The sequence below is a fragment of the Helicoverpa armigera genome, chromosome 14 (genome assembly GCF_030705265.1).
Source record: "Helicoverpa armigera isolate CAAS_96S chromosome 14, ASM3070526v1, whole genome shotgun sequence".
Lineage (NCBI taxonomy): Eukaryota > Metazoa > Arthropoda > Insecta > Lepidoptera > Noctuidae > Helicoverpa > Helicoverpa armigera.
This window is the reverse complement of record NC_087133.1, coordinates 4,580,434-4,652,522: the sequence shown is the minus strand read 5'-3', so window position 1 is coordinate 4,652,522 and position 72,089 is coordinate 4,580,434. Positions and strand designations below refer to the sequence as shown.

The 72,089-nt window shown below is 37.0% G+C and overlaps 1 protein-coding gene across 4 annotated transcripts; it reads left to right on the top strand.

Annotated features, from left to right (window-relative positions):
- The first annotated feature begins 20,668 nt into the window (after positions 1-20,668).
- On the top strand, positions 20,669-69,204 carry LOC110379670 (homeobox protein abdominal-A homolog). 4 transcript variants are annotated; one of them, XM_021339451.3, is made up of 3 exons: positions 20,669-21,878; positions 27,962-27,994; positions 64,784-69,204. In XM_021339451.3, the coding sequence occupies exons 1-3, from the start codon at positions 21,275-21,277 to the stop codon at positions 65,179-65,181; spliced, it is 1,035 nt and encodes a 344-aa protein (XP_021195126.1). In that variant the 5' UTR covers positions 20,669-21,274; the 3' UTR covers positions 65,182-69,204. The 4 variants fall into 4 exon arrangements, with proteins under 4 accessions (XP_021195126.1, XP_021195109.1, XP_021195118.1 ...); XM_021339434.3 differs by having other exon boundaries at positions 20,670-21,878; positions 27,947-27,994; XM_021339443.3 differs by having other exon boundaries at positions 20,672-21,878; positions 27,962-28,006.
- Positions 69,205-72,089: the final 2,885 nt, after the last annotated feature.

The window sequence follows — 72,089 nt, the reverse complement described above, 5'->3', positions numbered from 1 at the left end:
TGACAGTGTCTTAATTTAATACAATATCTTATATGAGGCTGATGTTTCAACATGGCTATTCGATATATTTTCATTTAAATCAAAAACCTGTTCGATTAATTATAATGAGGACTCCTAATGGATGAGTTTATTGACTTTGGTACACTTTATACGACTATTAAAAGTTTTATGTGCCAAATATAATGTTAAGACAAATTAAAGTCAAAATGGTTCGATAAAATTAATTAACGATAAATAGTCATAAATCTTTATGTGTAAAAAATAAATTCGAAGTCTGTGAGTCGAAAATTTACATTTTAAAGAAAAAAAACTGTCGTTACATTGAGACCAATTTTAGAATTTGCCTTACAAATGAGAACGTTTCAGGAAATATAAACTGGGTAAAGCCCAAATACTAAAGGACGCTACAGAGTCTAGAAAAAGGGAACAAAACAATATCCCACTTTATAATTAACATTCCGATCTAAAGCGAACATTCCACGAACCTTGTTCGTGCTGGATGCGACTTACAAAAATGTCTTCGATCCCGTAAATGTTGAAAGTTTAGCAATTTAATAGTGTCGAAGCCAGTCGTCTAACGCGACACTTAATTACATTCAGTATAATTGAAAGTTGGGAGCTGATCGTGTCTAGGAGTTGTATCTCTCGGTACCTATGTACGGGATGGGGAGGTTCGTAGGGGTAAACTTGGGGCGGATTATATTATTAATGTTGGAAGTATCGATAACTTATACTTTTATGGAATGAGTTTAAAGTTTTGCTGTCTGTGTTTATTTGGAAAATGGAGAGTATATACTACTACCTACTTTAGAAGAGAAAGTATAATAAGAAGGTGTATAAGTTAATAAATAATTATTGAGTAAAGGTAAAGAAAAGCAAAAACTACGTATCTAAATCAGTATTTCCTTCAGGGGTATTATCTGAACATTTACATGATATTAAACGTATACCTATACAAGTTTGCCAACGTCCCTAATATGGAACAAAGAATATAATATCGGCACGTGCTACAGATATTAAGTTTCTCTCCGATTCTATTTTTTCTTAGCTGCTGGTTATTTCACTCGGTTATTCAACGTAGATTGTATGACCTCATGAAATTAAATAATGAAACATATAAGCTATCCTTGATAGATATATTATATATACTCAAATTAATATAGGTAAATCATAGCAGATATATACCTAGATATGAGCCGTTTTGGCTCATCTGCTGAATTCAGCTGCCAATTTTAAACCACGCCTTTTAAATAAAAAAATCAAGGATTTCTCAATAGACTTTTATTCTATATGTTTATTGCTAGCTAAGGACAAGGATTCACACGCTCCAAATATACGTCTAAATACCTTAACAGTACCAAAACCATTGTATTTTGAGCAAAATGTGTCGAAAGTTGTTGCTTTCATTAATTTGGGGGTCCGTAGTACAATAATTGTTCTTCGGCGCGCGGGTGGCGTCTAAACTTGCTTATTAACATTATTCGGTAGCCCATGGCTTCTATACAATGGTGTGTCCTAATTATAAAGTTTCCTAATTTTCTTTAATCACGTTGTTATGGTAGGTACCTATTTCTTGTACTTAGTGGGAATGGCGAATACTTTGGTGGAATTTTAATTATTTTTTTCCTCGTTGGATTTTTTTTTTCAGTCAGCACTAAAAAGATCTTATAATTTAATATACTGTCCTGCAAAACTTAGTACCTACCATCTGGTAAGATATACAAGCTAGGTTCAAATCTAAATGACAAAAAGCGATCGAGCAGAGCGCTGTGCAGTGACTAGTTTTGTAGTCCAAGTCAATATACCTACTAACTGGGAATCTACTTGAATCTATCTAGTTATGTATATTATGTAGAAAGCCTGCCATATACTTAAACTTAATTAAACATTGTTTATAGCATCCTGCGTTGCGAAGTTTCACAATTCAAAACTACATAAATCTTGGATTTAAGTATATTTAACCCATGCAATTAACTACAGTTAAAGATTAAAGAACTAACTATATCTTTATAATTTGCACAATGTGCGTCGACTAGGTACCCATAGTGAGGCGCGAAACAATTACTGTTACATATTTAAACATCAGTTTATGAGGTCAACGACCTCGCTGTAGCAATTAATAATTATGCTTACTTAATTAATGTCAGCGTACACGCTATTTAATGTTATTATAGAGCAATAATATTTTTCATTACCATTTAATTGTTAGAAGCTATTGCGCCTTGAAGGTTTTTGCCGCGTTAACAACACAAGAAACATAATACAATTACTGTTAGGGGACTTTTACTACTACTTAGTACACAATGTTTGTGTTACAACTAATTAAAATCAATGACCGCAGCAAAAAAATGTCTAACAGCATGTTTTGCTCATCAAATTTCACTTTACATAATGTTGAACGCACAAGAATTTGTCTAACTTTACCAAATATGATTGCGAACTGTACGTACCGTTTCGCATGATGGCGGCCGATCGTAAAGGGCTGGAGTTGTAAAATAATAAAAATAAAGGGCTCGCCGGCGGCACGACGGGTAAAGTTCAAAAGGAACTTTTGCTTTTTAACCAGTCGCCAAGTTTAAATTGGTTTCTACCATCACCTACCCTCCAACGACAGAATGGGAAAACTAGTAACGAGAAAATTTAGCTTCGTATACCTATTTATTAAGTAAGTTGGATACGTATCGGAACCATTCCGATAGCCAAGAATTGCGTTAGAGCATCATTTATTACAAACATAAATCAATCAAATTGTTAAATATATATCTTCCTGTATCAATTTCGTATGTCGTGGATGGTCGGACGTACCATTATCAAGCTAATTATTTACATGCGTCGAACTTAAATTATGTTTCGAGCCTGTTAATAATTGCCTGATAATTAAAATAAATGGAGTCAACATACTATTAATCATTATAAATTACGTTCACAACTTTTTGTAACTTAAGAGAGCTTCAGAAGAATTTTTGTGTCACTGGTGTATTTCAACATCTTTATGCAATGTTTTGGTGCCGTTGATTGAAAAAAGTAATCTTATAGGTCATCTGCCTGTCTAAAATTAGACGTCCTTTTAAGTTATTTTTCGCAGCTATTACGTCATTCGGGGCGCTGTTGCCAATAATTTAGCTGCGTCCTCTCCTCATACTTACATTCCAAAACCATGATAATTACTTACATTATTCAATAATATCATCTATGTCGGTTATAACATGAAAAATCCTCAAACGAGTGTAATCGACGATCTCATTCGTAAGTTTCCCGTAAACGTTGCGATATTTTTAGGAATGTTTAATAAAATGACGTAATTACCAGAGTTAGCGCACTTTTACATTTATATTTATCTGCTTAGCAATAGACGCCATTTTGGTTCACAAATCACTCATTCGTTATTGCACGATTTATTGCACCGATATGATAAGCAACAATGTAAAGATGATGAACCGTAGAGGAAACCTAAATCAGTTACTTACCTACCATATTTTGATTCATTGACGCTATAAAATTTCCTTGAGACAATTTCAAGGTTGTAAAATGTCATAAAATTATTTACTCAGCAAACCCTTGCCACGTTTGTTTAAAGTGTACATTAATAATGATTTATTATAATACATATCTGTTTAATGTGTGTATGTATGGGCAATAAAACGTTTTATGGGACATTTAGTGCGTTGCAACCTCAGAAAACGCTTTTATTGGTATCTAAGCGCCATACAAAATTGATATAGGCTGAGGTGAGAGAAGTAGTTTGTGGGAAATGCCTTGTTTATTTCTATGGTTATTAAGTTCATTGCCATGATTTTTTAATGAGAACAGTCTTCACGCGGCGCTTAGAGACGTTGATGTGTGTTTAATGCGATTATATTTTATGCTCTATATTTTGCCAATAAATAATTCTGAAATTGGAGTAAGTACTGGCATCATATTAGTATACCTACTGATAGTTTAAAAAAATAGGCAACATTTATGATGCGAGTATTAATTTTAAATAATGACGTTATAATTTTGATTCAGAAACATGGTTTTAAATATTTTAAACAAAATGATAAGCTATTTTATGAGTATTTTTCATACCTGTTACCATTTAAATAATGATTTATTATCAACGTCGGTTTTTATTTTCACACTGCGCACAAATTACTTTACAAACAGATTTCAGCACAATTTACACATATTTTTATGTAACAAAAATATTTATCGCATTATTTTTTATGTTTTAACACAGTTTTTAAATTCTACGAGTTATAAGCTTTGCGACCAAATATACACTGCAAAGATTCACATTACCAACCCCCTATAGCCTGTGATTATTACCTTTACCACACTTTTGTTAAGTAATTACCTTCACAGTTACCTTTTTACCTGAAAATTTTGCCAAATTGAACCTTGCTCGCAGTTGATAAGGTCGCAAATTAGTTGCTAGTTTTTGAACATAGAAAGGCATTGACAGTTATATTTATTACACCTCAAAGGGTTGAGTAATAGAGTGATGGCTTTATGGTTCTACGTTGTGCAATTTTCCTGCATTGTACAACAAACTGATGTATTGTTGTATACTGCGGTACGTAATTTTGATACTTGAATGTACCAGAGCTTTTACTTTGCAAAAATTTTATTTTTAGGCAGTGTTTTTTTTTTATTAAAAGTGGCAGTTAAAAAGTTTTCGTTTGACAACGAATGTTTTGAAATGTTCCTTTCCTTATTTACTTCTGTCAATAGAAAATCGGTATTCAAACATATCCTACTCAAATAAAAGTGAAAAGGCTTCCTGAAATAAAGCATCAGTGCAATTTTTATTGCGCATATTGACACACTAAATGTAAAATTATTCAAGATATTAAACTGAGTAATAATTACCTATTGCATCGGCTCGCTTTGAAGCAGTACATTAATTTTATGACAGATAAAATACCAAGCAGAATAATAATGAGAAATCACAGTTTACAGTTTCATATACTACTCACGGTGACGTAATTTTTTCTAATAAAATTGACAACTGTATTAAAATATTGACATTTATGTACGCAGTAAAACAAAACGCTGATAAAATGTCAAAGGTAGTATTTTTATTTTATTTGTTTTATGGGTAATTTAATATAATTTATGTTGCAAATAATAATATTTATTTGCACTTTACCCGTTATCGAAATAATGAACGCCTTTTAATTGTTGTCATATAAGTAAAATATTGCATTTCACACAAAACAGCTATGTTAAACAATAATACCTATAGTAATCGTTATTATAATAGCCCAAAAATATACAAAATTTATTTGCATTTTTATACTTTAGAAGAAATACATTTATTTTCTTTTGCTTTCAAAGTATCAAACCCAGTCAGTCGCACTACATGTTTGTTTTAACCAGCAATTAACCGCTGGACCATCAATAAAACAAGCTATTAAGGTGGACACCAACAATAGTGGCATTGTAAAACCACGTAACCCTTTCTTCGTTGTAAGTACAGTTACACCTCTGCCAATAAATATAGAACAACGGTATCTTATACTATTGTGTCCCACCGTGATTTAAGTTCAGATGTTACGCTGCATTTACCTGTTGCGTTTGCACGGTAAATTCTCAAGGTTGAGTAATTTATTTTGGGAGTAGGTATGAAGATTGTGTGGTTGTCAAAAATAGAATTTCATTTTAGCGTGAATATTTTAGGATTTGGTCTGGTGAACTGTGATGTAACTGCAATGTTACATGTAATATTTGAGTATTTTTTATTAAATGTCATTACCATACATATTATTGAAGAAATAGAGTCATAAGAGGGAAACTGACCTACACTGTCCTGAATATGTTTTGGTTAAACTTAGATCTACAGATGATGAAATACTAATTATTGCAATAGATAAGCAGTTGATAATCTGATCGTTATCAGATTCAGATTTTATACATTTAACCTCAATTATAAACAAATAAAGATACGCTCCTATCGATATAACTGTATAATTACTGATTAACGATTCACATAAATTAAACAAGTCGGTAATTAAATTATAAATAACCATTATTTTATTATTCATACGGTATTTGTATGAGACATCCAACTATGTGCGAAATATGCGGCTAAAGTACTTATTAGTAACTCAATTATTTTTGCAAGCTTCAATCTAGATTGAAAAAGTGTACTAGTGTCAAATCAAATTGTACAAAAGCCCCATCTGTGTATCAAAAGACGAACTAGCTAGTCTAGTGCAAAATACAGTAGCACCATCTTTGGGGACAGACGGCGTTTGCAATAATGCGCCACCCCCTGCAACCCCTGTCTGCAACGAGGGGTGACAAACATACGGTTGCATTACGTAACGCAGTCGCCTTCGACCGGGCAAAGCGACCCGAACTTTTACACCCCGAAACCGAACCAAAATGCCCTATATTGTATTTATTTACATGAACATTTTTTATCTTGATTATTTGTCTGAACTGCATATAAATACCCTAATTGCTATAACAGCGATGACGGAAAAGCGTCGCACACAATAATGCCTGAATTTATCTAGACGAACGAATGGTCGTCTATGACGCGGAAATGAATTGTTACCATATTTTCTGGGACGATTTTCATTGACGTTACGCTTGAACGGTTTTGTCTTGACAAATCTGGGTCGTACTGTTGTATACAATATTTCCCGATAACTTGGTAGACATATCTGAGCACGCCTTAAGAGATAAATATTCACTTTATGGAGAAAAAAGGTTGTCTATCATTCTTTTATGTGTTAACTTTGCTCTTAAATGTTGGTGCTAGAGGAAAAATTTACTAAAACATTTTTGTAACACATGTGCTTGCTGCTACCTAATTATATGAGAGTATTATGTAAATTTAGGTGCCCTTAAGTCCTTGTAAAGTGTACCATTTATAAGGACTGTTAAACGGTTGCAACTCTATTGTCCCCACGCAATTATTCTTAATAATTTATTTAGTTTAGGCATACCTACTAGTCCCATTTCACACCTGTATTAATATAGCATTTTAAAATTATGTTCTAGGTTTACGAGCACGCCTTTATAAGTAAATTACTAGACAACGTATTGATAATAAAGCTGTTATTATTTTACGGTGATTAGATCTACAGTTATTGCCCATGAAAATACTATGTTATGATATACGTACTACCGTTACATAAGGCCTTTGTTTGTATCGTATCTACAATTATGAGGTACCTAAATAACATATCAGTTAGTAGGTACGTCATAACAACATTATCTGGGGACATTTTTCAATAGACAAGTGGATACTATCTAAGTGTCTACGGTTTTGTCCTTTTTTGTTTTTTACTGATAAACAAGAGACAGTCTAGTATCGATAAGAATTAGGAAATGATCTTAAAACGATAACTTATCAAAACTAACTGTACCTACTCATAGCAAAATCGATATTCCTTTAAGGTTCTGTTTTTACTTGTCATTAAACCGATTCCATATTAAAACGTTTAGAGATTTAAATTATTGTTTGTTTTGTGTAACATCACTGGGGACCATTTAAAGAAGTTCCGATAGAAGTGAAAATATAAATAATGCACAATTAAATAAGAACACACATACTTAGGTACACATAGAAACTAAGAAAATGTATTCAGAGAGTGTATTAATAAAACTTGTTACAACTACATTCCAAGATGATTAGTTAACAATCCTAGATTAACCGTTCAGATATGAAACTAGAAATACCAAGTGATATGTAACTACTTTTATTTAATCTTAGATCAATCTGGTATAGTATAATCTGGATTATTTGCTAAGCCTTGAAACCTTTGATTTGGTATTCAAGTGTTCTGGATCGACTGCATTTTCTCAGGGAAAACTGTAAGCAGCGGATTCTGTCCTTGTATATAAAATTTAAATTAATAATGAGCAGACAAGTTTCTGTATAAACAAATACCTATTATCGTTGAAAGTTTAATCCGGTACTTTGAATAATGAAGTATATTAGGTATATTTTCAATGAAGACATTTTAGGCACCTATAGTATCGAGCTACCTAAATGTTCCATGAAGTAGGTCATGAGTTTACCAGATGCTAAACCCCTTCTGCTGTAGTGATACAGCAAAAGCCATGGAGAATCTATTAAATACAATATACGACTAGGTATCAATATCTACAAATGGCCCTCCTAATTAACTAAAAGAAATCGGCCATTTTGAACATAAAGTAAACGCCAGGTACCATAACAAGGGTACTTTACACACGCCTCCTCGTGCCTCCCTACTCGCAGTCACATTTAAAGTAATTCAATGTTTCCCAACTCCTTTTAACGTGCCATCAACCAATAAATTCCGTATAATCGACTTTGTATCGACTCGTATCATTCCCACAAGAACAAAGAACGCCGAACTATGAAAATTCAAAATTCAAACGAACAAGAAATTGCGTGACAGAAATAAATACTTTCCCTATATACAAGCAATATATAAATATATTCAAACACGTGTTTGTGAGGAAACGACCCGTGCGTACAGAATGACAATAGGGATTTCCCTTTCAAGCGGAAAATTTACGTGATAAAAATTCTAAATAGTCGCGTGTGAAAAAAAAATTGTATAAGGTCCAAAAATAAGTGGCTGCGGTAGGTGTCATTATGTAGTCTTATAGCGGTTTTGTGTGCGGCCGTAAATCAGAGGAGAACGTGAGAATGGATTCATTATTTAGACAATATACTATACGTGGTTGGGCGTTTACGTAGATGAGTTTCGTATAGCGCTGCAGGGTTGCCTTTATACGTGTTTGCACAGATTTCAGCGAACTTTGACGTCGTACGGAAGCGATGGAGGGAGATTGAAACTTTATCATCTACGGTACATATATTCAGCTTCGTTTATACATAACATAGCTCCTTCTACACTTAGGTCTACAAAAAAAAATGTTAGACATCTTTATCGAAAATATAACTTCGTTTCTATCTCATCTGCTCTTAACCCTTGAAAGGCACATTCTCAGCTATATTTACATATTTTTAACCTGTCAAGTTGTCAACGCGTAACCCCGGTTGATAACAAGCAACCCTACGGTATCTACCTAGTTACGTCGGGCCGTTGGCTCGTTGATTCCCGACAGATACGAATCTCCGTGAGTTTTGCGTAAACTTGTTCGGTTATGTAAACGTGTATTAGATTCTGATTAAGCGATTCACTAAAAACGGTTTGGTTTTCGAACGGAATGTCATCTTTTGTTTTACTGTGATGTACTGTGGCATAAATAATGGAGGCACTATAGTTGGTATCTGCATGCTTATAAGTGCATTTTAAACAATAAAATAGATAGGTACTTATTGGGTAGTTAATTTCAATTACTATTAAACGAAACTATTTTAATAATATTACAAAGATCTCCAAAAATAATAATACGTTTTTGGTAATTAGAAATGCAACTTATTACTTTTATTCAATCTATATCCATTTTCAAAACTGAAAACCAAAAATAGGGACCAAAATATCCATGAAGGTTTATTATCTCAAAAGTTTACATACTCGGCCATTTCATTACTGAGGGCGCAGTATGCACTGTACCAATGCATCGCAAAGTATCTAACCCTTTCTGATTGCCAGTTCTTTCACCACCTAACAGATGGCGCTACTTTCTTCGCGGAATTAATAAAAACCATAATTATTCATTTCATAAAGAACTACATTTAAAATTAAATCAAAGTATTGAAAATGTAATGTATGCTGATAATTATACCATGAAATTCTGGTATTCATTTGTTGTTCAGAGGTGGAGTCGTGACCTTGCCAAAATAGTTGCTTAGCAAATTCATAGATGGCTCTGTGATTGCAAAATTTGGCAAAGGTTTACATGAAAACTAAAACATAGATATGTGTGATATTTTAATGATTGAGTTATATTCTGCGGTCTAGGCATTTGAGATGCGCTTAGAAAATCTTAATCACTTATTAATTAATGCTAATCCTTGGTTGAATTTCAAACGATTTTAATTAGTGTACGTATCTAGGCATATAAATACAGGAAATATGTATAATTAGTGTTTAGGAATTATCTCATGAAATAACTTAAATACTGGCGACGTTCTCTTGAAAGGAATAGCTGATATGGTATTTAAATTGCATGATGCATTAAACAAGTAGGATGTTCATAAAATGTCCACGAATTGTGTCGTTTGTGAGTCCGCTATAGGCTCAATATAATTTGGGTTCGCTGTATTTAAATCTTTTAAATAAAAATCTAAGTAGGTACATTTACCCTTTACTTTGCAATAATACCACCTATGTTCCAATTAGAATAGTGTAGGTACAAGGTTATGGGATAGGTTCTATTGTACATAAGTAGCCCACTTTTGTACAACTATTTTTAGCCCTCATTATCACTGGCTTCAACAGTTGAAAGACGATTAATTTGATTACTACTTGATGTAAAGTGTGGTAACTCATAGGTACATACAGGATGCATTCGGAAGTGCATATTATTTAGAGTCTACCTAGCATTAGCTAATGCTTCAACACCTTATAAGGAGGCATTTAGCACTATCAAGACATCTTATCAGACACAATCAGAGCATTATCTATGCGTGATGATCAGCGTTGCTACGTGACTAACAGAGAATGCCTACGCGCTACGAAAACATTAGACTTTAGTACTTATTACAAACTATTCAACTAATTTTAGGAAAAGATTTTTTTCTACCAAGCCCTTTAAGGCCACTGTAATAATAACAGCCAATTATTTTCATTATGTGAATTATTTTGTTAATAAATAAAATTTTCGATAAAATCTTGACGTGTTATAATATTAGTAATTGAACTACATTACAAGCTCTGTTATGATTTGTAAGAAAGTTTACCAAGTTTTACTTCTGTATTAGTTACCTACAGAATATTTAAAGGATTATAATTGGCGAAATATCGAGTAAATCATTGAAACTAACTAACTGGAAAGAATCTGCGAACCTAATATGAACTAGGAATTTTCCTAATTGATTTTCCATTAAAGCATTTCATCTGAATCAGAACGTTGAATTATCCAAGTGTGAATAGAATCTAAATGCGGCGCTACTTCTCAAAGGCTGCCTCTAAGTGCTGGTTCAAAGATCAGCGTAACAAACATAACGTTACCATAGTGACAGGTTGCTCCAATATCGCTTAAAAGCTCAATGCAACCTTCAATTTACCCAACAACCCGCGTGGGACGACAACCAGCTACTTCGAGATCATTATTTGCATAATTCCAAATAAAAACGTATTTAATTTAATTATAACAAGAATGCGCCGTAAAATAGAATTCTTATTGAACCATACAATCGACGTATAATCGAGACATACTCGGATCGCTACTACACTTTTATAAGCGCACAAGAACAGTTTATAGCATATTTCGCTAAATAAGAAATACCTCTATCATCGCCTTTCCTTTTACACCCCAAAATGACACTAACCGAACGTTCGGAACGCGCGTCTATCAAAAACTATATTTCTCACCTCCCAAACACAAAGGGAAAAATGACGTACATACTCAGCGTAAGCCTCTAAATGTCCCGTAAAAGTATTGAGAGCGAAAAGTCGCTAAATTTGAGGCGTTCTTTGAGGCTTTTTGAGGAAAGCCCCGATGCTGGTGTTATAGGCTATGAGAGGGCGAGGCGGGAGGCTCTATAGGCACTTTACACGCTCTACGGCAGCTAACCTCCGCCCAAATGTAATAACACGACGCCAGCTCTCTGTTTCAATTTGGGAACAAATTGAAATTGTTTTTATTTGAATAATATTACTGTGAGTCGCTATAGTATCCAAGAATGGCCAGTTATGTTATTGTATTATTTTATAACGATATAGTTTGATGTTCTTGTTGAAAGCGACACTGATCGTAATCTCTGGTCGTGGGAGAATGTCGTGTACCTGTAGATAAGCTGTTCTTACGGTGATATGCTATAATGTATTAGCTTATTCCATTGAAATTTGATCTTTAATACAAATAAGGTGTGATACAAAATTGGTACTAATATTAGTACCCACGAAAGTAGTCACTTTATTGTAAGAAAATGTAATCTTTGCTTTAATTGGTTTCATTAAAACAGCTGTTGTTATTAAATGAACAACTTACCAATTTTTATTTAGATTAAAAATAGATAGATACACAAAACATTATACCCTTTTAAGAGAGCATGCCATTTCAGAAATTTACAATTGCAATTACGTAATGTTATAAGTAAACACTCCTTAATACAGTGAATTACTTAATGAATAACACAAACATTAAATAGGATATAGACATACTTCGAACAAAAAAGTGGCACATACTCACTACCTATAAATTATCTGCCTAGCCTTGTTCTGACTTACTACCTATAAATCTTTGCCGCTAATTGGTCTCTGGGTACAAAAAAGTCGCTGCTTACAAACCCCATTGTAAAATCTCAAACGATCCGTTCGCAACAGTCTGTTTCACTCCAGCGTAATTAGACACTAAAACAAAAAAGGAATAGGGCTCGTTGATTAGTAGGCAAAAAGTGTGTAGGGTTCAAAGCCCTTCGAACTACGAACTCCCCTAGGTATACTCAATTAGAATTAACCCTGTTTTATGCACGAATTATCTTACGAACAAAATTTTAGTTTAAAAACTCAGCTTTTCAGTATCGATACCTAACTTAGAGAAATAAAACGTAGGTGAGCTTTTCATTCGAGTTTACACGACATTCTCGATTCCGATTCGTATTCGAGTCGTGTACAAAATAATTCCTATTAATAAAATTATTATAAACGGTGTTCATTGTTACGCAATTCAGGGTGCTTCAGTAGGGATGCGGGGCGCGCGTTGCATCCTTTATCACGGCGCGGGGGGGTGAGGCAGCCGCGGGGAGGGGGGCGCTGCTGGAAAAATTGCACATAAATATTGAAGCTGCCACTTACACGTGCGCCCACCGAATGCCGCTCGCTTACTGTGGATGTGACTTAGTCTTACTTGAATATTTTTAAGAAAAAAGGATGGTGTTGTTTTTAAGAAAATTTTTAAGGGTGTTTTTTTAAAGAAATGGTTTTGAGGTCAAAATTAACGGAATCTATATAAAATAACTTTGCGACATCATCTAACAGATTTAGTACTTACCTAATATTTATGTATTACACACTTACCAATTATACACCATTCTAAGCAACAATATTACAAATGGCACTCACTTATACATATTTTAATGAAATAGTAATAAACCTTTCCTAAGTATATATAATTATAGATTCTTAGCACAAAAACCATTACGACAGGTGGGTAATTACTAGTTTTCCCATGCAAAACCTATCAAAGCAAACGAGTCATTAAACTTACTTGTATTCTATTGATTTGCAGCTTCTAACAAAGCTTTGTAAGCTTAATAATGGAAAAACGTTTAATGAGCTTTTTATTACCTTTTGTTATAAGTACGTATTTAAATACTAATTACTATGCTTTGATAGGCACCGACGTTGTGTTTATTATAGAAAATTCTTATTATAAAACTTTCAATAAAAAAATTTACTTGAGTAGGTACTGAAACTTTGTTTTCGCCATACTTTCAGCCAAAACTTACATATGAAGAACCACATTTTTGATACTGACTTACTCTTTCAGGCTGATAATATTGTAACTAATTATTTTCATTCGAATTTTGTTCACTCATTCGAATTCATCTCACGAATTTTTCGTGAAAAAGGTGACAACATTCACAGTTTGTAACAAGAACATCGGACTTATAACGGTAATTAATTACAAATTAATACTCCAACTTTAATTCTAATCAGTCTTCACTAAGAAAAACACCCAGCATCCGCGTCTTATCCACACAAAATGAACGTCGCGGCGTTGCGATAGGAGCCCTCGTTCTTTTTCTTGTAGCAAATTTCGCAACAATCTCACTTATTATGCCACACAAATTTCCGCTCCCCGCTCAACTCCAGACGTGAAATTAAAATTTCCTACTTACCCCCCTTTTTGTATACGATACGAGCCGAATAGCTAAATAAATATTGCTACTTAAGAACCTTTAGTACGCGGGTACGTTATCTTTTTATAGGAATTTGTACTTATTAGTTTCGTGGTAAGAAATTGGGGTATTGCTTCTGGTATCCGGGAAGAATTTTGATTTGTTGAACTTTGACAGTAAAATTACATTTTAAACTTTTTTGATCGGTATATTACTTTCAAAATTACATACAACAGATGATCAAGTGGGTGGTGGTAAAAGGACTAGGGGAAAAGGACATAGGTATTATTGACTCTTGTACGAAGACATTCAGGATTGTACTTACTGGTGTAAGTACAATACTAGGTACCCACTAATAAGTGCTTATTCATTCTAACTCGATTCAATTGTTAAAGATCACTTGCAAGATGTCATGATGACATATCAAAGATACGCATCGAACTCAATTAGAGTACCTTTAAAATCAGATATTTTAAATCAAAATTATTGTCATGAGCTGCTAAAATGACTTTAATCCTATTTTTTTTTTGTTTCAGGTGACGATGACAGCTGTTTGGGTAAGTTAAATTGACGATTGATCCTCAAGAGCTTAAACTAACAGTCCTATGAGCCCATAATGGAAATATCCATCACACTAGTATTTATCAATTGGTTGTTCCCTTTATTTTAGGTAATTAGGTACACCAGTGGTATAAGGCCGTATTATATAGTAATGTTCTTCAAATAATCCTAAATTCAATCAACAAGACAAGAATGAAAGGTCTTGATATTTTTCTTGTGCAGAGCTTGAGGGAATATGAAAATTCTATTTCTCTTGAATTTTTATTGTTTTTTATCATTGCGGTTTCCAACTTTCGGTGATGAAAGTTTTGACTGTGTGAATTTCCTAATATGAAAATATATTTCTTAGATTTTGAGCTTTTTACCAATTGGTTCTAAGCATTTTCTATAAGAGAGTGTGCTAAGTACGTGTGATAAAAAAATACGATGGACAGTGCAAAATTGGCCTGAAGACAGAAAAAAAGCAGAAAACGATCCAGTAAAAATCACTGGAGTGAAACGCACTAAAAATCTGATAGCCGTTTAACATAAAACATGGCCCACAATTACACTACACAGCGTAAGTGGTACATTTGTCACGTTGATAGCACTTTCATTGAGACAAAGCAACTTTATATCGAATTTAAAAGCGTTGGATCTATAAACTGGTCGTTAAATCTCAAGCGATAGTTGTAAATTTTCTAAAGACTTGGAGCACTTTTACGATGGACGGTGCTCCGCCCACCGACGACTTTGCGGCTTGGAGTATGGAGCTTGCAGAACACCGATACGTCTATAAAATAAGGGTGATTGCACTTGCACTCTTTTTAGGGTACCTACGTGCCTTTTTTGGTACTGGCTCCGTATGAGCAGTCTTGAACTAGTTCTTAACAAAGTACTCTGTGTAAGACTTTGTAAATAAACCAATTTGAAAGCAACTGGGTTGGTTGTTCGATTTTTATGGGTATTTGTTAGATTTCGGTGCTTGTAAATAAGATTCGGTGTGATCTGAAAATGTAAGGTTTTAAAGTCTAAAAGTGTTTTTTTTTTTCAATTAAAATTTTTTAACACTTCTTTTCACAATTGCTTAGGAACATTATTTCTCAGCATTAAAATACTGTCTAGTATTCAGACAGATTTCTAATAATATTTTATTTTCATCAACTCTCAATCATTTTTCAGCATCTCGTATGCGAATAACAATTTCAGTTTCTATCTATTTCATTAAGTAAGGAACTACACTAAATAACAGTGTTGCCAATTTATGACGACAACATTTCCAATTAGTAATAGAACTCTTATTAGACCTATAGACCAAGATGCTAATTAGTTTCTATTTAATACTTTTATTTGCCAATAGGTACAAGTGATGTCTGAAACATGAAACTTAAGAGCAAACAATTATTTTCTTCTTTCCAATGAGGATTATAATTGTCTTATGGAACCTAATAACAAAATTCAGGAATAAGTTATTGAAAATAACAATCTAAGGTAAACGTACCAATAGTCGTCGGATTTCGGAAATCACTGACTTTGAAGCGCTATTGTGTGTTAAATATTTAATAAAAAATGAAAATTTTTGCATGACGTGATAGAGTATTTATTCATTATTCTAAATAACTAATGTTTTTTTAATCATTTTGATGGGTTTATATACTTATTAAGGCAAAAGTAAAAAAAGGGCGATTTGTACCAATAGTCGTCTGATTTGTACGGATACTCGTCAAATATTCCCAGTACTCGTCAACTTTTAATGCTAATGTAAACTCTCTGCTCTTGAACATAAGGTTCAAGTTATTAAAAAATTTTATGTGCTTGAATTTGTTTACACTTAACATTAGATAGGTATATAGATAAAAAACCAAATTCCTATTTAGAATAGCAGGTCATAATCTGTTAGAAGAGCAGATATTCAATAAAACAGATACATCTAGTTGCATTTAAATTTATATTCCTATCTATCAAACGCTTGGAATCACAAAACCAGTCTATAAAATATATGTTATATTTCTTAATCACAATAACCATGCAGTCATGTGCATATGTAGCACTAGTAAAATAATTACTTTTAAAATATTTAAATTGTAAAATAAAATAATTAGTATTCACAAAAAATAAAAGCCACAATCATTTATAGCTTTCCGCGAAATAATTACTAACATTCATAGATATGTAGGTAAGGTTGTCCTTCATCAAAACTTCTGAACTGCTTAGCGCATGCTAAGTACCATTTGCAAAAATCTCTATAGACAGTTCAAACTTTCTACTGTCTTAAAGGTATCAATCAAAAAATAAAATATGATTAGGTACAACTAACCGTTCAAATCCAGTAATAATAATATCTAATAAGCCCCACACTGCATCTGAGGCGGATGACGGGGTAGCGACCCGCGGGGCTATATGTATATCCGAGTGCTCCGGGGAGAGTATACTGTCCCCCATCTCCGGCCTGCTGGAGTGAAGGTCTCCCGCCTCTTGGCTTGCCTTCATTGGCCGACCAGAGTGGAGTCGCCAGAGCAGGATTAGCAGCCCTGCTCGGAAGGTAGATGCCTCGTGGTAAGTGGCGGGTGGGCCGGTGATGCTGGACCCACAGGGAGCGCGTGATCTGCGTTTAAAGTCCGCCGAGATATCCTCATCCTTCAGCTGCTCATGTACCTGTTGCCCTCTTGTTGCGATTTAGCGACTGATTCCCGGGGGCCCAGTAAGTGAGGTGGCGAGTCTATACCTGCCATTTTAACATGTATTTTATACATTGTCATCGGCAAGTGCCATAGTTCCTCATCATCATCAGCCTTTTTTCCCAACTATGTTGGGGTCGGCTTCCAGTCTAACCGGATTCAGTTCAGTACCAGTGCTTTACAAGAAGCGACTGCCTATCTGACCTCCTCAACCCAGTTACCCAGGCAACCCAATACCCCTTGGTTAGACTGGTGTGAGATTTACTGGCTTTTGACTACCCATAACGACTGCCAAGGATGTTCAATGACAGCCGGGACCTACAGTTTAACGTGCCATCCGAAACACAGTCATTGGTGTCATTGCAGGATATATTTAGAAAGTACATACAAACTTAGAAAAGTTGCATTGGTACTTGCCTGACCTGGAATCGAACCCGCGTCCTCATACTTGAGAGGTTGATTCTTGGCCCACCAGGCCACCACGATTTTTTTTCCAGGTGCCATAGTTTCTATAGTTTCCTATATCCTAATCCACTAACATCCCAACGAAATAGCCCAAGTAGTTTTCCTCCATAGTTAGCAATACTTTAGCACAGAACCGAAGATTCTCCTTGGGTTCATTTCTACAGTATATATATACAGGGATAATGGTCGGTTTTGTGTCACCATTTCATTAAAGTTGTCTCAACACGGCGTTTTAAATTTTCTTGCTGCATCTGATGGTGTGTGTGGCCCCTTGATTTACAGCTTTTATGACTTTTAAAAGGCCCTCTTGCTTGTAGTTTCTTTCAGTCATGATCTGCTATTAAAATTACGATCATGCAATCACTAAATACAGACAATTTTAAATAAAAAAATCTTACTTAAGATTACTTTTTACGCATTAATATCGAATACGACAAGCAAATTAGTGACAACGATGGAAGCTATGTCATCTTAGTTTTAAAACTGATTTTAATATTTTTTGAATCAAAACTAGTTGAATGACATAATTTGTATACAGGCGCTATTAAGGCACGTTAGGAAGACGCGTGACGAAATACAGTTATTTCGAACAAAAAGCATAGTCTAAGAGCAGTCAATTTTTGTTTGCCACAAATTGTAATCCAAGCGTAGTAGAAACAAAGGCTAGAGCTAGACCTACTTGTACCCAAAGCGGTAGATCTTAATCGAATGGCGGAGGCCTACAGCGGCCAACATATACCTGAAAAAACACTCGTAGAAAGTGCATACTTATAGAAAACAGGGGATTTAACCATTAAGAAACATATGAATTGAATCGAATAACATGACTGTGTACGTGCATCTAGAACCAGCAGAGTAAAATTTACCCCTAAGAAAAAGCTTAAAAGAAACGCAGTTTTATGAACAAATGTAGTCTAAACCTTAAATATGTTTATTCTAGACAGTTATCAATTTTGTAAAAGTCCCGATATTAGCTAATTATTGGCATTTTGTACTGTAAAACACAAAATATCCTCATCATGACGAATTTAGGTGCAACTTTTGAGTATGTCCCAGTAGTCGTCATAATAATTGCAAAATTGACGGGTTTTGGGTCAAATGGGAGTTTTGAAGTACCAATAGATGTCACATTAAAAAAATATATCTTCTATGTTAAAAGTATTCCAAATTGCATATTACATCGCTAGCAAATAAACTTAACTACCTAATTAAACAAAGAAACATACCACAGAGCCCACTGGAGTTATGTAAATCAAAACACAAAACCACGTGGTGAGTTTCACTTTTGACAGCTGAACTTCACGAAAAAACGATTTTGTTAGGGCACACACGTTTCAAATAACATATCTTAGAAGCCGTGACTGTTAAAACCCCGTATTGTTATTTCAATTGTGCAATATATTATCAAGAATATGTTGATATATAAACCGGCCCATTTTAAGTTCAGTAGAAAATAATAATAAACGTTTTAAGATTAATTGACGACTATTGGGGCATGACGACTTCACCCGCGTTTACCTTATATAAGTAGGTACCTAAGTGAATACTTAAATATTTTGTTTCTTGGTAAATACTGGTTCCTACAGCTAAGTATCTGACACATATTGGGGAATCTATTTAAGTTTTCACCAGCGCCAAATAATAATGAAAATGTTTGAATAAAATATTTGTAGGTAAAATGGCTAGGTTATTTTCTTTATTTTTATTTTAACCTTTAGGTAACATTATCTGTGTAGTATTAATTTTATGATACCTAGGTACCTATGTACCTAGTTATTTATGATGTAGGTACCCAACTAAACTTCTGCCAATATTATGTGCATTAGGTTCCTTTTATTAATTTTCAAAATAAAAACGATACATGTAGGAGGAAGTGCTATAAATTACATTCATTAACAATAAAAATTAGATCGCTTCAGTTTTATTTATACTTAGTAAGTAACATTTTTTGCAATATTTACATGCGTCAAGCACGCTTGTTTAAAGAATGTTTCCGCAGTCCAAAAGAAATAATAATTCGAGATTGTAATCTACCAACTCGAACATGTTTTTATATCTGCAAAATATAATGCAATACAAAAACCTTATCTACTTGTCAAAACATTTTTATCTACGCAAAATGCAAAATGTAACGGTCTAAAGAGTTTCCTCAACGGAGCGATACATTAAACTGTCATTAACCTCATTAAAAATCAATAAAAAAATTGCTCATATCGCAAAATAAACGGCTTTAACTGGCCATATCATGCATTCCATACGTTTACGGCGAAAACATCACAATAACAACATAAAACCTATACTTATGCAATGTTCTACTGCCTCACAGTCGTACCACCGACCTGATAAAGCTGAAAAGGCAACTTAAGCCTATAAAAACCATGCACTAAACACGTATTACAATCAAAACTGTAACAAATAAATAAATTTCTCAGGCAATAAACGGTTTTATTTTAACAGTCGTAAAGTTGGTTATTGCACATGTGCTCGCCGTAGTTACGACGAATACGTATGAATGAAACGTGCGACGGAGAGAGGGATATTCAAAGAAACGAGGTGGATAGTACCCGTCCGTCCACGTGGCCGGCGTAACACAATTTAGAACAATTCATGTTTCAAATAAAATATTTTAAATTTAGATCGTTTTTCTATCATGCATTTTGTTACCTATAAAAATGTTTTTGGTGTGGGTAACATATAAATAAATATTTATAAAAATTGTTGTAAAAGTAATTATTGTAACAGAAAAGGTGTAAAAAATAATGTAAATCTGTGAGTAATTACTATTTATTAATAATTAATTTAAACACAATTAAAATAGAGGTAAGCAATTAAAAACTCAATTTTTATAACACCTGCGACCACAAAATATGTTTCAGGTGTAGGGTAAGACGTAATAAAAATGAATTAGAGTAGTTTAAAGGCGTCCAAAGTAATTATTTCAAAAATAACAGTATAATATTACCTACCTCGTAAAAAATACATTTTCTTTACAAATATTGTTTTTGGAAATTGTCATACGTTCATAAATTATACTTTGCAGTCATTCAGGAAGTCAATATTACATACTTGTGAAAAATATTTATATTATTGTTAAAACGATCAAAATAACAAAATTTTACAGGTTTGCAAAATAATTGTAGAATATAAAATTTTATTCAGTACCAGATAATTACGAAAAAAAAAACATTTAATATTAAAAGTAATGTTGCAATTCTGTTTAAAGCCATTCAGTTTGACAGCTAGAAGTGCCGGAATGGTTTGTGATTGGCGGTGAATGTTCTGCACCGGATCACTATTGGTGTAGACGAGGTCGGCGCGGAGGTGCGGGGCGCCCGGCGCCATTACGAACAATGGCCGTCGAAATGGTCGTTAGCGAATAGCTTTTATCTCTTTCTAATATAAGCCACGCAGGTAGGAATTAATGAGACGGAGAGGGTTCTGGCGGGTCGGCCTCGATCGTCGCGGCGTCTCGCTCGCACGCACGTGGCGGGTTTCGCTGTCTCGAGCGCGGCGCGCGGCAGCGGTAACGCTCGCCACGACGGGGAATTCGGAGTCGTAGAGCCTCATACGCGGGTCATAAACGATCCGCGGCCATAGTAGAGGTGCACGCGCGAGAATCGATCCGAATCGCCGGCGATAAACGCATCTCCCGCGAGGCGATCGTCGCGCGCCGCGTCGCCGCCGAGCGATGAGTTCCAAGTTCATCATCGATAGCATGCTCCCGAAGTACCACCAGCAGTTCCACCACCAGAATTTGTTCGCGGGTGCTGGGGCGTCGCCTATAGAGGCGTCGCTATCATCTTCGCTGTCGTCGTCTCTATCGACGTCGCTGTCAAGTTCGCTGTCTGGCGGACTGGGAGCGGCAGCGCTGGGGGCAGGCTCGCCGGGTGCCGGCAGCCCGCAGCGGTCCTCGTCCTCATCATCGGCATCGCCGGGCGCTCCGGCGAGGATGTATCCATACGTGTCGCATCACCAGCAGTTCGGAGGTTCGGTGCCGTTCTCTGCTGGTGGCGGTTTATCCGCGGCGGATGACAAGAGTTGTCGTTACCCGACAGCTGTGGGAGGTGATCCGATGGTGAACTACGCCCTGGGTCAGCACAACGGTGGTGCGGCGGTGTCGGCAGCCTCGGCCAGCATGGCAGCCGCTGCGCAGTTCTATCATCAAGCTGCGGCCTCTGCGGCGTCGGCAGCGTCCGCCGCCACCGTGGACGCCATGGGAGCAGCTTGCTCGCAGCCAGGCTCAGCCCAGCCCCTGCCCGACATACCGCGGTACCCCTGGATGTCCATCACTGGTAAATGTTTTACTCCTTCACTGCATGACAGTTTTGCGATGTTTACGTTCCTGAAACAATAGTTATGAATCAGTTTTTGTGTTGCTTGTAAAGCCAGAGATAAGTTTAATTATTTATAGGCAGTCTTATCGGACCGTTTGTTACTTGGCGGATAGTTTGGCTTAAATGTTTTAGTTTAGAATTTTGTTGTTTTTGTTTCAATATTTATATTATTTGTTTTACGATTACTACATAATAATTTGACTTGGTTCGCTTGTAGCGTTTTTTGTATTCACTTCCTTATCTATTTAAATATTAGTTATATAAAATATATACTTCAAATTGATCAATCAATTCATTAAATTACCATTTATTAGTAACGATTTGCTTATTAAATGAATATCAACTTAAAACAAAAGACATCACAGGTTTAAAAAAACAAAACATACAATAAAAATACTAGAAAAGTGGAATCCAAAACAGTTTATTTGTTATTCCAATTAGAAGTAATAACTCCTCTATTTTTTGCAAATTAAACCCATTCCAATACGATTCTAGCACTTACTCAATAATAAAATAATTCAAACTGTGCAATATAAATGCAATAAAATTGACTATTATTATTTTTATTGTCAATGAATCACTATAAGTATCTTTTATGGGTACATAATATTTTGGATAACGTTTTAACAGCTGGTTGTGTCTACATACCAAAATAATAATTAGAAGATAATATAATTTGTTTTTTGGAATATAAGATGGTAATTAAAGAAAGCATAAGGGTGTTTTGGTATAAACAGGTAATAAAACAATGAATGGAGGTCGTAAATGGTGCGCGGGCGCTTCGATTCGGTTGGTTCGCTTTCGTGCATCATCGGCCGTCGGTCGCCGTCGCCCGCTCGACCCGCCCATTGCCGACGGCGGGAGGGCGGGTCTTAAAACTTTACATAGAACCTCGTTTGATACCTAAAATTTATTTTAGAGTGCTCAATTATTTTTATGACGCTAATAATTAGTGTGAACATAATTAAAATTATTTTTATTCCCTATTACCAATAAACTACCTAATTATTTAAAATCGAATTCGTGGTAATTAAAAAAATGTTTTAATGGTTATTCACTGTAATATGGATTGGTACTTAAAATATTTAATCCAATCATCTTACAAATATACAAAAGTTAATATTTTTGCCGAATTCATTAAGCACTCTACCATTGTACAATATACCTACCTTAATAAAAACAAATCCAAGTATCAGCCCATTGTTAAAAAATTCAAGAATTTGAACAGGCATTTACATAGAAAAATATTTAAATATGTAACTCTTTACATAAAAATATTTGAAGTAGGTAAGTCAAATTCATTTTAGACTTCCTTGTACATAGTTGAGTAAATATCTACTTTTAAAACTGAAACAGTTACCTAGAAAAACAAAGCAGTAGGTCAATAGGTACGTACTCACAAATTTAGAGTATAATAGCATTTAATCCTGTGAGGTCTACTTAGTACTCAAAAAAGGCGAACGATTACAGACCCAAAGTGCCTGTATGCTTTGCATACAATGGCTCGATTATTTTTATTCGCGATTTTATTGTCTAGCAATCAATCTTCCGCGGTTATTACAGGGCTAAATATCGCATTCAATTGGGTATCGATAAAAAATTGATTTAATCGATTTTTTCTAACAATACCGTTCAATTAACTGCAATTACCTTTAGGTAATTATTATAAAAAAATATGGTCATATATTTAATTATTTCAAAGAGTTATTGTTACGCGAAAATAGTTTTAAATTAATAAATATTACCTACATTTAGTACCTCTATTACCAATAAACATTTTAATGACAACTATAAAATAGTTAAGTCATTTAATCAGAATATTATAACTTTCAGTTAAATGAACAATTATTTATATTTCAAAGGAGAATCGAGGCAGTTACCTAATCGGGTTATCTTAAAGAAACAATAGCTTTACTGATCATTGATATTCAGTAAAAACTTCAGTTTAGAGCAAAAACTGAATTAAAGTAGCAATTTATAGAGCATAATGCCTATTTAGCACTTAATTAAAGTCAAACTGAAATTACATCACTAGTTTAGTATGAAAAAGCATGATACCTACTTATTAAATGTCGGTCAAGTGCGATATGCGTTCATTTACTTAAGGTTTTACCTATTTAGGTTTATTGTCTAGAACTGTATAATACTTATAACAAATTATATACACAACATATTACCTATATGTTGTTATTTTATGCCTGTATACAAACTTATATTATGTACCTAGGTAAAATATATAGGTAGGTACTAAGAATGTATTGCATCGGGCAGGTTAATCCCATTTTATATTTTATCAATTTTATAGTTTACGGAAACATTAGTAGGTAGGTAGATAACATTAAGTAAGACATTATAAAACAAATAAATCAGTAAAAATAGTCAAGCTAAAACGAACCATTATACAAAATTAAATTCGTACTAATTACCAAATAAATTATCAATAAATATTCTTTATCTTTTTAAATATATGTTTTCAAATAAAATACATAGCTTGGAAACGGGTTAAGTCAAAAATTAACCTATTAATTAGAAATATAATTTAAAATGACGTGACTAATGAATGTCACATTGAAAAATAATTTTGTAGGGTTGGTCAACATTTATTTATTTAAATATTTAATTTAAACATATCTTTATAATGTGTCTTAAAGATTTCCAATGATTTCAAATAGGTAATCGATTGGTTGCCCAATATTTATTTATTATAAGTCACTAAATATTTATTTATTTGTGATTTTATCTACGATATCGTATTATGACCCCAATTTAACACAGTTTGATATCTGTATAAATCAATCATGATTACACATAATTTTTATTTGTCACAGTAGTTATCCATTTTCATAGGTGAGTAATAGGAATCCAATTTTAGAGATCTGTAACAATGAAGTTAAAACCATTTAGATACCTACAAAAAAATCCTTAACCATGACACACGAATAAACATACATGGCAACACACGAATAACACTAATATTATTTTAATATAGGTATCCATGTGTTATTATTAGGTTAATTTAATTATTTTGTACTGGGGTAAGAAATACTTACAATTTATTTTAAATATTAATCTTAGTTAGGTACTTCATAATAGTACCACTAATTTATTTCCATCAAAAATAGACCTGCACCGCATAATTAAATTACTTAGATAAAAACGAATCATTATAAAAAATACAACTAAAAATATCTAAGACGGATACAGAAAAGAAATATATCATGAATTAAAGTTTTTTTATCTTATTCTGATGCTCTTGGCACTGACCGACGCCAACCGTAATAGTTGTCATGCGAAAAAAAACTTATCAAAGCCAATGAAACGTCATAACAGCGTTGTAGATCACTGAAATTGTACGAAATGGCCTATAATCATCTTGTTTTTGTTTAGCAATGGACTATTTTTGTGATTTGTCGGCAATGTTGGCATATAAAAATGTCCGGGCTGATGTAGGTGAAAATTCGTCTCGAGAAAACAAAAATAACGTGGCAGGTGCTTGCGCGCTCACAAAATTAAAATGGCGGACTTGTCAGTGGCCGACAGTTATACGTCGTAACGCGCAACATTCTACAACAATTTGACAGTATAAGAGCGTATTACGTTCAAACACTACGCGAGTTTTAGTTTGAATGAACTTTAGTGCGATTCAATGTTTCTTGTTTTTCAACGTTCTAGTGTTGAATGGAAAAATAAGCAAGCGGATAAAAGTCGGTTCTTTTTCAAACATAAAAAAGATAAACAAGAAATATTTATTTACACATTAGGAACTGAATACTCAGCAGATCCAATTTTACGCAATAGGTACTGCAAATTGTTAATTAATGGCACTGTTGCAAAAGTCTTTAAAAACAAGCAACGAGTCATTTTAACATAAAACGCAGCTCGAACTTGACAGCAAACATTGTGGACCGCGGAAACGAAGAGCACCAGTCACATGTGTGCGGCGCGCAGAGCGCATGCGCCAAACAAATATGGCCGGCATTAACAGCCAATCGCAGCGCGGCGTGAGCAATCGGAACCCACATGCCATCAAAAGCCCTTTATACTATTGATTGCTATTTGTAGCACGTTATTAATTAAACTGTTAATACCGTATTGTTCATACAAACTATTATTCCATTAGTTAGGTTGGTGCTAGCTGTTTATTTACTAGGCAATATAATTTAACGTTGATTGTAATATTTCAAAGAATCCTGAATCACTTGCGCATATTTACGACCTTCTACTCTGTTGCAGTGTTTCCAAAAAACAATAAAAAACATTCAGGTTGAAAAATAACATCATTATCTTTCCCCAGTGAAATATGGGACTGATACAGAACTCTTAACCTTTTCCATTTTAGGGTTACACCGGCTTTCGAAAGTTTCGACAGACGATTTTAATTTTCGATTGGAAACCGAAAGCCTGTTGTTATCTTCAAATGAGTTGTGAATTCTCGAGAATCGATGTATGGCATACGATTGGAATAATCGATTTTTTTATGCATTCGCGGTGTAATTAACGATTGCACTCATTCGAGACAATTTAAATGTTTCCGATAGGTAAAACTCGTTAAATTTAAACGCTGCTGAAGAACCGGAGTCAACTTTGCGTTCTTAATTGGACGTTATAATTTATTTGTGAGTCATTACATTTGCGGTGTTGATGGTTAAGACAGTTTTTAATAGAATGTTTTTTTGCCTACTACAATTTTATTTAGATCTTCAGTAGTAATAACTTTAGTATTTTGATTAAATGCCAGAAAATTTTAATAGGACTATAATCCAGTAGCAGTTTTAGTATGAGCGTTTAAATAGCAATAAGCGTAAGTGCAACTAGAACTAGGCATTTGTAGAATTTTCTAGACGACTTTAGACTTTTTCATTTTATTTCCAAATTCGTAAAAAAATTTGCTCAACGTCCAAGAACTTATTAACCTTTGGCTAATAAATAAAGCCATTACTTATACGTTTTGCTTGACAAGTTTCCGTGTTTTTTGCGATTTTAGCGATTAATTTGTACGATAAAAAGCTGCTTACAATTTTTATTCCAAAACGTATACTTAATATTAGAGGTCTGTGTTAAAAATACTTTCTGCAATGTGAATACTTAATGTGTGCCGAAATAGCAGATGAAAAAATGTATATTTTTGTAACAGTTAGATTATCTGTTAGGTATCAGACAATTAGAATAAAAAACTCATATATCACAAAATTACATGTTTATTTTTCAAGATATCAAAAGCTAAACATGAGTCACTTTAATATATTTAGGATAACAATGTCTACAGATCTACGTCACTTCAAATTGTGGCTTTCAGACGGCCTTAGTGAACCGAACAATTTTAAATACAGCGCTCAATAAAAACCAAATAACAGCTTTAATTGATAAAGCGTAATTAAAAATGTTTACTCGTAATTTAGATTCACGATAAAACGTAATTAACAGTCAATTGTTCTAGTAGTTGATAGGTACTTGGTTTGAACGTGGTAAGACGGAAAAACTACATTGTGGTTTGACTGTAAAAATTTAACGAGCACTTTATCCATCAAAGTAATTCTCAATTAATGGATTTTTTTCAAATCTACAATGTAAATTTCCTGGAGTATTCTAATTTTGTTATTACGGTTATAACAATGTAAGTGTTATGATTGATATTAGATAACTAAGTTGTAGTTTTTTAGGCTTTAAGAAAATTACTAGGAAATAGTGTTTTATGATGTAGGAAAAGCCAAAATTGTGATTCATTAGTATGTTTTTCAATTATTGAGGGTGTAACAAATAGTAACTGAAGCTGATACTTATGTAAATATCAATATCCCTCTATAATCTAGAATCTAGAGCATTATGACGTACCTCATGATTTACTTTTTTATATAATTTTGAAACATTTTTACATTTTTTTTTTTATTCGTTCTATATATTTTTAAACCGATTATAATAAACGGCATATTTGCGTATTAGCAATGTGTTTTATGTTTTGTGTTAGCTTTAAATGTTGTGCATGCGACTTGGCCGAAACAAAGAACTTTCAATACGATTGATAATAGATTTTCCATTTCCAGATTGGATGAGCCCCTTCGACCGGGTGGTCTGCGGTGAGTTCAATGGTATTTATCGTTTCAAATTTATTTTCTTTTAGTTTTAAGTATATTTAGTTTAGGAGGAATCTTAACACACATTCGACGAACAATGCTTTTAATGCCCCATTGCCATTTTATGTAGGAATTCTAATATATGGACATGAAAAGTGGATTTATAGGCCTTAATAGCAGAAACTTTTAAAACCACTTTTGATAGTCACACAATTATATTCAAAATGTTCTACATAAACTTTTTGATGGTTTTCTAGTAAATTGTTTACACTAAAACAATGTGTTGCGATTACAGTTCAAGTATGATTGATCAATAGATATTACTTTCCATGTAGATATAAATCTTCAGGGTTTAATCGGGGATTTTTTGTTTGTTTTATAGACAAAACTTTAAGGGATATTGTCACAACATAATTACTGTTTACTATTACTGTTTCCTCTTATTGCTGCGATATACATACATTTAATTCAGTCCTAACTGATAAATGAAATTAGGTAGATATCTATGGCCGGTTTTAGAGAACCTTTATTAGTCATGAAAAATTTACTAATTCGTCACTCTATTCATGTTAGTAAAGTATTATTATGGTTAACCATTTTAAAGCATTTTTGTCGAATGTGTGATGATTAATTTTAATCCTTTGAAGGCTGATGTCAAATTATGTTGCAATTATTCATTTGATATGGCTTCGTGGAATTATTGCAATCAAACCTTTTTTAATTGACAAAAATACTTTTGTCATATTATTTTTATTTTAATGTTCGACGAATTATTTTCCTATACCTAAATGTATTTTGAAATTCAATGACATTTAAGGTACATAACCCTAAAATGCTACCTGTCTTACGCATCATATATCACGTTTATACCGGTAGGTACTTTTTGCGAAAAAATCTCTCCTTTATTGTATTCTTTACCATTGAAAACAACAACAATGTCTTTTTGCAAATCTATTGTTCTATTGCAAAAAAGTGACGAAAAGGGTTTAAAAGGATCGCAATAAACACAAACTTTCTCCAAGAACAAAAGCTTAATAGTGGGTCAATATTATGCAACCGTCCATTAAGGTACAAAAATGGTCAGGGACATTCAATTTGGGCAACCACTGTTCCGTACAGATAAGCTGTGCAATTATTTCCTTTAGCCGTTTTCCTTTCATATTTATAACGCGGGCTTATTTTCCTCCCAAAAGTAATATAAATAAGCAGGCCGGGAGCACCCGGGTAGCATTTAAATCCCCCATCTTCTTTAATAAATATAACAATAAATTTTTAGTTGATGGCAACATCTCGGTCCTTCAAACGCAATCTTGTGACTGAGCGAGTTTGAAGACGTTTTACTATTTCTGCCTAGAGTAAGGACTTCTTTGATTATTTTATAAAATCTTATATCAAAACTAAATATTGTTAGTTTCATGTTCACAATTTGACTCACGGAACCATAAAAATAATGTCCAACAGACAAGTGACTTTCACATTTTTTTGCGAATTTATTGAAAAATCTAAACAAAGGGTTCACGGCAATGGGGTTGTGCAAATTCTCGTTTTTGTTGTAAACAACAATCCTTTGTGTTAACAAGATGTTTACAAATAAGGTATAAGTCAAAGGGTTTTAAATCACGGCGTCGAAAGCTTTTAAAACAAGCTTAGAAAGGGGTCCATTGTTTTGTTGGCACGCCCGCAAATTGCTTTATTACTGACGCTTTGCGGCTGGTGTGCGAAAGTCAATATCGCCAAAATCGTAGTCAAAACAACATTTGTTATCACACTGTGTTCACAGGCCCGAAGCAAGCACCGAACCTAAACAACTCCATGACGTTAGCGCGCCTTCATCTCGCGTGCGCGAAACAGTCATGAACATTAAATTCATTTTCATACATAAATCTATCACTCCACCAGTTCATTTTACATACGTTTATTCGATTGTGAAAGTGCGCTCTCAACACATTTTATTAACAGTAGGTAGTATAAAAATACAAACATTGTATAAACGTGAAAAATGGATAATCATAACACTTACAGAGCATATAAAAAGGAGTTTTATAGCGTCATAACAATTAAGGCTTAATCACTGTCAATCGTAACTCCACCGTTATAAAGTGATTGACGCTAGTGTTGTAAAAAAAAAGTTAGTCCGCGAACAATAACTGTTGAGAATTGACCATAAAGTGGCGACCTTGTGGCAATAAAAATTTAACGAGCCAAGCCCGTGGCGTAGTGTAGTACAAACACATTGTCAGATTCGTGGACGTGACACTCATAGAAACAGCTGGGCCCACATCTGTGGAGCCTCAGCGACAGACGCGCCACACACTTTTATAAGTCGTTAAAAAAGTCAAAGAGTTAGAAACACAATGATTGATTTATTCACGCCGTTTAACATCTTCATGTAAACTTGTTTGGAACCAATCGAGGATTTATGGTTTTAATTTTTCTAATATTTGCGTTAAAATTTACTATCGAGTTGTATTCTCCACATTTTACGGCTCAACACTAACAGCGTAATAATTTTGTCTAATGTAATTTGATGCGATAGTTACAGATGAGTATTTTAATATGAGTAGTGGACGTTTATGGGTTATAGGCGCCAAAGTATTTTAGACGGAAATTAATTTCCATAATGGTCTATTTAACCAGCAACTTGCGTTGTCGCGTTGCGCATTGCGAATGCGTAGATGTACGAGCACGACTCAAGCGTCGCGTCGCCAAATAAGTCAACCCTATAAAGTGCACATGCATACAATTGTGGATACCGACGCCATATTCTGCTATCTCTTAACTAAACTCTACTGTGCTGATATTTCAAGGCACAGTTTTTATTGTTAAGATGTCTTATTTTGTACCTTATTCTTCGTTCACAAAGATAGAGCGTCGTGGTATAAAGCAATGTACGAGATAAAGTTTTTTGTTTATTTCGCTATTCACGTACTTTTTGGACTACATAATTCAACGTTAAGGTCAAGCAATTCAGCAAGCTGTTAATTATTAATATAAATAACTGCATATAATTTTGTCATTGTATTCGATGATCAGGCTGCATATTAAGCATTTGTATTTCATCGCCACGTTTTAATTAAAATATAAAGTCATCAGATTAATTTAGTAGGGAAGCAAAAACAAAATAATTTATCACCTAAACTTGCATAATGGAAACTCAAAAAACAATCATCGTGCCAATTCCTAATTTAAACATTCTTATCACAGCTAAAATCTAGTTTGTGTCAGTTGATATTTTTTTCAAGTTCGCTCCATCTAAATAAAGTCAATGGCACCGTTTTATCTTGAACATACTCACTTATTTTGCCCACCGTATGATGTCTATTCAGTACATGAACAAGACAATTGAACGCATGTGCCTACATTACAATCACCAAGGTTGTATTTGTTGATGTTCATATTACGTAACTTTACTATTTTTGGTGTAAAAATCTGAGAGTTCTTTGAACCTAGTCGAGTGCAATTTGTGGTATCTCTTATGTAATAAACAGAGATAAACGTAACTATATGTTAAGTAATTTGTCTAGTTTAATTCAAATTATTTATGAGTTTAATATCCTTTGGTTAGTATGTATCTACATATTTATAAATATTAATGCTAGGTTTCTTAATCTTCTTTAAAGCACAGATAAGGAGTGCAGTTAGGTACTTAAACTAGTATAATTTTGGACCACCAACATAATATATAAATCCATTTAGATAGACTCTAGCTTTTGGTATAAATAACATTTATTATGTAATTATTTTGAACGATTTAGTAAAAATGTATGATAAGTATTTAGGACCTACGCGAATATTTTAATACCTACAGTCATGTGCAATTTCCAATTCATTGCATTAAAGTATGTTCAACAGCCAAATACAAACATTAAGTCGGTCAACATTGCTGTCCTCACCAGTACATTAATTTAAATAATACTAGACATTAAATTTTGAGTGGGAACATGCAAATATGAATATTCAGATTCGTATTACTAATATGCATTATTTATTATGGTATGTGCGACCAAGAAGCCGTTAACAGGTTAAATATTGTAAATGTGCTGTCATTGCACTATGAGTCATTATCTACTTATATCCAAATATTATCTTAAATTAATAGAGAAGTGAAAAGTGTTATGAATCGATTTTAAATTAATATGAATGTCATCATTTCCTAAAAATATCTTCAACAAATACAACATTATAAATGAGTGAAAATACTGAATATGAAACTAAAATCACATGACATTAGAGTCCAAATTATACCAGCAAGATCTTTGTACAGTCCACCGTTATAAAAAAACAGTAAAACTATCTTACACTTCATCACTACACATTAAGAAAACAAAGTCCAACCGTTTGTCAGTCAGTGCGCCTGTTCAGGATAATCTCGAAAATTACTCGATAAATTTTGGTACGGTCTCAATCACCGAACAGTTTCTAAGGAAGATTTTGAAATATTAATTGTACGCGTGCCGTGGACTCAGTTGTAATGATCTTACAAAATTGATAGTACCCAATCTGACTAGGAAAACAAACAAAGCATAGATCTAATTTTTTTATTACACTTTATGAATGAAACCGGTTCTTTAAATTATATAAACATTGCTGAATGTACTGGGGCCTCGTATTTCAACGGTTCGGGGAAGCGATGCGGACTTGCGAACTAATGATTTTATTAAATACTTACTGCAAACTAACCGCATTTTTTGGTTCTTACACGCTTCTGAGAAATTCTTGAGAGGAAAAGAAAACCGTGGACGTAACCAACTTTTCGACTGAGTTATTTTTTTAATGATAAACTTGCTTTGAGGAAGTAATGACGCATATTTTTTTATTGTTGGTCCTGTTTTAATTCTTAGAATTAAAGCTGTTTCTATAGGTACCTATAAAGACACTGACCGAAGACATAAGAGTATCATTTTCCTCTTCTGTGTTGGAACTAATTAGCAAATCACAAACAAAGCAAGAAAATAATATAGTTAACATTACATTTAAAACATTCAATAGATACGGATGTGATAAGGTTTAACACAAAAGTTCAAGCTTCCAGTTTACTTTATACGATAATGTGTGCGTTTAAAGGTGTCGCTTTGCAATTTTAATTTGCATCCTGTTGGCATAAAACTAATATTTTATTACTAACCAGCCTATCGATCAACGTGTTTTGTTTAAATTCGCTAAATAATATCTACATTTTGCAGTCAAACCTGCTGCAAGTGATGCATTCAAACCATTGTGAATGCGCATACTCGGGTGGGTACTACGGGATGTTGAAAAGTACCTCTACAACATACGTAATTTAATTTATACTAGGTAACTGTAAGCTGAAACTTTTCTATTTTTATCTATCGTTTATCTATAATCAATTTAAATTATTGCATCTGAAATCATTGAACATATTTGATTCTTAATGTATTTGTTCTAAAAATAGATTCAGGTGTAGATTACAGACAGTATTCTGTATAAAAATAAATTATAAAATTCTATTTCTACATTTGAACTAAAAATAAGAAATATTATCACTCTGTAAGCACAAATATTCTAACATTGTGCCTCATTCACCAGCCCTACAAATCTAATTCCAGTCTTGTTCTACGCTCGCGCTCAGAATCGTCAACAGGCTGACTATGACATGTAAAAGTATACTAAATTATTAACTATACTTCGCGAGTAAACCTATACATCGCAATGGTAATATCATGAATGGCACAGTCACATAATGCTATGAATACACTATAACTCCCGCCCATACAAACACATGTATTGTCATGTTAATGCAAACATTTTGCCGATTTGAGCTACATTTTCGCGCTACAAATTAATTGGAAATTACGTTTAATTAATTATGTATTAAGTAGACAAATGGACGATGAATATGCTACTACACGTCTCGATTATTGCCAAGTTTCGAAGATATTCTAATGAATAGGAGTAATGTCCTAACTTGGCAGTCAATCGATTAAACTAGACGTGATTGGAATCGGCACCAATCAAATTCTTAACCAAAAGATGTCTTTTTCCTATAAAAATTTACTAGTCATCGTTTTAAATATTCGCAAGAACAAAAATGGCAGATACGTACAGTTTGCCCATAAATATTTATCACTCAACACGTTTACCTGGAACTCAAAATAAATAAATAAATACCTATAAATGTATTTACATTATCCTACTGAATTAATGATACGTGTCTTTGTGACTGATTTATGTACATCTCGAGATCAGATAACGTATTCCATATTTATATAAATCCTTGTAAAACCATTTTCATTTGGAATCGGGTGAACAACAATGTTCTGCGCAGTTATACATAGGGTTATGTATGTAATACAGCGTGTTATTAGTACATAACGCTCACAGACGTGACTCAATAGCTACAAGAATGTGAACGGAGGCATTGTTCAGCAGTCCGTCGAACTTTCTGAAAGCTTCAGTTTGCTCCGTTTATGCCAGCTACGTTATGCTAATATAGATACAATGTCGTCTGCCAGTTCGCTACTACGAATTTATTTTATTCGTCTGCTATGACTAGAAATTTAGGTACCAACTAATGCTAATGTTACTTTCTAGACAGTTTATTGGTTATATCAAAATTGACGGTACCATTACTTAGAACGTATGGCGCTACAAATGAATCGTGAGCTTTATGAACGTAATGTACGAGATGTTGGTTTAGGATCCGCTCGGAGTGCCCCGGAGAGTTTTGATCTGACGTTTGGTACACACAACCGGCCTAAAGTCGGGGAGACCACTATAAGCGACGAAACATCGCTGCAGCAGTTCTGTTTCGGCCGATAACGCGAACATTTCGTAACGCTATAGGCGTCGATTGCTCTCAAAGGGATTAAATGGAATGCGTACAATTTATATCTCTATTAACGTAGAGTATTGTTTACACACGTCTGACCGCGGCCTCGGAGGCCAAACGCAGACGCTTGTGAAAACATTCGCTTTGAGATTAAAGGTAGACCAGGCCACGAGAGCCGGTCCGGTCCGATCCGCGCGGTGCCGCCCGGTCACTAATGCGTCCTGCTCCCGGAGAGGTCAACGTATATTAGTCGCGTTTAAGTTTGTTTACAGCGGGCTCAGCGTTTCCGACCAGTTTGCATAACTCGAGGGTAGTCTCAATAAAAACAAATTGGCTCGCTGACCAGAGTTGCGCATTACACACGTACGAGGAAGCCGGGCGACATGCCCAGAGATGATTTACTGACATTTCATGCCACTAAGCTTGAACGGTTATGGAAAATAGATGTAAACTAAGATTATGTTCTAAGCTCCCAAACATTCCTCTTTATGTGCTCTCGAAGGATTATGTAGCTCGATAGAAACACGTTTACTCACTAACAATTCTGAAATATTAAACGGACAAAAAGTAAATAGAATAAAAATTGACCTTCAACAAACATAAACAGAAAAGCTTCCTTAGCATACCATTGTAGGAGTGCACAAAAGTACGACCTAAACATATAAAACTTGAATATCGTTCATCAACATCATCATGAAAACTTTTCCATCTAAAAAACCTTCACAATCATAATGTACACATAGATGCATAAACAAATACGCTATAAATTAAACAATTTCTAGACTCATACAGATACTTGATAACTGCAATGGGCAATTAACCACGTTACATTATCAGTTTCAATCAAAATACAAACTTGAAGTTACATCGAAACAGTAAATTAGGTGTAGAAAGAAGGCAGGTAATATTACCTACAGGCCGTTAGGGCCTTGCGACACTCCTGCGCATTAATCTGAGAGATACAATCGCGGTCACAGCGAGCTCCGTAAATCTGAGATACGGATCTTGATATATGGTGGGGCGGAGTGGGGGTTCGTTTCACCTTTGTAAGGCCTTTTGCAGAATGGGGCGACACCTCAGGCTCGATACGGGCCGCCATTGTTCGGAACGTATCACGATAGGTACTTATCGTTTTGTTTCTTTATGGTACTGGCCGTCGAGAGTGGAGTGGGAGCGATCTATAGTAATTTTGGTCCTATAGCTTGGTGTAGGAATTTTGGTTTGATACTCTTTAATGATAGAAAATTTGAATTTAGAAGGCTATTTTAAAAATGTATGTGCTGTACAAGTAAACAAAAATAAATGAAATAAAATAGGTAGGTACGTTTTCTCTTGACAAAAGCAAAAGTTATTGTTATCACAAAACCGTTCAGTAAATCTTGGACAGCATAAAGCTCGGTAGTAAATAGACGTTTATCCTTTTATAAAATACAATATGGCTGTCTCACACATTATTTTTACTTCGCCGTACTGACTATAAATAAACTATTTTTTTTATTTCTTGTTCCGTCCTCCTAGAGAGCTAATAAAAATTAATGCCGACATTTAGTTCAGATTTATGTCAAAAGTTGTGTAAAATCAAACAGATGCCACGAATATGCATGTTCAAGTATTATGAAACTACACACAACGACGTTTTTGACGTTTTCACGCCTTCAAATCGTCCACTTGCTCGTTACATATAACAAATGACGTCATAATTAAGTAAATAAACCACATTTCGTGTGACCCACAAATTCACATTCCCGTACACAAAATACAAAAGGAATACCAAAGAGGTTTTTTGTTATTTTTACAAGAGAAATCACTTCGCTTCGTCCTGGCTGGAATAAGCAACTTTGGCTCGCCGAGCCAATTACGGCGACATTTAAAGTAATTTAATCGCCACTAATAAGAAATTAAAACGTGATTTTATTGTAGAGAAGCTTAATTGTACGATACGGAGATTTTTGACGCGCCGGCCTTTTGAGGTTAACCGCCTTCAGTGCGTTCCACTCGAATTAATAATTAAAACAATTTAATGACTTTATCTAGGTATATGGCATCTGCGATGTCATTCTCATGTTGTTTTCACGTTGCGAACATGAATTATGGATTTAATCTAGGCCTTGCTCGTATTGCGTACAGTTTATGGAAATGAAGCTTGGAAAATTGTAATCAAGAATTGTTAATTACAAGCGGTTACCACCCACGACTTGCTACTTATTCATATTTCTTATTATTTATGTAAAGGAAGTTTTATTTGGTCTGATATACATTGCCCCTTCACTTTTTATAGACTCTATGGGATGCCTTGTAAATAATGTGTTACATGAGTCTATGTTGGCAGTTAACATAAGTTTCCGGTAAACTTAGCTTGGAAACTTTAGAAGATAAGTTAATATTGTTTTTTTCTTCCAATAAAAGATTGTGTTTATCTAGTCAGATGTAGAGAAACTGTTCATTAGCTAATGTAAACAATTAAGTAAATGGTTAATCTCATTGGAAACGTAACGTATTGCGAACAGACTTACTAACTTGGGTGGAGTTCTTGATATTATGTCAGTGTATGTTAAAAGAAAAATATATAAAAGTATTAGTGTAGTTGTACCCACATATACAAACCTACAGCGTATTTTCAACAAGAGCAGTCAAACATGATACGCGTGTTGCAGCTCAATCGTTCGATATAAATAGTGATGCTTACATCTGTAATCTTAAAATACGCTCTGTTTGATAATCGATAATGTAAACGATTTTATACATCAATGGAGCATGCCTACGAGTAAGAGTGGCCAGCCCTTTGGCGTAATTAAGCCGATATATCTATATTTTTTTAATAATACCGGTTATTTAGCATGTTTCTTAGTATCCACCGGCCGGATACTGAGCAGCGATAAATTCCATGTTTACATTACGATATGTATCTGCGTTATGGACGACAAGATTTCAATGAGTCGGTAGATACCGCTACTTTGTAGTTGGGGCAAACACAAGTGGGGAGAGAAGATAGAACGCCTAACCCTTTCGCTGCACATGATATACGAGGTGCCGAATTTGAAATTGTAATTTGACAATAAAATCCATGCAATTGATATAATTTTATACAGGCGTTAGCATTCGAGTGGTGTTGTGTAATGTATGTCGGAGGGACACGAAGGGGCATCCGTGGGGTTTAGGGGATCAGGGGACAGGCGCAGGGTGCGTTTGACATTGAAGAAGTGCCAATAACAGAGGTATAAATAGCGGGGGCCGGCGGCTGAGGGCGTTACTTTGCTACGAGATCAGAATATTTTGTTCCTCCGCTCCGCATACTGTCCTAAACAACGGATTACAATGCGGGAAGGCGACTTCGAACACTACCGATCTATATCTACTTGATAAATTGTAAAGCTGATACAAATTTATTGGTTTTACGTGTCGCTTGCCACTTAATGTTCAACATTTACGTATTTACTTAACATTTAAACAACCAGTAAGCATAATAATTGTTTTTGTTTCACACGAACTCAACTTGTTTAACCTCGGACAATGATACCTAAGTAATTTTGTTTTACAAATCTTTTACAAAAGGCTTTTGTCGGAATTCTGAAAGACTTTGTCACATAGTAAATCAGAATGTTAACTGTAACTGATTAAGTTTGTGAAGCGACCCGTAAAGTTAACCCATTTGAACGATTCAATAACTTCAAGTTCACAATGAATCAAGCAGGTTTCAGTAAACATTATTTTTTCAATCGAAAGGTGGCCACACGGATCTAGTTCCAAGGTGGGATTAGCCCAAAAAATGTCATAATAAAACTCATAAATTCTCCCCTAAAAATTGGTCACCCTCGAATAGACAAAAATGACCAGAATAAATTGGAATGGTAGTGGCAGCCGATAAAACATTCACTTTATGGGGTGTCATATTTACATTCGGGAAGATATCGACGTGGGAATACAGATAACTACTTATTATAGTGTACGTAGTAAACACAATATGCTCCTATTCTTTTCCATATACAATATTTATTTAACTGAAATAAATCCAAGAATATACCACATAAGATAAAGTGCAGTTGGGGATAAAAAGACCGTATTACTTACTCGCTAGTTGAATTTTACCGAGTGAAATGTTTGTGGTTGTACATTTACCTTTGTGCTTCATTACTTAAGGAAGCGATACAAGCTTGCCATAGAGCCTCTTAATCCAATCACGGTAGCACTCCAATTAAACAAAGCCCTCTGGCTGGTGCTAATCGATTGCCAATAAATTGGGATTCGAGCGAACTCCGAACGCATAATTTCTTGCACCCTGCGGCTGTGTAATGTGATGTAGCCTTAGGGTGCAAACGCATGTAAATCTATGGATTAAGTGCGAACCCTAGCTGTGAAGATACAGATAATATGCGAATGGGGCACGTACATACCTACGTATACACCAAACAGGGTACAAACAAATATTAACAGTACGAAATAGCTAGATCATAATATAACCACAATCATTTCCATATTTTTGACTAAATCTCCTTGTTATTCCTGACGGCTTCCACTTGGAATGTTATGTACGTATACCAACAAATATAAAACAAATAATTTTATATTACACACTCTCGTTAAAGCCCCATGCGAACGCGTGTAATCTCCAGACATATTTATTCGAAAAACGCGCGAAAACACCCCTAAATGGTGGCTCAAGATTAGTCGGAGCCATTCCGACACGTTACGTGAATAGCGATGCTACCAAATAAAATGTTTAGGGTCATTTTGGCCGACAACGAGCGCTCCTAGCTCACCCAAATGCCAATAGGTCTATTTTACCCCCACGCCCCGAGGGGAGTTGTACGGCCATCATAAATTGTCCGCCGCAAATTTGCAATCCTATCTTTTTTGGCCCGGTGAGGGAGGTCCGACATTAACATAACTGTATGTTGGGCAATTCCACGTGTAGCTTTATGAACGTAACAGCTTACCCAAGCGCGTATGTGTACTTGAAACTCCGCGTTAAGGGCCTTATATCACGACCCTGTAATGTAAGTAAAGGTGCGCCTTAAATAACTCCCCAAATTTGAATTTCTCTATCATTTTTGCATATTTTGGGTATATAATAAATAGAAGAGATAAGCCGGAGAAACTTCCCAGTTTTCAACTGAAGTGGGTTGTATAAAATATTTTCAAGACTACATAAGCCGAAGAGATCCTAAAACACATTTCCATTCATATTAATGTCTTGATTTAGAACCCAAAAATTTACAGAGAAGAATTTTAATGAAACTTCATGAATCTGGATTAATTTTTAATTATAATTGCGGCATTGCAAATGGCGGACGGCGTCGCTGGAACGCGTGAGAGGCGCGATTTAATCACTCGCCTTATAACAAGGGTGGGGGCTAGGGGGAAATATTAAGCGCGTTCTTGAGTTATTAAAGCCCCTCAATTGCGCTTAGATATTTTCTGGTTCATTAAATACTTAAGATTTATAACGAGATACTTGAATGGACGAGATAAGTAGCGTGACGGGAATGAGGTATCTATGGGGTGATTAGTATCAACGTCCGTGCTCCTTCTGTTATCTAAGCTTTCCATCGAAATTAATTTAAAATGAAAAAAAGACAGACCATGAGTTATGCTTTGTTTACGTACTGGTAGTGTAATATTTTTCACTTTAATGTCGTAGCACAAAATTATTTTACACTATGTTCTAAATACGTATAAACAGTTAAATTATCGCCTATTATAATTAACTGGGTAAACACTGTGACTGTTTAACACTGTAATACAAACACGAAACTGGCCCTTTTAAGCGCCAACACGCGTGGAACGTGGCCCTATCATAGTTTACAAGCACATAAGGGAGGCTCCGTCGTTGGGCGCTTAAGGGCACATTACACCCTTGAAATAGCGACTCCGTAATTAAAACGCTTTAAACTGACAATTACGAAGTACCTATGAAAATAACACGCTGGCCTCCTATGAGCTTTACAACAGCTTATGTGCTGCAGAAATTGCTATGAAATTTCATAGCGACCGCATAGCAATAGCAACCCATAGCAATTTCTAACCTCGTTTATGGATATCAGTTGTTCATTAGTTTGCAAATTCTTACTTAAACCTCTTTGTGTAATGGTATTATTCATTCAAGGCACGTTAACGATATACTTGTGAGAAATTTTTAAACATTGAACCGTGTCAGATGATTTTCAGCTCTATCTGTTGTGAATAAAGCTGCAAATTGAACATTTAGCCGATACGTGAGATCGGTATTCTTTGTTTGTCTAGATTTCAGCGATCATAGTTGGTTTAGCGCAATGTTTTTTATTTACTGTTTGATCTCTTATTTTAGATTATTTCGAAACATTTCGTATACAGGATAATGTTGAAGTATTTTATAATCCCCCTATATAAGTGTGCATGTGGGTACATTGTACTTTATTTACAAATGGAAACATAGCAAAGCTTATTCTTAATTAAAAACAGTAGATATCCAGCAGTTAGTGTATATCTCTAGAATAATCTTCGCCCGCATTAACTTTCAATTAAGACAATTTATGTACCCAACGCACAGTGTTCCGACGTAGAACATTTTATCGCCATAAATTATACAGTTGAATTAATAAGTGTACAATAGACGAGCTAACGAGCTCTGTCGGCGTCGACCGCCTGGGTGCATACGAGCAAATTAAATTTGCATGTTTGCAACCCCATAACACCCCTTCGCTCCGCCCTGTCCGTTCGTACGGGAGTTATTAGCAGCAGCCGCCATTTTTGGCCAGTCTGACCGTGGGGTGAACCACTGGGGGATAATGTGGTTGGCAAGCAATTTGTTTTCGGATTTAGTTTTGTAATTGGAAGCGTTTCACACTCGTGGAACCATATACTACTTACCTAGGTACCGTGAAATGGGCTCCGAAATGTTACGCATTCTCCCCAAACTTAACACAATTTACGAGTTGAAGTGTTAAGTTAAGTGTGTATGAGCCTATTTCAGATCATCAGGATTTCCGAGACCTAAGAAAATAGAATAATGCTCTTCTATCCCAAAGAGTGGAGCCATTAAATAGTCGTATCCCGACACTATCAGACGAAACAACAATTTCTCGGGAGATAAAAGCAGTCATTTTTGTGCGAAAGCTCTCTACCTAGACATCGGGTACATTAGGGGGTCTATTCTTAAAAACATTTTCGCTTGGGGAGGCGGGGTTGAAATTATAAAATATAACAGCATTGCGCCCTTTGTTTTTTAAAGGTATCGTACCTATGTGATGGGGCGCGAGCATCCATAGCGTATTCAAATTTGGGAGCTCTGCAGGGGTAAACTAATTCGTTTTAAATTACGTTACGATATTGCGTTTCGACTTAAAATATAGCTGATATAAACAAGCGGGAGAGGGTTCGAATAAAATATTAGAGGCACTCAGGCTCACTCTGTAATTAGATTACTTATTAGATGCCACATAGGAATCTATCGCAATATGCGATGCAGGATGCTGCAGAGGGCATACCTACTACATATAAGATATAAAATTCTACGTCATTTTCAATTGATTCACAGAAGACATTTAAATAAATGTCGTAGATAAAAATATCTTCAACAGTGAACAAATGAATGTTTTAATTCCTCACAATGAGGAAGTTGTTATTGTTCACTGATTAGCTACAGAGGAACCGCGTTGTAAACAAACTATTAGAATACGATAACCACATGGTCTAAATGATTTTTATACAATATAGGTAGACTTAGTAGATCGTTTCGAAATATTTAAATTTAAAACTTATGAATATTTTAAAACTAACACGGACTCATTCCAAAAATGGGACTTAAAAATTCAAGTTATCCACCCACTGACATAATTTATAACTGCGAGAGTGGAGCCCTGTTATCGCAACACGTTCGCACTGATATTTATTAGACAGGTGCATATTTTATTAGCTTTCGAACATAAAACAACACATAAAAACTATCACTCTGACGCTCACTGAACGAGTCCGGAACACAAATCTTATTCGCAATAAACGAGACGAAACGAAACGCGAACGTTAATAAAGATATAATAATAAATATTCCGAGGAAAACCTTTCGGGATTCGAATTAAACTAAGGGTAGGAAAATTGCGAGAGTCCCCAAGGAGCTGGGCGAGCGACAGCTGCGAGCCTAATGTCCTTTCTATTTATCTGTGATCGGGGAAAAGCTGTATAGATATATACTACGTCATAACAGTAACGTATATGACATCCCCGATAAGACGCACCGCGCGACAGATGTGCCGATATAAAATAAACACGATTATAACATAATCGGCGCCCTTCCGCACAACATTCCGAGACGTCTCATAGAAATCGTGCCAATTTCAACGACTTTAATAAATATTCAAAAGAACATATCCGGTGCAGATGATTTAATACTAATAAAAACTATTCAGCTAACAAAACGAATTAATAAGACATGATCGCCCATTCGCACTGATATTGCGTAAGTCTCGATGACAATCTCTGTTTTATGGTGTAGACCTCGTAAATGTCTATTAATATGAATGGGCTCCAATTACTTTTACGATTCGCGTTTTGTCGAGAGACGTTCTAAAAAACTTTACGATCTTCCGCGCCCCTGGTCTGTTTGACTTTATGTCTAGCTGGGGGTGTGAGGCTATTGAGGACAGATCGAAGCGTGGACAATCGGCGCGCCGGCAGATGGCGCACGGAAACTTGTCACCTGTCCCCAACTGCCTTGAATTTGAAATAAGGACCTTCAGGGAGCTCATAGTCACCACTTAATCTCCATAATTAAACCATTTACATAGTTTAGCGTAATAACTTTGTCATAGACTTAGCATTACCATTGGAAGGACTTCAAAGAAGCTTCCGTTATTTTGGGACTTACCGACATACCCATATCTTCATACTCACCAAATGAATGAACGGATATCAGATGATATTCAGAGCATATGAATGGTTCATTTATGTATGTTTCTCAAACGCGACGATTAAGCAATTACGATGCAACATGCGCCCTGTGAAGTGGCGAACGATTTTATTACAATTTAAATTTCATGTTTATTTACTTCTCTGAATTATTTAATATGCTCAGTAATTTGCTTTTAATGTTCAGCTTCTTTCTTCACTGAACCCTTTTGGACTGCAAGCCATATATTAGCCCTTCAGGTACAAAATGTATTTGGAATATAATATTCGCTTATGAGTCATCACGGCTGAAATATACGCAATACCAGAGTCGGATATTGGCTTTCAAACGCATAAAACAAACAAAATCAGCATCCGAACATGAAATGTACAATAATGTCCATTGAATGAATCAGAATGCGTTGAAGTGAATGGCTATGGACCAATAATGTAGTGCCAACTTCCTCTAGTGTGTGCCAGCGTGCCGGTCCGGGCGTCTATCACATCATATGACCCGCTGAATGCGTCTTATTACACTTTTATCGGTCGTATCAGTCATAAAATGCTAATGAACGAGCGTTTCGGACCAAACATCCGAGCGAGAGATTCAAATGACGGTATAAAACGTAACCCGAAGTCGACACTTCGTTGGAAACGTAATCGTAATCGGTCTATGCGCTTTCAAAACAACGCGTAACACGAGCGTCTGTATGGCCGCAGAGATACCACACGATGTTTTTAAAAGCTCTTTTATTGTGCGACCGATATACCTAATACAATAATGTACGCTTGGACGGATCTGCGCCGATGTATTCTGCGCTCAATAGCGTGAGACATAAAAACGATATTCGCTTGGAAAAATGTAACATCGCACACACATACGCTACCTACATCGGACGTCACTGTGATTCATAACTTCTTTCGGATTTTTACAACGTACAATGGCATTTAAGTGCTAATATTTCTTAATATATGCAACGATAATATTTTTAATTACAATAAACCTCTGTTGTAAAACTGTAAGTGGTTATAACACATTTGTTTATTGTGAACGTTCCGAGCTTCTTGTTTTTCCTTATTGCTCCTGTACAAAAGTTCTATTCATGTTATTTGTATGTTAATAATTCTCAGTTTCTTTTTGCGGTCGCCACATTATTTATGAGTCTGATTTCAGCGAGTCTTGAGCTGGTTTAAAATCAATTAATTACGAAAATATTAATCATATTTTTTTCTCATCATACAATATTCTTTATCGTTGCAATAATAATATCGATGTCAAATATATAATCTTGTAATATCAAAAAGAATGAAAAAACTGAAGTCAAACGATTGAAGTTGACTGTTTTATTTTGTGCAATCTCATAGAATCGTATTATTATGAAGCGAGATGGTGTCCAAGTGCTGCTAGTGCATAAATCAATTACGACTCTCGCCCATTTAAATGACAATAACGTGACAGAAATATCCAGCGAGTGAACTGCACAATATTTAGTTACTTCAGAATTGTACGTGACACATAATACTGAGCATTACAGTTTTTTTGTGACGCCCCTGGAACGTTATCTGTGACTGATGGAGTCATTTTCAAAAATAAAACGGCCCTCTCCTCTTGCGATGAGAATATACGACCACTTCACATTAATATATTATCAAAATAACGCTTTCTGAGCCACGAGTGTGCTTACGAGCAAGCGGCTTATCTACAAACGAATACTCACAAATAATATCTAATAGGAAATGAAGTATGTACTTAGCGAAGCAATTTGGTGTTTCAAACATCCTGTTATAGTGTTAACACGTGGGCCCCTAATATAAATAATGACGACGAAAAAATTAAAGCAGTGTAAGTCAATTGTTTCCGGGACTTATATTTCAAACATTCGGGGCTGCAGATTAAATAAAACAATACCTTGAACCTATTAACCGTAGGTAGGTATTAACAAAGACACGGTTCCCTGAGTCAGCACTGGAAGAATGCAAAAAGTTCTTAATTAAAACATCAGAGGCAAAGCGAATTTATCCGCACATAGCGGTGGGCGGTAGACTGCACCTATTTTATTTGTGTCGCTAACGTATATTTCAGACATAGCTTAAAAGGGGGAAATCCTTGCTAAAAATTCCCTATTTATTAAATGATCCTTATGTGTTTGAAGACAGGGTCTGAAATGGCTTGTGTGTCAGTTGGAGTTTTGACTTTTGTCAGGTGTGCGCTCGCCCAGTGCAGACTTTGTATAATTACGTTTGTGGGATTTGGCGTTTGGAAGCAATGTAATTATAACTTGCACTCGCATGCACCAGCAGAGTTGTTTTTTAGTCTAGAGCGAGGCATCGCTGGGGCAATTAGTGAGTCGCTGAATTATGTAAACTTTTCCAGGAAAGCGATTTAGCTGATCTTTTAATTACTTCACATTTCTTAATAGCTTTTCTAAGTTTCTTTATGAATTTAAAGTAAAATGCTTCAATGCTATATCGAGTTAAAGTTACAACCTATAAAAACACACACTCATTTTTTTTCATGACTATAAAGACTGAATGTTCAAAAAGGTCTTGCCCTTCAAAACACCATCAAACGTCACTGCTGGCGTTAAACCGATTCCTATAAACACGAAAATGTGCAGCTTAGTTTACTTTAGGATTTACGTAGTTCTCAAAAACGTACGACAGGCTCAAAAATCGTGAGTCACAAAAAGTGTAAAAAATCGTGCGCACGCTCAATCCCCAGAAGCGTCCTCATTGGCCATTCCGCAAACGTTACGAGTGGCTTCTTAACATACAAACCTGTTTGCTGCTACTGAGAACATATGACAATGATCTATGGTTCAAAGATATCTTGCTGTCAAAAGTACGCGCTTGCGCTCCCCTCGCTCTTAAATAGGAAGCTTGTTAAATTGTGACTGGCTGATACAAATTGTGTACGTACAGACCACAAAAGAATACTAACAAACTAGAAAATAACACGCACGATTTATTTCAGAAAATATTGAGTAAAATATTTGACATCGTTTTTCATAATATGTTAGAAAAGTTATTAAGTTGTCTATAACAACGACTGGCTTTATCCAGTAAAGATTCTCTCGTTAAACTCCACCACGATCTGTTTTGTTCACGGTACGTTGCATGTGGAGATTGTATCTTAATCTAGTGTACTATTTTGAGTACCTACTACTACCTCTATAGTAGGTCAGTGATGTAACAGTTCTTATTATTTGACATCGTTTTGTCAAGGACGTGTTATTTGAAAGAAGAACTTTTTTCTTTCTCGACAGTCATTTTTTTTACTTGAATTCAAATTTCGAAATACCAAAAATAGTTCTTATTCTATTTGATACCAAGCGTGTTCACGTTTTAATCCCTTAAATGTCTTCGTATTACAAAATATTGTGTTTGAGTACCATATATTTTTCTTTCAGTTAGTCTGTGTCAATAAATCGAGACGTAAGCAGCTGTCTCGTTGCTTACCCTTTAATCCTCGAAACTACTTTGAATTATGGTTCCCACAGTTTACTTATAATAAAAAAATATCAGTATTTACTATAGAAGGCACATAAATACTTGATCATATATTTCGATCCTTTTGCTCTTAGTTATGGAGATGTCCACGACATACTTATTTACAAGTTTTCAATTCATGTGAAGGATTTTAACGCACTAGGTAAAGAGAACGCGGCTGTTATTGGTACACAGAGTTCTCTTTATTAAATAAATACGATCCACTACTAAAGCTTCTATATAGGTACATTTTATTTGCCCTTAGACGTGGCAGCCGTAATATCTAGCTAGTGCGTATACCACCTTGAAATATAACATGAATGTTTGAATACAGAACAGACGATATCTCTATTTAAAATATAACATAGCGAGCGGCTACTTCAAACTAGTTTTATGATAGAAATATATCTATTACAGCAGATAAAACTTTATGTAATCGTTGCTAAATACGATATCTCATCCTTCAACCGTTTCAGTTCCCTCTGAATATAACTTCTTATTAGTGATATTGATTTTAGTGCCAATCGCGTTCGTAAAATTCGTAGCCGCTTCTACGCTACGGAGCTGACTAGCGTAGCGAATAGCATTAGACATTTGACCTATACTACGGCATAAAGCACAGAGTTTACAATATATGCTATAAATTAATCTCAATATTACATAAATTAGCAATAATGGCAAATACGAACAAACTTGGAAAACATGCCTAATGTACTACTTAATAGGTTCTAAAATCAATAAACTCGTAGCATGAATTGATTAACGATAAGAACGTCGACTTATAGACATCAATATCTATATCTGTTTCTAAGAGACCACACCGCTTGTTACAATATTAATAACTAACTTATATGTACTTAGATATGTATAAAAGTAGCTATTAGACCTTCATAGTCGTCCCCTACCCACAGTGCATACAAACAGTTGATAGAGGTAACATTTCCTTTATGCCTCGCTACAAGTAGGTACAAAACTATAGGTGACTCGATAATGGAAACATTCAGACTAATTAAATCGAACATTATATGTCGATTGCGATACCGCTTGACCCATTTATCTCGAATAAAGTCATCCATTTCAATAATGACTGTCATAACGTCCACAATGTACGGTGGAGTTATAATAAATAGCTGTTTGTAACTATTATGTATGTAGCAATCTGCAAAACTATACTGTTCATTACAATTATCCTTTATAATTGAGTCATTGATGATTGTTATTGCATTTTTAATGTTTATTTACGTAGGTACGTGATGTTTTATTTGTATTTAATTACTTTGTTGCGTATGCTGTGGTTGTAATTTTACTTTGTAATGAGTACTAGAATTCTGTGTTTTAATGCAAGGAAATTTTAATTGAGTATCGAGTTGACAGCGAAATATTATCAAGAATGTTTATGTTTTTGTATAAATGTCGAATGAGTACAAAATAAGTGTTCTTAATTACTATGGAAACAAAAAAATACTGGATGTTTTAGGTCGATAACTTTAAAAAAATCTTATCTATTCTCTGTTCTTGATTCTTGAGTTAGGTCAGGAATAGTAACCTTTTTTTTTTTTTTTTTTTATCGACGTAAAATCATCAAATGACCCCTCCCGCTGTGGGTTAGCAGCGGTGAGGGAGTGTCAGACTCTTACTGACTAAAATCGTCGTGTTCCGTCATAGGCCTTTTATGTACCAGGGCCGCGGTATCTCTTTCGAACAACCCGCAGCCCCGGCAGGCCTTGGCCCTGCTGGGCCCCGCTGGGGTTGCTGACGTCTCTTTGAGGAGCGCGTGGAACAACGCGCGCCGTCGACACGGGTCTGTCGTCTAGGAAGACAGAGGGACGATGAGCCACCCGAACTCACCGCCCACAGACCCACGCCTACGGTGGCCGGGAGTCATCTCGCGACACCCGGCGCCCATGGTGTCTACCTGGTCCAGCGCGGCGGCCGGGATGAGAGGTGCGGACTCTCTGGCGTTCCGCCTCCTCCTTCTCGAGCATGACCGCTTCGCAGAAGGAGGCGACGGCATCCCATTCCCTCGCCCCGGACCATGGCCTGAACCAGGGCCGGACGCGAGGTCGCCGCCGCCCAGAGCCTCGACGAGGACCCGGCGGTGCCCTTCCATGCGGGGCACACCTGGACTGTGTGGTCCACCGTGTCCTCGGGGCTGTCCGCACAATGGTGACACCCGGGCGCCTCCTCACGACCGATGCGGTGCAGGTACCTCCCGAAACAACCGTGTCCGGTGAGGACCTGCGTCATGCGGTACGTGAGGGCGCCGTGACTCCTCCCGAGCCACTCCTCAAAGGGGACTTACCGCCACGATGGTGGCGTGCCCTGCACTGGGTTGCGATAGTCGCTCCCTCCAGGCCACCATGAGATCGCGCCGGAGCTCCGCCCGCTGCGCGACAACTTGCCGCGGCAACGGGGTTTCTCCCCGGCGCTGAGCCTCCTCGCGCCAGTCGTACAGGCGCAAGAAGACCCTCGCCTCCAGATCCCACGGTGGCAGTCCAGCGAGTAGGCCAGCTGCTTCGCGGGAGATCGTGCGGTACCCCCGGATTAGCCTAATGGCTATCACCCTTTGGGGCACGTTCAGGTAGTGCACAGCCCGCGGCCGTGCCGAACGTGCCCATACCGGGGCCCGTAAAGGGCCATGGACCGCATGACCCCGCGTAGAGTTTACGGCAGGGGGCGTTTGGGCCTCCCAGGTTGGGCAGGAGCCGCTTGAATGCAGCACCTGCCTTCTCCAGTTTGGGGCCCAAACGTCGGAAGTGCTCGACGAAGCTCCACCGGCCGTCGAGGACGAGTCCCAGGTACTTCATCGCCCTCTCGACGCCGATGGTAGCCCCCCCCACCGTGACTTGGGAGCCTGAAGGTGGCGCGTTCCGAAGCCCATGAAAGCACATGGCCTCGGATTTGTGCAAGGCCACCTCCAGTCCCAGCAGCTGGATCCTCTCGATGACTATCGCAACCCCGCGCGTCATTATGTCGGCCGCCTCCTGGTGCGACCTCCCTTGTGCCAGAACCAGCGTGTCGTCAGCGTAGCAGACCACGCTGACGCCGCTAGGGAGGTCGGCGCGCAGCACCCAGTCGTAGCCGATGTTCCACAAGAGCGGCCCCAGTACCGACCCCTGCGGAACACCGCACGACATCTCTCGCCGGTTCCATTCCCCGTTGTGACCAGGGTAAATGATGGACCTATCCGACAGATAGGCCTCGACCACGCGACGAAGGTAGGTCGGCACCCGGTGATACCGGAGTGCCTCCCTGATGCAACTCCAGGGAAGGGTGTTGAAGGCGTTGGCGATGTCAAGAGACACCGCCAAGACGACCCCCCCCCGGGACACAGCATCCCCGTCGTGAGCTCTCACGCGCATGATGGCGTCCACCGTTGAGCGCCCCTTGCGGAAACCGAACTGGTGGTCCGCAAGGTCCGGCCCTATCCCCCCAAGGTGCGCGACGAGGCGGTGTGCGACAACTCGCTCAAAGAGCTTGCCCACCTCGTCGAGCAACACGATAGGCCGGTATGCGGACGGAGAGTCCGCAGGGCGCCCCGGCTTCCGTATGAGGACCAGTTTCCCTGTCTTCCAACGAAGTGGGAACTGGCCCCTCTCCAAACATGCGCTGAGAAGCCCCCTAAGTCGAGGCCCGAGAGCCTCAAGGGCCAGGACCCAGGCCTTGCCAGGCAGGCCATCAGGCCCTGGGGCGGTGTTTTTGGCTTTCAGCCTAGCCACCGCCACTCTCAGGTCCACCCCAGTCACCTCGGGGACATCGTCGCCGTCGGAAGTGTGGTCCGTACTTGACACCGCGGGTTGCAGAGACATGGGCGGGGGAGAGTGTTCCCCGCGCGAAGGGAACAGAGCGCTCACCACCTCCTCCACCAGCTGAGGCCGAAGGCTCTGGGTCAGCGGGGGGGCCCATGGGCGGAGCTTGCCCCGCACCATTTTGTACAGGCGCCCCACGGGTCCCTGTCCAGAGACCCCAGCAGCTCCGCATTGGCCACCTCCTTGGCCTGGACGATGGCCACTGGAGGGCGGTCTTCGCAGCTCTGTAACCCTCGTACAACTCTGCTTCCCTGGCTTCTGCATCCGGATGGCGGATGCGCAGCCTGCGGTGTCTGGTGTACAGGTGCCTCGCAGCGACGCACGCCTCTCGAAGGGCGGCGATCTCGCGAGACCACCAGTACACCTGGCGTCGGGCGCGTCCTGGCGGGACTCGGGGCATGGCCACGTCACAAATCTCGGACATGGTCTCCCGGAACCACTCCGCCTCGTCGTTGATGTCGGCGGGCCTGTCCGGTGATGACACCCAGGCCTGCACGACTGAGGCTTCCAGGAGAAGCTCCCGGTCAAGGTGCCTCAGCGCCCAACGTGGACCACTCGGAGTCTGCAGGACCGGCGCGCTAGGGTTCTGGGCGGAGACGTCAAACCGGATGTACCGGTGATCGGAGTAGGTCTCCACCCCCTCCTCCACGCGCCAGTCAAAGACACGCGGTAGCAGAGCGGGGCTGGCGAACGAGATATCCACCACTGACTCGCCCCGCATCCGTACACACGTGGGGACAGAACCCCGATTGAGGACGACCAGGCCTGCTTCCAGCGCCCAGTCCTCCACCATCCTACCCGTGCATCTGTGCGTCGGGAACCCCAGGCCAAATTCTTGGCGTTGAAGTCCCCTAACACTAGCACAGGGAGGGAATAACTTCCGACGACGACGGACAACTCCAGGAGGGAGTTGTGGAACTCGGCGAGTTCGGCTCGGGGAGAAGTACACCCCCACGACGACTATCTCCCCGAACCGTGCTGCGACGCAACCCCTTCCACTCTTCACCCCTTCGAGGGAAGGAGTACCAGCGGCGGCCGACGATATGATGGTCACTGAGCCGCTAAGGTCCTTAACCCAGTCATCCCTGGGAAGGACAAAGTACGGCTCAGCGACCACGGCGATGTTGATCGACCACTGCGCCATGCTTTGGAGCAGCAGATCCTGGGCACGGGCGCAGTGGTTGATGTTCGCCTGGAGGAAGCGCAATGGAGCCAGACTAGCACTCCATCACGTCTTCCTCCTCTTGAGACGCAGACACGGGCGCCGCGACAGCAGCAGTGGCGACGGCGTTGACAGCGGCGGCAGCGTTGGAGGCGGCGGCGGCCGCAGGAGCTGCGGTTGTGGCCACTGCGGAGGTGGTGGTGGTGGCGGCGACGGACGGCCGGCCCTTGCCCTTACTCTTGGTCTTGGCGGGTGGGGCACAGGACTTGCTCCCCGCCCGGTGTTCGGCCGGCTTGCCAGCCGCCGCGCACGCAGTGCAGTGCGGCGCGGCGCTACAAGCCACGGCCTTGTGTCCGGGCTGACCGCAGCGGAAGCAGAGGGCGCTGCGGTCGACCTCCGAGGTGCAACGAACACCCACATGATGCCCGACGTGGCATCGGAAGCACCTCAGCGGTCGGGGGTCAAGCAGCTTGACCTGCGCCGACACCCAGCCAACCAGCAATCTTCGGCCGTCTACGATGCGCTTGGCCGCCGTCACGGGCAGCTCACCGTGATGGTGCACGTGCCCTGAAGTCGGGACGTATGGTGCCCGCCTTCACTTCGTCGGCAGAGCACCCACCCGTCCTAGCGACGGCGGCCACCACCTCCTCCGCAGTAACTGAGTCGTCCAGGCCCATGATGCGCAGATCCGCACACTTGTGGGGCCTGGAGACTCGGGCATCGTCCGCACTTATGGACGCCCTAAGCCTCTCGGCTAGAGCGTCTGCGGCGGGCCCACTGGCCGCTCCTGGGACCTCCAGCATACGGGCGCCCGTTGCGGTCACCCTGAGCCGGAGGCCGGAGGCGATACCCAGCTCCTGCAGGTTCACCGCCTCCTTTGCTTGGGCGAGCACGTCGCGGTACGATACGCCCCTTTTGACCGCGTCCGGCTGTAGTGTGACTACTACAGCCGCGGTTTTGGGGGCGCGGAGTTTCGCCGCGGCGGCTCGCTCCCTGCGCCGCTGTTTCTGGGCCTTCTTTTTGGCCGCTTTGGCCGCCCTCCGCCTCTTTTTCTTTTCCCCCACCACCTGCCACTCAGACTCAGTGGCAGAAGAGGTAGGGGCCGCAGACGGTGTCGGCTTTGGAGGGCGTTTCGCCACTGGTGCCGACGACGGAGCAGGTGCTGACGTTGGCACCGGGGGCCTCTGCGCCTGGACCGCCCTTGCGGTCTTGGGCTTTGGCTGAGCGGGCGCCCTCCTGGTCGCTCCGTTCGGCGCCGCGACAGGGGGCTTGCTCGGCGGTCCCCTTCTGGGTGGGGGTGCCGCTGCAACCGCAGCTGCATAAGAGGCCCTTTGGGCCGCTGGGGGCTTCGGCGCCGCGAGGGGAGGCCGTAGGACCCTGCCCTCCAGGACGGAGAAGCGGGCCTGGAAGGCCGCCATCTCCTGCCGAACCAGGGCTAGGACCTGGCTCTCCACCGGGGAGGACTGCGGCCGATGTGAAGTGGTCCCGCTGCGTTCGGCCTCCTGCTCTCTCATCTTTCTAAGGTCCGCCCGGAGACTCCTGTTCTCCTCCAGGAGCGAGTTCAGGGCGGACGTGAGACGAGCCACTTCTTCTTGCAGCTTGGCCAGATCGCTCTTTGGAGCCTGGCCGAAGCTTGCTTCGGCTGCCGCAATGATTGTGGCGGAGGCCGAGTCAATCGCCTTCCGCTTGCTGGTCCCGAGACGCTTTTGGGACACGCCCTTGAACGCGGCCGCTACCGTCTTGGCGAAATTGGCCCTCCGCTCCTGGTCAGAGCCGACGGCCGCCGAGTCCTCCTCTGAGGAGCTCTGTTGAGCTGCTCCTTCCTTGTCTTTGGGCGCCTCAGCGACCCTCCCCTTCTCCGGCCTCCGGTCGGCCTTTTTGGCCGGGGCCCCGCGGCCGCAGGAGGAAACCCCAAGTCGTCCTTCTTCCTCTTTAGGAAGGCATCGGCTCGGTGGTCCTTCTTACTTTGGGGGACCCTAAGGTCTCCCGCCGTTCCATCGCTGGACGCGGACTCGGAGTCCGAGTCCTCGTCCCACTCCCTTTCATCATCTTTGTTTTTATTATTTTTTGTTAAGGTATCCATACAGTTCCCACGATTATGAGAGCACTAAACGTCGACCCCGGCAGTGGCCTCATACCGGGGCAAGCCTACATACTGTTGGGGGCGGCTGGCCCCAACAGGGGGGAGCGCTAACGACCGTGTCCCCCACGGCCATTCATCCCCTCGCCGCGCTCCCAAAACTTGGGATTGGGTGGTTTTTTATCTAAGAGGTGTCCTTCCTCTGGGCCGGGCGATTAAGCCAAGCCCTCGGCGGCGGCATTAGGCATGCCTCCGTCTGCTGTCCAGCCATCCTGGCTCAGCAAACCCGCCGAAAGGTTTGCTCTTCGTTGTCCGAAGAGCAAACGAGCACCGCTTTAGTGCGCCTGCACCTCCGCGGGTATGGCCGCATCCTTGCCATGTCCACAAGCGTCGACTGGTCAGGAGCGGCCCCTCCCTGGGTCCCTCTTTGTCTGGCCTCTCCCCTGAACCTTTCCGGCATGAGTATCTCTACCGGCAGAGCTTCAGGATCATTGAGGCACACAAGCCCCACCACGACGACAACGTGGGGACCCCCTCGGTGGGGAGGAATAGTAACCTTAGATAGATATTTCCATTTTTGTTGTTTACAAAAAAGGCGTTGTATTTCTTTTATCAAAAAGCCGCAGTATTCCTCAAACACTCACTTAGTTATCACAAACTTGTTCATTCTGACTTAAGGAATAATAATTACAAGATTTTTTCCGTCTACTGATGACTTAATTAGTGGCTTCAGGTATATCTGAAACGTATATATATTCTTTAATTGCTATACTTACAATAATATTATTATGAAACGGAACAGCTCTCTGCTTATTTATTACCGTAAACAATAGTTGAAGATATAGCACACTTGTTTAGTTATTTCAGTTAACAAGACACTGGTATGTCATTCTTCACCAGACTTTTAATGCGTTGCTTCTACTTTTGAAAGGTTAACAATAGTTACAAAGGTAGGAATACATTTTAATTAATAATAGCATTCGGTTGTACATATTTCCTTCGCAAAAGGTTTCCGAGAAAAGTGAATAGTAAGTGAAAACAATAACAAATTGAAATGTATACAAAATCTGCTGAAAAACTACGTCAAGTATCAATTTTTCTTAACTTGAAAATACCCAAATATTTAAAAACAGTTCCTACTTTAACCAAAAACCATAAAAAAATGCCAGTTACCATGAATACGATGTTAATGTTAACACAATAAAATTATTTAGAAGGGGAACAAAATTATAATACTTACACCACAACAGGAGGTACCTAATTATTACATCATTATTATGCTAATTAGCTTCTAATTAACTACTAGGTATAATATTTAAACGAAACATATTCTATTACGTTATTTATACAATTTATACCAACATAGAGCAATATCTGTGAAACTAACGATCGAATATATTTATGACGGATTGAACTGAGTAATTTTGCTTGCCTAGGATTTGAAAAACAAGCCACTCTAAATCTATGAGTTATAATAAAACATTATATCAAAAGCTTTATATATTTTCACGTAAAATATATTACAATTCTATGAAGGTAATAAATGCAGTATTAATACATATTTCGAATCGAAAAACCGTGCAAAAATGAAGGTTGAGTACCATTGTAAAAATGGATTTAGTAGACAAAAATTAGTATGAAAGAAGTATTTAAAAATAATACGAGTTCTATTGTGCTCTCCTATCAATCTAGTTAGTATACCATCATCCAACGTATACTAGACCTTACTCACTATACACGATGTGGACTAAAAGAAATTGCAGACAGGTACCTAATACGAATCGCCATGACTTATGTAATACACCTAGGTAAAGGAAAGCCACTAGGAAGCTTCTTATTGAATTACGCAAGAACTACGAAATAGATCTCACTGAATTCTCTAGCTACACGTACAGAAGTACGAATAATATATAAAGAACTGGTGTACCCACTTTTATTTCGATCGATTGCAGTACGAAAGATGTGAGAGCTTTCAACCTTTTTAGAAGACGATATTCTTTTGTTTCACAAACGTTATATCTTGTCAAATAGCTTTGCCAGTCTGAGGCCATTTGAGGCCTTGCAAATGTACATAGACTTTTTTCATACATTTTGACTTTTTCGTAATACCATAACGTCAGCTTCAAAGGTGCTTCATTTGTCATCGAAAGCTGTCAGATAATGACTCACAAAATCAAAAATTAACCTTGTAAATAAACAATAATCATTCGTACTCAACAAGCATCTAAATAAACCAATCCATAACCTATTGCCTTCAATTAGATAACTGGCTGCATAATCTACAAATCACTAACAGTCACATTGCTTCAAGCATATTTGTCAAATACATCGTGTGGAGGTCTTAAGTGGAGAGACCAGGGGCATTGACCCTGCCTTAAATCAGGTTGTCTGCGGTTGTTAGTCCGTTTGTGCGTTTGCAAGGCACAGCTGCACTTAAGTCGTACATACAATAATAGTGTGAGTGCACTGGACGTATATGGATAGCGAGGAGACGAAAAGGATTGTGTTCCTTTAGTGGGTAAAAGTTGAAGGAATTAGCGAGTGTTGATCTGAATCTGGTGTTTGTGTCCGAGTTTAGTCTTGAAAATGCTTAGGCAACTTTTTACCCAAAAACGGAATTTTAGTGGTGAATTTCTAAAAGCTCCAAAGAGATAGGACAAACAGACCTGTGATGCGAAACAATTTTCCAAACAATTTTTTCAATCAAAGCGTTGCTATACGACGTAAATTTTAATCCGTAAGCTAGAATACAATGCTTCTTACATTATAAAACATGCGTGCTATTTTGAACTGTCTTTGTGCGCGATATGGTCGAGAATCCTATGAAGCTGGTGCCAAAAAGTGCTTCATAGTAAGCTATGTATAAAATTACGCTCATGCCGTTGGCAACCCTTGCTTATATTTTGTGATGGCGCCCAAGGGACAAGTCAATACATAAGGAACCGGTCATGTGCGAATCGGGATTACGACAGGTCCCATATGCTGTAAATATTTTTGAGATCATCGTTTACTATGTAGTGTAAAGATATCGGGAAGTTACAGCTTCCTAGGAAGAAGCAGAATAGTTTTAGATTCAACATTCATACAGCGAAGGTCTATTTAAAAATCGTATACTAAATAATCAATTTAAACGCTTTTATGACAAACGCCAGACGGATGACAATGAATGCGATGTACGCTGAATTATTATGAGGGATCGTGTCGATAAATTATTCGGTAGTGATAGATTTCACGTCGGGCTTGGCGCTATTTTTGAGTCAATCACTTATAGACAAACAGACAAAGACAGTCGCAGACACTTTCCTGTGCCTTCTAGAATAACTAAACACGACCTACAGCGACATTCCTAGAAGAAATACATTATTCAACAACATACGCATAGTCGCATACAAAGTGCATTCACAACTTATTAATAAAGTGTTCTAGAGTTTATTTTTATAATTTCATAATGACGAGACACGTAATAAAATATTAATTTCATTGTGTAATGCTGTCTTATCTGTGTAAGATGGTTAGATAAATGTAATTAAGACATTTGAATTAAGCATTAAGCTTCTGTATGCATTATTATTCCTTGCAGTAAACTCGTTAAATATTTAATTCTTCATGCTCTAGTGCAGTATAAACAACTAAATATTAAGAAACTTCTTACTGAGGGGCCCATAAGGCATAGGTTATTTAATATGCACAATTTTTAACGCGAGCATCTTACTTTCATAGAATGGTCTATCATCAAAAGTTTAGGAATACACAAAATCAAAAACAGCCTGCATACCTATAGGAATTGGCATGAAGCTTTTACGAAAACATATAACTGTTCCAATCTGTAGTTTAAATCTTAATCTTTTCGCATATTTCTACACATAAGGTACGTGTAAATATACGGTCATTGAAATATGAAGTAATTTTCTGTAAAACACTATGACACAATAATCATAATGACGTAACTTCTATTTCAATTTTCAACGACATACATGACTTACATTACTTGAATATCACACAACGCTAACACTTAATACGCACATACAAGAAGTTATTATAAAAATGCATCTGCTTTTTGTGTATTACAATACAAACCTGTATAGTTCCAAAGAACCTTTATAGAACCAAATAAGTCAATCGAAAGCTTCGCGTAACAAATCAACGCGCTAAACCCACTTAGCTGAAAACAAAAGGCGATCTATTTTCACAATCTCCTTACGACCTACATACAACTGGACACTTCTAAAGAACCTCTCACAACATTAGCCATTAACGCTCATACTTAACATCAAAGATCAAAGACGAGAAAGTGAAATACCTCGTCCTATTTTAACAACCCTGTAAATACATTGTTGCAAATGAATACATTATCTAAGTAATACAACCTTTATAATTATGTAAATACGTGCCTACTTGCCTTACTGGCTGATCGGTTGCAAAATAACAATAATATTATATTTGTATGGTAGGTTTTAACGTTTGTGCACTTTGGTATTATTTTACATGAAGGCACACTACAAGTTAGTTCAAAACGCGATATCGTTGTTCCAGCATTTTCCGGTAATTATTGATTAAAAGTCGATTTTAGCTTATCTGTTTTACGATTTGTATTTCCTATACAATTAGATATCGACAAGATTATAAGATTCCTGAGGAAATTAGTAATTTTAAAATAATAATAAAAGTAGGTTCGCGCAACGCTTAATTTCATGAATTGTAAAACTAAATTATAAATCTAAATATAGCTAACGTAAAACCAATGCTAATTTCAAAGCGTCTAAAGAAAATAGTCAAACCACAGGGTAAAAAAAATATGGCCGCCATTCCACTTGACCACAGACCACGAAGACTATGGTACTTCTAGTCGTTGTTTACACTAAACTGTCAGTTGTTCCAAGCAGGTGAATGGGTTACCTTGTTCAACCAACGTCAAAGGTGACGACAGGTTTAATTACCATTTTTAATTGATATCCTAAGAACCCAATAAGGTTTCCCATTTGAATGTAATTGGTTAAAATTAATAAAGGATATGTCTTTCATCCTTGTGTCCTTTGCACAATGTCGTTGATATATTTTTGAAGTTCGAATAAAACGTTCATGTTTTATGTTTAGAAATAGTAGAATAAGTAGCTACTGGAGATTTTCTTGGAGTATTTTCCTGCCTATTGATTTTGCATGAATTATACTCTTGCAAATTAGTCTATTGTACTGTAATTATTCAATCAGTCTTGACATGGTAGTTTAGCGCCTAATGAAATGAACAAACGGTTTCTGTTTGATTACGAAATGATCAATTTTGTAATCAACTAGCTATCGGCATCGATTGATCCTCATCAAAGAAAAACAAACAAGGTTTTATTGAGAAATACCACACAGAAGTTATTTTTGGTTATTAAATTTCTATCTAATTGAAAATTAGTTTATCGATAATTCCTTTATGACACACAAGAGGCCAATTTTAATAGCGGCCATTTATAGAATGTCCAAAACCGTATCGAATTATTAGTTTAAAACTTAAATCGTTCCATTCCACGCATTGTGTTCCTATCAAGTAATCAGATCTCCCCTATTCACATAGCACACCTACATAATGCATGTTTTTTAGTACTTAGTTAGCAGTCAGTTATTCGGGATGACTGATGACGTCAGTTAGGCGCGCCGCCCCTGGATCAAAGATCGTTTCGCTTGAACAGACCAGTGTGCGTGCGCGCAACTGGCGTAGGGATGTCGATGTTGCTATCGATAAAGCTTATTTAAGAAAATTATAGCTGTTTCCTGCGCCAAATGAAACAGATTTCCGGTAAATAGGACAGATGGAAATTATTTAAATGTTCAACTTGAAACGTCGTAAATTGGTTTTGCTGAAAAACTATTGCTAATATCGAAGTATAGCCTTTTTTCTAATAAATAATTGTTTCAGTAAAAAACACAGTTACAGCAACTTTCAGTAAAACGTTACAACAAAGTTTTTTAACAAATATGACGCAATAATTTCCGCAATTCCTGGCTTTATCTTATTCACCAAAAACTTATGATATTTTGTCTTTGACAAAGTTTCTTGGAGTCGGAGATAGGGAAAATATGTTTGCGACTTCCCCTTAGTTGTTTTCCTTACATCCACGCCATACTTAACTTGCTCAAGTACCTATACTTATTCGTCTTAAAACAGCATGTAGCTTAAGTTTTTATGTGCTACATTAGCTATGGAAAATTCTGTCTACAAACTCAGGTAGGCGCCGTACCAAAGGGCACCATTTCTCATCTCGATTAGTAGATAAAGGTGAAGTCACGATACACGAGACACGCCTCGTTTAACATAGAATTAAATTATAAATGTGAAAGTTCGTATGTTTGTTTGTACATCTATGACGCCTCAACTACTAAGCGTACTCGGATGAAATTGTATTCACAAATAAAGCATAATCTGGATTATGATAAAAAATAGTTTTTATTCTGAAAAAGTCTACGGATTTTTGGTACCGTGGGAAGTATTCTTGTCAAAGTTAAAACTGGCACCTACATTCATAATTTGAATCTGTTCGTATCTAATATAAAATTCCACGATATTATTATCTTCAAGTGGATCGCATTAGAATTCTCGTCGCGATATGAAGCGACGTTTTTTGATTGCCTAATGTGGACAGCCCTACGGCAAAGGCAATGTCCTACGTTTACAGAACAACATTGTGATGATTTAACTGATGCTCACAATGAGCTAAAATAGTCCTTTCAGTCAATTCCAAGTATGATGGAGCCACTCAATACTAATATAGCTTTAGGTTCTTTTTTATATTTATTTTTTCAGTCATGATTAATATCAATATATATTTTAACCTTAACTTTTACATTATTAAAATACTGTCTAAAAGACTTCAATTTGCATTTCTAATATGCAGCTGCCCATATAAATAACAAGTCCTGTATTTAATTTGTATACCCACAGAAAACACGGTATAAAAACATTACTATTCAAATCAAAGTCAATAAACTACTCACTCACTTAATTAAGCAAAAATAGTGTCAATAGGCGCCTGTTAACACAAATTAAACGCACCTATTCTAATTTAAAACATAGCACGTTAAATTAATTGCCTGTAAACTAACGGAACTCAATGACCTCTCTAAACAATGGACCTCCATAATATAATTATACCGAAACAAAACTAGTTTTTATGCGTTTCACAGATTTTGTCTCTGTGCGTGCCTTCATACAATTTCATAGTTCAAAAATACTCGTAAGAAAACCATCGATAAGTCGGTTAGTTGGATACGGTATCGATAAAAAAGACGCAACAAAATCGATTGTCATGCGTTGTTATGTGAAATAATTTTATCATGCGATTATGAAAATGTTATTTTAATTTGGTCGTTAAACTTTAGTTAATCATTTTAATGATGTGTTTACTGTAATTGTAGAGTATGTTGTTAAAAGTGTCATTATGATAACAGAATGATTGTTCCTACCTACTTATTTGTCATGATGAAATATTGCCTACTGAAAGACTTCCTTAACTACAATTAGATCAAAGGAAGATTTCTCATTGTATTCATAACAGTATTCCGCTTCTAAAACTAAGCGCTTTAAGCGCAGGAAACTGCACATCACAACACTACAAAACGTCAAACATCGATCCGTAACAATAGGAGAGAGTCTACATTTGAATTTCGAACACGAACTATTTTAAGATGGCGTCCCGAACGCACACGAGAGTTTACGACGATTCGCGAATTACGAGCCAATAAAGTGCGGTGTCGGCGACACGCCGCTACAGCCCTTAAAGCTTTTAATGTCCATTTAATTGATATAAGCTATACTTAATAATGCTATCGATTTCTTTTACAGCCCGCTTTATTGCAAGCTTTTAATTATATGATCCAGTTTTATCTCCAAATTATTTACACATACTTGCATCACTCAAACGCGCTATAAACATAATTTCGTAGCGCATTAACGCATCAAGCACCTCAGTAACATAACACGTCTCTCAGGCAATAATTTCTGTGGCTGCGTTAACTGCATGACTTCCACAAATCTGAGACACTGACCAAGGCTTACTCGTTCCATAAATAACCCTCTTACTGGACAAAAATTCTGTTATAATTCACAATCAGAACTTTAATATCCCGATCCGACGGGTGAGCATTAATCAAATACATGGAACGGGTTTGTACAAAGGCGGGCAAGTTAAATAAAATAATAAATAAGCTGCATTCCGTGAGATTTATTTCGAAGAAAAAAGGCAGGGTAAGAGCCGGGTCATGTCGCAGTATGTTTATTGTCCGCGCCGGTGTCGGCCCACAATGTACGACTCTAATTAATGCTATACCTCGCTCTTAGAGATATATCGTGTCCATGCCAGACTCTTTTTAACTCACGGCCCTCTTTTTCTTATCTCGAGATTAGGTACCAACAATTTATTACCAGGACTCACAAACAAAACATAATAACTCCGTAATAAATATCCTTTTAATCCAAATAGTTATCAGATCTGAAGCCAATTACAGAAAAACAATGCAAATGAGCTTGACGTACTGTTAGGTATATCCTGTGTAGGATTCTGTGAGATTTTTATCTCAGATCTATGGGAACATTAAGCGGTTCCCATTAAAAAAGATGCGCTCTTACAGGTACAATGCAGTGATATAGTCAAACCTCTTCGCGACAACAATACTGTGGAGAATAATGGAAGCCAGCTGACGGGAGGTGCCTTAACGTCCGTTGTCATGGCGACCGTGCGAAGGGTGAACCTGCCTAACATATCACCGACCCCAACAAAAAACGGGCTCGCTCACCCTCCTGATATCTGATTTTGGACTCTACCCCATAAAGCAGAAGGTCCTTTGACGGGTGATCGGACATCACTTACGACCTTTCACTGTAATAGCATTATTGGGATACGTGTATTGTGTTTTGGGTTCCATCTTTGCTTTTTAAAATTAGAATGTGTATCGCGTTCTCTCTCTGTCACACGCGCGTTATCTGTCCTTGCCCGCTTAACCACACTAGTATAATTATTCCATTGTCTGTTTATGACATTTTAAACAGTTTTTAAGTTTTTGTTGAAATAAGCACGAACCATAAATGTTATTGCGGCAGTAAAAATGCAGTTTCGGTAATTTATAGCTTATGTAAACGTGGTATCAGGGTTTCGAGCCAGTTCCTTGATTTATTAAGTTGCTGCATAATTCTTACTTTGTAATAAGTAAAGCGAAAAAGTGGCACTGTATTTTATATTTTATCAGGGAATGTAAATTAACATTGTCATATAAAATATTGGGTTACTTCGTGCCCTCGTAAGGTATGCCATATTAAAAAGCCGATTACTTTCTTTAAATGTACTACGAATCAATTTAAAATTAACATTTTATTTAATCGAATCGTTTGTTTTCGATTAAGAAAATACTTAAATTAACTTCATTGGAATTAAAGAACGACAAAAAACTTAAACGTATGCATAATTAATAGGTTTTGAATAATGTTTTATCGAAATTTCAATGTGGAACGGTAAAACAAAAATAAAATATTGTTCTTTAACACTAAGTATTTAACAATAATAATCATAAGTATGAGTATGATAATAATTACAAATGGTAATTTTAGAATAATTTATTTCACTTAATTAAGTTACAATTTAAATCCACTTGCTTTAATTCAACAGGCAACTATTTAAAGTGTTTGTACACCAATTAAAATAACCCATTAGCAGTATCGTGTCTATATTCTTTTAAAGCGATCAGGTACCTAAGGCCGGCCTACACGGTCGTGCATTCCGAGACACTGTTGGTCCGCTATCAATTTTATACACGGTGGGAAGGCTATTTATCTTACCTTATTTATTGGCTGACTCGAAAACCAGTCTTGGAACCCGATCGCTTTGTGGAACTTGGTATTTACCCATCTATGTATACTCGACTTTAAGACACGTATGTCGAATGAGAATTCGCCGCTCGTGAATTCTTAGGTATTATAATTAAAGTTAAATGAACCGTTGAAATCTCAAAAGTGTTACGTACGAGGTTTTTACGACGCTAAAGGGTAAACTTTCACGATTTCTTAGAAAACGTCTTCAACAGTATCAAAATAAAGGGACACCTTACAAAGAATTAGAAAGTTGCGCAACCCTTCTTTACGGATCCCTGAGTTTTTGTAGCGATTTCTTTTTAGAAAGGACACTATTGTTCGCGGGCCGTTTGCTTCTAACCCTTTCCGTTACTTTTTTGCTTCTTGGCGAGATTTTTTACTTATTTTTATTGTAAGCTCGCGGGACCAACGCAGAACTCGTATCCATCGATACCCGTGAGGGCTGCTCTGTGATTAATTTCCATCGAGGTTGGTCTCAGTAGCGGATAACTCTAAAATTAACTTTAGTACGCTATAAAATATTAATGAGCCATTAAAATCTAAAATGGTATAAAAGTGAAATTTAATGGTTTCTCTCGAAGCCTTTTGCGAATCGAAGCTGTTGGAACGTGATATATGATGCTATTAAAACGATTTTTTAAACTCCAATTTAACCGTTACATGTAATTTATTTCAGATTAAAGTTGTTTTTATGCCGTAAACAGTATTTATTAGTTAATAAAACCGAATGTATAATAAAAGTTATCTCATTGTTTCCAGGACCAAACGGATGTCCACGAAGGCGGGGCCGACAGACCTACACGAGGTTCCAAACGCTAGAACTAGAAAAGGAATTCCACTTCAACCACTATCTGACACGCCGACGCAGGATAGAGATCGCACACGCGCTCTGCCTTACAGAGCGGCAGATCAAAATATGGTTCCAGAATCGACGCATGAAGTTAAAGAAGGAACTGCGAGCCGTGAAGGAGATCAACGAACAGGCTCGCAGGGACCGCGAGGAGCAGGAGCGAATGAAGCAGCAGCAGCAGGAGAAGCAGGCCAAGCTGGAGAGCCAGCACCACGGCCACCACGTCACCCACCACCACGACCCGATGAAGATGCCCATCGACAAGGGCTCCAACGACCTACTCAAAGTGAACAAGGTCCCTACGTAAGGTGTCCGCGACGCCGTATAGGAAATCTTGACTGATTCTGTATCATATAGTGTGAGAGGAAGTGTTACGTCCATACGGACCTGCGGGCGTTAGTCGATTCGTATCCACTAGTTTTATGTTTTCGCGTCGGAGTCGCCCTCGTTGTGGAGAGCGGCCCCCGGTTTATGTAATAATGTTCCTTTAGTGCGAAGGACTTGCCTCGGTGTCGTTCGCTGGGTGACAGGCTGGTGATGTGCTTTAAGCATTTATTTTGTTGCCATAACCACACCTTGTATTGCAATAATATTTTACTAAAATATACAAAAACGTGTTAGAATCGCTCTAAGGTTTAATAGGAGCCCGAGTGAACTTCGGTATTGTTAGTTAAGATTTTAAATCTGTGAATCTCATAGTATTTATTGCTACCACTTACTCTTAATCCATTATGTTATATTTTTTATTAATAGATATTATATTATGTACATTTTGATGTATATTTTATTATTTGTCCGCTGTTAGCGGACTGGTTATGTTTTGATGGTCACATTTTTTTATGATTGTAAAATTTGTTGTATTTTATCAGTTGATTTGGAAAGAGTTATTTCTTTACTTTCTTTTTGACCAGATTGTGATTCACTTCGGTAGTTAAGTCCACAAATTGTTGTTTTGGTTTAATCCATTGATTTCGATAGTATAATATTGTCGACAAATATTAAAATACCTGCATAGCTAATTCCATAAGAACTTTAAATGTATATTTATAACGAAATACGTATGGAAGTACAATTGCAAATAGGTCTTCGTCGTGACGAGCGTTGTGTTTTATATTTTTCGTCTTCAATAATTATGGATATTTAAATGTAGACGGTATTTTTTGATAATTCTAATTGAAAATACCATGTCCATGAACTAAATAGCAAACGAACAAAACGAACAAGATTATGGAAGGGTACTGCGTTAGGCGCGTTGTCCATACATCCCGAGTCATCTGATGTTCAAAATTATATACGTAACGATGATACATATAATAAATTACAATAATGTGACTAAATATAAATTTTACACGTAATATTAAAAGTTGAGTAGTTTAAGTGTATTATACATAGGTAAATAGGTTCGACTTTGTATGAAGTATTGCTAAGACTAGGTACCTACAAATAAACCAATGTACGGAATGAACAGTGGTCGCACTTTATCAAGCGGAAAGTCGATGACATTATGTTCCTTTTCTGAAACGAAAACTAAGACACCGGTTTTCGAGTGCGAAAACGGTGGCAAAATTATGTTTCCTGCAATTTAACGAAGGCATATGCACATTTGAATTTTCCAGCTCAGTAAATTCATACATAAAATGCCTACAAACGGTATAACAAAATTGAGCTCGGATTAAATATAAAACTGTACGCTTTTTTCGCGAAAATGCGATCTTATAAAACATAGCCGGTTTGAAATTATTCCACACGTCATTTATTCGCTTTCAATTCCACGTTGTGCCAAAATACATAATTAAAATAATTTATTGACACGTACATTGAAATATTTGTTCCGCGTCCAAAAACCAGTTTTCAAATTCTTCGTTCTTTCAACTCTATACGTAATAACTGAGCAAAAAAATTAGAATTTTAAAAACTTAGTCTTGATAGTCACCATTATACGTAAATTAATGTCAGGGTAGAATTAAAAAGATAAATTAATAGGTAACTGTATTAAAATTGGAGTCATCGCTTATTTTCTGTAAAAATCACTCTTTCAATATCTGTCCACTGTGTTATTTGGAAAAAAAATGTATGTCTTGTAGGCTCTGTTTAAAGGCAGCATGAAATTTTTATGTCGTGATATCATTAGGAAAAGTTTAAGTCGTCGGTAGATATAAAATCATGAAAACTTCATACAATCGTTTCAAGTACCATAATTTTTATAAATTTGAATTACGAGTCACAATTTTAAAACTACTATCCTTGAGACATAAACGAGTTTACTTAATTCGTTTGTAAACCAGTTAAAACATTACAGTTAAAGTGATAAAAAATGCAATCTACTTTTGCTTGCTTACATTCTAAAAACGTGTTAGTTTTAAAATAACTGGTAATAAATCAGAAATTATGCTGTCGTAATGTTAAACAAAATAATGTTCTATAAATATTATGATTCAAAAGCCATCAGAATTCTAATAATGATATTTCTCAATTCGACATCATCTCGACGACTTCTATCATTGGTTGACGGTAATTGCTAAAGATGGTTGGATGTCTTGCACGTAAAGCAATGAATACGTAGTTAGATTATGAGATTTTATATTGAGTTCCATTAAATTTCCCTAGTACGAGTGCAATAACTTCACCCCCATTATTTCATTAAATCCGTAGTCCCCTAAGATTACGTACAATTAAGGTTGTCGTTAGTAATATAACTTTATCCCATCTTATTTTTAAATATATATAAAAAAATCGAGAATGAAAAATCGAACAAAATGTACTTAAGTAACTTCGAGTTAAGTAGGCTTTATAAATTATAAAACGCATAGTTATTAAAAATATCGTAGACACTTGTAATAAAAGTTAAGCGTAAATCCGATGGTTAGTAATTGAATTAAAAAAACGCTTAAAATTATTTAGTATCGTTCGTAGATGGTCATTTGGAAGGTGAATGGAAAAAGCTTCTTTGAAAGGGACGTACACACTGCAAACTGAACCGAAGCTAAACTCATAATTACACGAAGTGTGTATACGACTTAAATTGTTATTTCTGCGTTTGCAAACTTAAATAGTTGTTTTATCGAGTTTTGATTATTGTTTGGGACTGTGCAAATAGGCGACAGATTTTGAAGTGTCAAGCATCTTCCTCTTAACTATCGGTTAAGTTTCGTGTATAACAATAGGTAAAACTTGTAACATAGTAACGATATTCGTGTGTAGTTATGTACGTCCGATGATTTATGTCAGGTACACATTATTGTTTCTGCCTCGTAAAGAACTGTAATTCACAGTGAAACAATGAGCAATTTGCTAAATAGATTATATATGTCCTCCATCCATAATGCTGTCTTGCCATATTACTAGTGTTTTGTAGACTATAGGTATTAATATACCTAACCGAACATTATATATCAATATTAATATTAATTAAAATAACTTTTCACATTAAGTTATCTTGTCCTTTCCCAGTTGTTTTCCAAATTTGTCACCTTAAATTACTTCGTTTTGTCGTATATCTGTTTTGTTAGTTATATTTTTTCGTTGCGTTGTCCAAGTTATAGTATTTCCATTTTAGTATGTTCTTTTAACTTTATGAATAACAAGACTTCCGTTTATTAGTTATTATCCTAAAGAAGCGATCAATTTTTATCTTTAATATAAATGTAGTTATGTATCTATGTACCTATATCTATATTTTTGAATATAGTTATTAAAATCGTCTTAAAAGTTAAGTAACTGTAAATAGTCGTGAAAGTTTTATGTGGCGCATTATTTTTTGTTTATATTTTTTTGTTTTATGTTATGTATTTATGTATTGAGATGTGTCGTATGTATGTGCAATTTGACCATGTTAAAGTGCAGCGATTACCGAATAAGCAATATTGTAATATGTGAGTTCAAGATATTTTGGTCTTTTCGACATGGTTGTGAGTCGTACGCGACTGTTACGAAAAGGTCTGATTAAATTGGATATTGTGAAAATCGTTTCATGTCTGATGTAACTTGAACTTTCAGTACGCTGGTAATCTTAATTAACGTGGTCAAGTGTGAACTAATGGTACGATTCAACGTGACTGTGTCGTGTTATATAAGCAAATAGTTGGGTGGTTGTATATGAAGCCCGCATTCAATATTGTAATATTAATTTCAAAAATTCAAGAGAATAAAGAGTTAATAAAAGTATGGTTTTTTGATTTTTGTTGTTTAGACCCTAGCTACGATTGCTTTTGATACTGAATTATGAAATTAAATTACAAACATGAATACGTAAAAACATTTTAAAGTAGATAATTATGTAATTCTATGACCGATATTTATAAATAATATAAATACATATGACAAAATGCAATACATTATTTTTATTTCAAGTGTTACCTACCCTCTCTGTTTACAATACATAACAAAAGAATAAAGCCTCTAAGAAAGTAAACCTATAATATTATAATATAATATAATATAATAATATAATTTCCTCTTACAAATTATACTTTACTGAACTGAATATATTTCTAGAACAGTATTTACCAAGATCAATAATCCGGGATCTAATATACATAGGTCATAGTCATAATACCTTTACAAGCATTTAAGAAATAAATAATAATATATAAATCTGGCTTACATATCTTGACATCCGAGAGAGACAATGTACTGAATATATAAAAGTTATGTATAATATAATAGGCCTTGATTATCATATATACCTGACTTCAGATTAACCTCGATAAGTCTGTCTATACGCTACCTAACTGAATTATTGATGCTAATTTGAATTCAGCTGCGTTTATAAATCAAATCAACCAATTATAGTTAGCGGATACATAAATTGAAATAGTGAAAATTTATCACAAGCTAGATAATTGCGTCTAGACTTTGAAACTATTAGGCATGTTAAATAAGAAATAAGAATAAGTAGTTTACAGCAAATGAAAACATATTTTTTAAAGATAAAGTAAGTATGAAGGAGAGGAGATCCAAAATGGCTCCGATTTTGCCAAATACCTACAATTGATTCACTCATAGCACAAGAAGTAGAAATATTAAGTATCTAATAACTAGTTAAAGACTCAGAAGTTACGATTCAAGTTCGCTAAAAGATCTTTTTAAGTAAGTAGTACTGTTATTATATTGACAGGTACATTTTATAGTGAGAGCAAATATAGGAAAGTCTTATAAAACATCCAAAACATAGATGTTTTCTTTTCGAGAATTGTCTCAAGTCATACAATTGTGTGTAAATCGCCTAAATATAGGTTGATTTGGGATTTGAGTTTAAAATATGTTAAATATCAATCTGTAATTGCAGACCAAAAACTAAAACAAACTAAAACTAAGATAGGTTATCGAAATCCGCACAAAAAGAAGGATTGGCTGTTATTTTAATTTCATTTTCAGACAAATTGTCACTGATATACATAGAATGAAAACATTGTGGATACCAAAATTGTAAAATTGAAACTGTCTTTGTTTCCGTCTGTTACGCGAGATAATGGGAGAAACGGTGGAGATAACAATTTCGTAAATAAGGACATAGACCTGAGATTTTGATGAACAGCTACAATTAAAGAAAACTTATTTTTTTAATACATTTCTTTACCACAACTCACCAATTTTCCACAAAAAGATTGCATCATGAAAATTCGTGGCCGTAAATTGTAGATTAAACAAAGATGTAAGTAAGTAACAAAGCTGAGGTAGCCGCAAAATTTTACTTTGTACTTATTTCGCAGCATGGGCAATCGATATGAGAAAATAATTATTTTGTGAATGTTAGGCACTTCAGGCATTATGTTCACAAAATAAATCATTAAAATGAAAGTGAAGAACATAATTTTAACCACTTATGTTTAAAACCTCACTATGATGATTGCCTCGGTCGTCTTATCAGGAGTCGCACCACTTAAAACAATATTAATTTCCCACCGTAACTAACAAGCCCTGTGTCGGCTACAACATTCTCTGTCTCATATATCAATAAGGAAGACAAAAAACATTACCCCTAATAGTTAAATGGCCCTAAATACCAATAACGTTTGTCGGATCCCCGCCAAAAACAAACCATGAGTTATGTCCATAATGTATTCTGCCATTCCGCCATTTTCCATTCTCCACAGACACTGGGGCTGTCAAATAAATTTCAGACCTACGGAATTCACAATAGGTGGGACCGATCGACGCTGGACCGAAAATCGCTTAGCAAGCCACTCTTATTTTAATACAAAAAGTACTGGCAAGCGCGCCGAATTGCAGCCCATTTTGGGCTCAACATACTAAACAATTTTTTACAGCGACCTTTCATCTGATACTTCGCCTTTATAGTTTTTGTTGATAGTTTTTTTCGAGTGCTATCTGCGACATTACCTTTATGGCGCCTTACATCTGTTATAAGCTATCGTAGCAAATTCTAATGGCCATTAATGCTCACTAAAATAGCAAGGTACTTGGTACTAAAACTAATTCAGTGGCTATACGATTAACTTTTATGGGAAATTGTACTCCTTATGCGGAATATAGATCGATAGAAATAGAAAATTGTCAAGCAGTTACATTGTTATACATTGTAGCTATTAGGAGCGTTTGAAGGCAGCTTAAGTATAACAAGGGGAACTGGTATTATTATACGTTTATTAATGAAAATCGCTTGTTAAGCCTGTATTTATGAATACGTAAGGCAAATACTGATTGATAATTTAGTACTTCATTTGAATACTGTTTCACGCTCTCAGACCACACGCAGAAGACAAGTTTAAAAAAACATTGGAATTCAATTAGGTAGACATTCTTTGGTAGACATGGACGCTACCTCGAATGCCAAGCCTTTGCCAAAAAATTACATTACCAAATAACTGGTATACACGTTTATTTGACGTTTCAGTTTTAACTTTATATAGACGGGAAATGAATACCTCCGTATTAAATTCGTTTATATATGGAAATGGGTGAAATCCTATCCACTGGTCGGCGATTAAACGCCGATGCGTTGCTCTGATGGCATGGACTGGGCCAATTTCATGGTCTAACGCTTCCACCCTGCATCAGGATTACTCACTACGTATCACGAATTTTACCTTTCAATTCCTATTGCTATTTATATAAATTCTATGACATCATACAATAAATGTCATTATCCACTTCCAAAAATAGCAGACGTAACAAAACATGATTTTCTACACGACATTTATTGCAATCGGATATAGCTTCATTAACTATAACAAATGTCTTCGCCAATCCATT

Coding starts and splice junctions, on each gene's coding strand:
- LOC110379670 (XM_021339428.3), top strand. CDS start 21,275: ATGAGTTCCAAGTTCATCATCGATAGCATGCTCCCGAAGTACCACCAG. Junction 21,879..27,946: donor CCCCTGGATGTCCATCACTG/GTAAATGTTTTA, acceptor GATTGATAATAG/ATTTTCCATTTCCAGATTGG. Junction 28,007..64,783: donor GGTCTGCGGTGAGTTCAATG/GTATTTATCGTT, acceptor CATTGTTTCCAG/GACCAAACGGATGTCCACGA.